Source organism: Nyctibius grandis, chromosome 8, assembly GCF_013368605.1.
Source record: "Nyctibius grandis isolate bNycGra1 chromosome 8, bNycGra1.pri, whole genome shotgun sequence".
NCBI classification, from domain to species: domain Eukaryota; kingdom Metazoa; phylum Chordata; class Aves; order Nyctibiiformes; family Nyctibiidae; genus Nyctibius; species Nyctibius grandis.
In genome coordinates this window covers 42,759,742-42,827,240 of record NC_090665.1, presented here as the reverse complement: position 1 = coordinate 42,827,240, position 67,499 = coordinate 42,759,742, and the positions used below count along the sequence as shown (strand labels likewise).

General features: G+C 41.9%; 1 protein-coding gene across 1 annotated transcript; it reads right to left on the bottom strand.

The window, feature by feature from the left end:
• Nucleotides 1-8,432: 8,432 nt before the first annotated feature.
• Nucleotides 8,433-38,847, bottom strand: RNF11 (ring finger protein 11). The gene is made up of 3 exons (XM_068405810.1): nt 38,270-38,847; nt 10,220-10,389; nt 8,433-9,622 (listed from the first exon to the last, which is right to left on the bottom strand). Exons 1-3 carry the CDS (start codon nt 38,390-38,392, stop codon nt 9,451-9,453), a joined length of 465 nt encoding a protein of 154 aa, XP_068261911.1. The 5' UTR covers nt 38,393-38,847; the 3' UTR covers nt 8,433-9,450.
• Between the last annotated feature and the right edge of the window lie 28,652 nt (nt 38,848-67,499).

Here is a 67,499-nt window from a genome sequence, read left to right as displayed (position 1 = left end):
TCTGCCATAGAACTGCTGCTTTTCTGCAAAACTGGTCGAGTTGAGACGTAACACATACTTGATGCGTATTTACCTCTCTCCAGACTAGCTCCGTGTTTGTATGCCTGTGTTTTTTTGGGGCACACTTCTACCTCCCTTTTGAAAGAGCTTCTCCCCATGACCCATTCTGATATGTGAAGAAGGGAGGTCTTCTGACAGCCCTTTTTCTCCAATGGAGATGTTTGTCAGGAAGATTCATATCTATGTACCTCACAGTGAATATTCTTTCTAAAGTGATTGTTCCCAGCAGAAGACAAAATTGACAGTTTATAGCTCTGCTTTTACCTCCTTGAAGGAAATGATGTTGTTTTATAATTGCAAATTAATATGCAAGGAGACAGAACCACCTGTTCCTCAACACAGAGAACTTGCATTGTCTTAAAAAATAGACACCCTTTATAAAAGTCTTCCCACGTTAAAATCATAGATGAAGAAAACATTTTTTTGAAGTGACTTTCTCAGATAAATTTGGTTCAGATATATTTCTCAGTTCAGATAAAATTCAGTATAAACAGTTATGCTATTTACATATTGCACATCAAAACTTAAGTGTAAAAATTCAGTCATTCTTTGTATAGAATAAAAAAGATTCTTGTTCTATTTCATGCATATAACGCCTCTTCTTCCAGTTGTGTCCTTTTCAAATATTTTGGCAGTCTTAGCATCTTTTAAGCAAGCAGTGCCATAAAAATTAGCATAAATTGTACTTTGCAGAAAGTGAACAATCCTTCCGACTGTAGATTCATCTCTCAAGGCCACTGAAACGCTCTTTGAAATGTCACCCACAACCGAGTTTTGCCTGATCTCAGATACATTGCACAAAGGACATATTGTGCAATATGCAGTCAGCTTCCCTGATTCTTTTCAGTGATGAAAATCCTGAGATTTTCATAGTCCTCTTTGGTTGTGCACAAACAGCAGTCATACTGTGGACCTGGTCTCCAGCTTCAGCTGAGGACTTTGTAGTTAGCCACGATCAAGTAGTCTGTGCTTTCACTCTGACTTTTTAGCTCCCAATCAACAGGAAATAATCACCTTCCTGATGCAGCAGGAAAGATTTATGGACTGTAATATTCTGAACTCACTGAAGGAAGAGAACACCTTGCTTGCTAAAGGATGAATGGAAGGTCTGGTACGTTGTCACTGTATACGTTTTTCAGTGTGTTACATTTTGAATTGCCCACCATAACTCTTTGTTCATCAATGTACTTCATTTTGATTCTCTTCTGTGGCTAGAGATCAAAAACTCAGTGGTGTGGGTCTGGGCTGGAAGGTCTGTGCTGGTATTGTTTTTCCATTGCTTCTCCTGAAGCTGCTGTGTCCTGCCTGAAGCAGCTTTCCAGAATAGTAAATTGCTTCATCAGTCTGGAGTCCCAAGTACAATGAATTAGGGAAAGCACAATTGGTGCAAGTTCTCAAACAGCTTCAGCGTTCAGTACATTCACCTACCAGAAAACAGCAGATACTCTAAAGGAATCACAACTCAAGGATTTTTCAGCATGGCCTAAGATTCAGGAAACACAAATACTACTTCAGATGGATACAGTCAACACCTCATTTGCAGGAGAAGTGCTTCCTTCTGCTTTCAAACATTGCATTGTCTGACCAATGCTCGAGAAACCCACTCTATGTACTAGGCTTCAGCCAACAACTGGCAATATCAGTTCTGCTCAGTCCTCAGCAAAGCCAGAGAAGTTAACCAAAGGCAAACTACTAACTCATATAGCAGAATATAGTGTTCTGCACTTGGTAGGACCTTTATCATAAAACTTACAAACTATTTCTTTTTCTATGTATTTTTTTTTAGTAGCACTGATAAGCAGTTTCCTGCCAGTAGCTGAGGAGGGGTAGAAATTCGTACCGTTTCCTGGATGTCTGCAGCAGTTGCCATGATGCCCTATGTGATACTGCTGTGCCATCTGAAAGTGGTGGTGGTCAGGAAGGGAAGAGCAGTAACATGACCATCACTTTTATCATTAGATCTGATATGTGGAATCCATGTACGTATGGTCTCTCATTAAACTGAAGTGAGGATATGGGCTGAACAGCCAGCAGCTTACATTGAGGTCTAACGAGGTGTAACTACCTCAGCACCTAGCTCCTATAAATAACACTGGGTGAGAGAACCTGTTGGATGAAGAATGGTTGACTGAAGCTGGTCACAGGTTTTCTTGATGATCAGAAGAGATTCTGATGAAGTCGCAAACATGATAGAACTACTACTGTTTGGAAACACCCACTTACGATTGCTCAACTAAACCAGTAGCATAGGAACATGCTTTGATTTATTACTGATACGCAGTTCTATTATGATCTACAATTAACGCGTTCTGTCATGGATGGTTTGCTTAAAGCCTGTCCCATTCTGACAGTGCCTGGCCCCAGGCTGTTTACACTGCAGTGATACAGTGTTCAACACTTCCCTTAGGAAGCTTTGTCTTTTATAAAATGTAGCAGCATAGAACAGGATCATATCAAACATTTCCTCCCGTTTCACACTGTTTTCAGCATTAAATTCTATATTGAGTGCCTTAGTATTTCTAGTTGTTCTACGGCCTGGGTCCAAGACAGCTAAAAGATGGTGGGATGGTAGCTTTGACAGCTTGCGTGCGTCTGGCCCAAGAGAAGCATCAAGTAACGCTCCTCCGTGTGAAACAAGGCTTTTCTAGAGGTCAGTCCCAGAACGCAAAAGGCGCTCCCAAGAGTTTCAATACAACGCTCTTCGCCTCCGGTTCCACCCGTGAGATGCGTATCTTTGCCTTCTCAAGCATAAAAACACAGCAGCAAAGCAGATGTCTACGAAATGGTCAAAACAATGCGTTCCACACAGGTCCCCCTCTGGGAGGAAGAGGAGAAGATAAAGAGGTGAGTCATGTTGTTTACTGCTGTACAGGAAAATGGTTAATGGTTGGAAACGTCACTGATGAGCGAGATCGGAAAACCTGAACAGACTAGAAATGAACTCGCATCTGTTCTCATTATGTTCTGCAAATACCTTTTTGTGATTATAAGCAAAGCGTGTATTGGCAAGTATTTTTATTGAATGATTTGTCATCATAAAATATTTTTAAAAGATGCTATCTAGGTTTGCTTCAAGCGTTTTAAAATAAAAAGATAAATACAAGTACTTTCTTTTAAAAACATGCCCAGTCAATCCCTGTCTCCAAGATTTAGAAGAGCGACAAAGCTAATAAATATCTGCGTTGCACTGTGGTAAAATTCTGCATGGCATTTGCTCCAAATTCAATAATGTTTTTGTAGGACTAGGCTGTGTTCCATTATTTTCTGGGTCTTTTAAATCTCTGGACCTACTTACTTTTATTTCTGGCTAAACATAGACAAAATGTTTATTTAGAATTATGTATTGTGTCCAATTCTACTTGCTTTGTCCCTCCTTGACTATTTTATAGAAAAAATATAAAACAGAGCAGTCATGACCCTCCCTGCACGCTCTCTTTATGGGCTGCTTCAATTCAAAAAAAAAAAGTGTCTCCTGTTAGTCAAGTACTGTAACAACAGTTTCAGGTCTGTGGTTGAGGAGCAATGTAGCAGTGCGGTGAGAAAGAGAAGTAGAAGCTGCAATATTCTGGAGAGTTTTCATCTCTCAGTGTTCCTTTGACCCTTCAGCACGCAGCGTGTGGAGGTGAGAAACTCCTTCCTTAGTGCTGGAGCTATGTGGGATGTTTGTCTGCGGTGCTGGAGCCACAGGGGCCGTGCTTGGGGGTGGTAGCGTCATAGGTGCAGTTCTAAGATGAGCTGGTGTTTTGTTTGTGGATGTGGTGCTTCTCCTGACCTTCTGGTAAAGACGCCTGAAGATTGTCTCTGCTGATACTATCTGAAGATGCAAAATAGGAACTTTATCTCCAGTGGTTAGCAGAGCTCACTAAATCATTCTGGGGAGGTGAAGCGGTGTTAACTCTAGAAGGTACAATATATGGATCGTGTTCGATGTCATCTTCATCTGGGTACAGTACCCAGTACTGCTGTCATCACTACCAAGGTTACACAGCCGCTCTTGGGCAGCTGCAAAGCTTTTTTGGAAGCAATTGGCAGGGCCAGTTACAGTTTTGGTATTTGCTTTGGCCTTCGTTCTTACAGCTCGTGGATACCTGGGTCCTGGGTCAGGTTTCTGTTCCGTGATGCTGGGCTCGTCGCTGATCTAAATAATTCTTGGTGTTCCTAAGGAACAGCAGGAAGCTGACGTGTACTGGCTTTGCTACATCTCTGTTGAAAAGGTATGATCTGTGACACACACACACACACACACACACATATACATATATATATATATATAAAAAGGTATATATAAATACACACAAAAAGTATATGTACGTAAACTCACGCCAGTAACAGGCTCTGTAGCCGAAGCTTTTTTGAAAAGTTGTCAGAACTGTTTGAACTATTAAATTCAACACTTACTTAAAAAAAAAAAGCTAAATATATGAAGCAAAATCTTTGATACCATTTCAGAAGATAGCCGAGGACAATGGAGGGTGGTTAAGGGCCTTTACTAATGTTTTTTTATGGGATCATAAAGGAAACAGAGTGTGCAGTATATAGCCTTCTACAGGGAGAAATCACAGAACAACCGGGTAATCTGGCAAGACCCCTTCAGTGAGGCAACCTCACCAAAAAGCAGTTTTGGGCTGGAGGGTTCAAGGGCATCAGTTTTTGCTCTGGAATAGCAGAGCCCTGCCTCAGTGCGACAGCCCCTGGGACGGTCCGAAAACACAAGTTTTGGAGTAATTCATCTTTTTCCCTTTGAATTTCTGCCTTGTCTGTCTCCATCAATCTGCCTACCCAGTATGAATTCTTGATTAGCCAGGAAGCTGCCACTCATGTGGCAGAAGGGTAGGAAAAAGATGCTAAAAAAGGTGGGTGCGTGTCTGTCTGTCTGTCTGCAGCGAGAACCCTGGCAGAAGTGCCTGTAGTGAGCGAGAGCAGGGCCTGATGTGGCCAGGAAAAACGCTCGGTGTGAGCAGCCAGGGTGGCTGCAGTTCGTGCAGTGACCTGAACATTGACTGTTGTGTAGAGTTGGTATTAAAATGCCTTCTTTAAACTAAAGACAAATATTTTTAGGGGTTGGTGCTGCAAAGAAGAGGTTTATGAAGTTATTGCTACTTGTTTTCCACCTGAGAGGACAGAGAAGGGTTGGGGGCTTTTTTGTTTGTTTGTAGTACGGTTGGTCCCCTCAGGCTGAGTAAGTACGTACCTTTGTGCTGCTACAGACACGTATGGACATTGTCACTTTTTTTTTCTTCATTATTTAGATTCCTCTCTGCAGCTTTTACTTAGTCAAGTGTCTCTGCAGAGTGGATATTGTAATAAATCATTTGCTAGCATGCAGAAATAGTTATTTCTAGTGCTTAAATCAAAAATGCTTTTGCAGAGTGCTTGGACTGTTCCTTTTATCAAAAGGCATTAACTTGCATTTCATACCAAGAATTCCAAAGCCCCTAACTCTTATCTCAGAACAGGTTTAAATTCAAGATAATCTGCAAAGGATGGTTAGCATAAATTATATTCTTCAAAGTTAAATGCTATATAAAAGGAAAAGTTAATCCTTGAAGCTAATTTTTATTCTGGGTATTAAGAAGGGTTGTTCTGAACAGATTTTATTCCTGTTTTTTATAGGTTCTCAACTAGTATGTATATTTTTAATGAAAATGTGGTGTCTGTAACAAACTGTATTTGTAATCAGTGAGCATCCACTTCAAAGTCCATTTTAATCCAGGATTTAACTGATGGAGGCCTTATATGTTTGGTTTCAGCCATCTTGTTATTTATTTAACTGACAGTCTGACTCAGAAGGATTTTCATCTTCACCATGATTGCACAAGGACAGGAAATGTCGAAGTGTTGAAACTGTGGCAACTTCAGTAAATTCAGGTATTTCATAATCCCTCAGCCTAGAAACGTACACTTCTGCCACTGCGGAGAGAGGACTGTCGGCCTTCCAAACACGTAATTGCTTTCAGCCCTGGGAAGCTGCAAGACAGTAGGAACTTTTAAAGCCTTTTGTGGTTAAAGCCCTTCTACAGCACTAGCTCCTCACAAAGAAATGCTCTGGGCTTTTTTTTAATGTACAAATTTTATGATTCTCTCCCAGATTTACATAATGAACTGGCAACAAGTAATAAGGATTATCATCCTTAGACCTAAAATGATCAAAGTGTAGCAGGCAAGAATTTCTAAGCATAAAGGTCTTTATAAAATTGAATATTCATTACTTGTCATTGCACCTCAGATTTGTGGAAATTTGTTTTCTTCTGTTGTAGGAGACAAAAATCCATTTCCTACTATAATCTGCAAATGCAATCTACCCCTTTCCTTGCTGTGCCAGCACAGTGGGTGTTGGCGATGCTGTTGGTCCCTATCTGCTCTGCTTCTGGGGCACTTCTGTGGCAGCTCTTAGTCTTTCCATGGGACAGCAGGTTGCTGTGAGAGGCTGTGGTGTCTGGCAGTGACTAGGGGCGAACGGACTTTCAAATGCAATGTGTCTTGCATTGTTGCCTGAAATTGCAGAGGATTGAGCCTGATGATCCACTCAGCTGTTTCTGGGTCTGTGCCAGGCTTGTTTTGCCAGGTACTGTTCTAAAGGACAGACAGCATTGTTGCACATCATACTGCATAGTCCCTACGAAAGGCTTTAAAGCAACATTTTTTGACGACTGTTGATGCACTTACAAACTTGGTTACTTACACACAGTAGCTGTAAGAACACTTTTTTAATTCAAATTGCTTTGCAGGTATTTTACTATGGGCCTGTCCCCCCTGAAACATACAGCCCTGGCATCATAAGGGCTATGGTTGAACAGGTCCAGATGAGTAAGAGCCAGCCCTTTCCACTCACTGGGCTGCAGCAGACTCGGGTTAGGAAGCAGCTGGGCTGTGAATGGACTGTCTGATGTGTCTGAAGTGTAAGTAATTTATTAGACATCTCTGAGACAGGAAGCAAATATTGTCTTCATCTTACAGCTGGTGGAATTAAGACACAGATCTGGTTTCACAACTGTAGCTAAAAGACATTATTTTGCATTAAATTCAGATCAATTGCTTTTTTGAATTAGAAATCATCCAGAACAGCACTGCACCTAAAAACTTGGAAAATCATTTGATTTATTTGTTATATTTACACAGTTGTCTTTAAGCTAAAATTTGAACTTTTTGGAATGTTTTTCTGTTATCAACTCTAGTTTTAGCCCTTCACACCTTTTTGCTATTTCACGGTTATTTTAATAAAAGTAACTTTTTCCCTTAGCCCGGTAAGTATATCAGTGTTAAAAGTTGAACTATACAAGGTGCCTAGAAAAGCGTTCAGCTCAGTAAAATCGGTCACTTTGTATTTCTTTCAAATCTTTCTTAATCAAGTCTTGTCATAAAGAAAGACTAATACCAACATGATAATGCTCTTTTTTCAAATTGTTCATCTGCCAGTTTTAACGAGGTAAAGAAATGAATACTTAATGTGGACAATATTTTACCAAAAAAAAAAAAAAAAGAGAACCCAGACCCCCAAAACAAAAACCAACCCCCAAAACAGACGGACAAAAAGGAGGACACAGAGGAACACACATGGAATAATGAAAAGGAACAATGATATTGCACAACTTCAGGTCTCTCGTCGCAGATTTTGATCCATGTAATTAGGTATGTACAAATTCAGCAAAAATTGAGCCCGGATAAATGTGTAGCTATGTGAGTGGATGTAGGACTGCAGACCGCTTCCAATTCCTTCTGACTGCTACTGGGAGTTAGTTCTTCCCTAAGAGAGCAGGTTGCTGTCAGCTGCAGGAATAATAAATCAACATGTTGATTCTACACTTTGTCCAGCCCTTCAAAAATTATCCAAACATGCACAATTCTATACTGTAAATACACTCATTCTTCAAAGTACTTGAGTCTTTAAAACACAACTTGTTGTATCAAGTACTGAAACTATCTATGAAAAACAATCGATCAAGAACATTCCTTGATTTGTTGTGGTTAACTTGAGATTGCATCTCATTCTGCAAGCCCGGGACTTCTCAAGGTATCGGTGTTGTGTTGAATGTATGTAGGGTACATTAACAGAGGGTGGAAAAAAAAAAAAAGGAAAAGAAAAAAGCCCCACGCTAAGTGGATAAAAGGTCCTTACAGCTACAGCAGTCTTTGCTAGACGACCATCTCTTAATAAGCACACACTGTTTGCTAGAGAAATTGGCTAATTGTGTCATTCTGGCTCTAGCAGTACTGTTTTCCCCCTCAACTGCTAGTATGACAGTCTGTGTTTATATAAACTTTGCATTTATGTGTAGAACAAAATAGATTTTCCTCATATCTGATTTCATATCTGCTTGGTGGACTGACGTGTCAGCCAGCAGGGCTTAACAGATACATTTAATACAGGAGACTGAGATACAGTATGTTTATTCTTAACTTCCGATAACCTAAGAACTACAAGAACGAGAGATGCAGTATCCATTTGCTATGATCCAAGACAACCATTTTTAGGGAGAAAAATAGAATAAGTGATTAACACTGACACTACATTAGTTCCAAATATTTTTTTTCAGTCATGGCAGCTTCATTATTTATTGTCCATCTGACTCACTTTTAACCTGATCAAGGTAAAGGTGACATACTAAAGTTTAAGGACTGTTATTTCATCAAAACCGAAGCAAGTTATAAAAACCAAGAAACCATAATTTCAGATCTTCATATTCCGCATCACTTGTAGAAAAGGGATAATGCATCTCAGTTTGCTTACAAGCTAGGAGATCACTTTGAAGTCTGCGTATTCCTAACTGCAAACAAAATATAGCACTTTTAACAGGTTATAAATAAACTGGTTTTCAAGCATAGAGCCAGCCCAACAATAACAATACACTATTAAAAAGACCTAAGGCAATGAATTCCATCTCCAATGGAAAAAAAAAAAAAGAAAAAGAACTGTGCAAACAAGCTTAAAACTATTTCTTTGTGCCAGTGTTATAAAAATGTAGATTTCAATAAAGCCTTGACCCAAATGCCAGGACTTGTGAAAAGAATCAGAACAAAACTGGTTACTTTATTTAGGAAAAAATACTCTTATCTTGCTGCTAATAAAATTGGATACACGCAGTTTAAACATTTACAGTTGCTGTAACACTTTACACAATTCCTATATATGGGTATAAGAACAAACATTAAAAGACAACCGTGGGTCAAGGCTTTACATTAAAAATAACAACCTACTTTTCTATAGTCTCTAAAATACTATGTTTTTTCCAATATTTGCAGCCATTCAGGAATATTTATTTATTTATTCGGAAATGTATACTTTGTGCATGATCTTAATTCCTAATTCCTGGCTCTTTGGGCTGAATGACAAAAGGATCAAACCCATTGAAGTGGATGGTCTCCTTGAAGGTTCAGTGGAGAAACCCTGGCTCAGTTAGTCTCGTATGATGAAAGCAGTGCTGCATCCACTGGCTCCATGCAGGATGGACAGGTAAAGGATCTCATCAACCAGTCATCTATACAGTCCAGGTGGTAAATGTGCATGCACGGCAGAAATCGGATAGGGTCCCCATAAACAAAGTCCATCATACAAATGACACATCTGGGGAGGGAAAAAAAAACACAAAAAACAATAAAAATATTTAAGCTGCTGTTACCACACTGGAAATGAAAAGTGGCGAGATGCCTGCTCCTGGATAAGTTTGAGTCAAACAAACTTTTACTACTTGTAGGTACTGTGAGGAGTTCTTAGCTCTGCCAGTGCTGGCTCCACCAAGCACTAGACTCTCTTTGTGTTTCCTCTGTAGTATAGGCCCATGGTTATGACGTTAGGAGGGCAGGAAGCCGTCTGTAGGCACGGCAGGGCAGCTCAGCAGAGTGCGTAACATCAGAAACGGTAAAAGGGAGCCATAAAGGTGAGGAAGTAACATGAAATTACTTCCCCGTGAAGAGAGGATAAAGAGGAAAAAAAACCTGTAAGGGCATGAATTACAGGGGGCGGGAAAGTACTTTCACCTGTAACAGGAAAACAAGTGAGGACAAAGGGAAGCGCCTTCTGCAGGGTTATTTTTTTCAGAAAGCTACATTAAATTACAGTCCCTAAAAATAAGGCAAAAACAGGAGGACGAGCTCAGGTTTCCCAGGCAGTATCATAACCCAGTGCAACAGCCACGCTAGTTCATTAGGGTCTGTAACTTACTCTCTGATCTTCTTCTCGGAGCCATCTCGCCCAGGATCATAGACTCCTTTAGGTAGATGCTGAATAAGGCCTATCCTCTGCGCTATTCTGATCTGTTCCTCTTCTGTCAGCTGTGTTGCTAGCCGAGTCTGGCTAGGTGTCGGGTGATAAACAGGAACAGGGACCTGCTCCTAAAATTAAAGTATTTCAGTTAGAAGAAATGCAGAGGCTTTCCTAGCGTTTCGTAGCACTCTATCAGCAATGTACTCAACTTTTCCTCTCTTAGTCCTACAGATGTTTGTAGGATCTCCAACTCCTACTTCACAATTTTAGAGCTATAATTATATTGAGAATGGGAAAAAGAATTGAGGCCAGTATCTTGAGGCAGAGCCCAGTCCTGGTTTTATGTTTCAAGAACTTAACACCACAAACTATCAGTAACTTTTTTTTTTCCCCAAGGCTTTGCTATGCTGGTTTGGACAGGTTATTAAATCAATAGCAGAAGACGTTCCTGTGTCACAAAGACATGGAGAACACAGTGTTTGGAGAGAGATGTGCCCTCCTTCCTGTCTTAGGAAAAAAGAGGAGCAGTGTAACTAACGCATGCACGGCACGGGCTGGTGCTAATAGGGGCAGGAGGGGAGGCTGCTGCAATCAATACAGCTCCCCTTGGCAAAACCATGCCTGCAAGTGATAATGCAGAAATACAAGGAAAGGCGAAAACGGGAGGAGGAAAAAAAGGTTCGACAAACTCTCGAAGTCTGAAAGTACCAGTGACAACTGACAGTGCATGGCTACAGCAGCAGAACAGCAAACTGATCATCTCAGCAGAAATTATACAGCAAAAGGAAACTACAGTTAATAGAACCTGTTGTGAGTTAAAACCATCCCGTTTGGACAACTCTGAAATGAGAAATCGGTCACACTATCCACCCCATGACTGCTGCGGTTAAGTTTTAGAGAGGAAATTAACACAACTTTCAAGTCTGTAATAGGCCAAACAAGAACAAAAGCTCTTTCCCTCGTTCTAGCCTTTTGCAGACACTTGCCGTGAGGGGCTGTTCACCCGGGGAACCCGCTCCCGCACCGCGGCCGTGCCCCTCACCGTGGGTGCTGTCTTCCCCACGCAGGCCTGGAGAGCCCAGGCCCGATGGACCCCCAGACCCCCTTCCTGGGCCAAATACACAAACGCTTTCCCGGCCGCCAGCACTGTCTGGAAACGCTCCTTTTGGCGTCCTGTCTCGAGTTCCCTCCCAGCAGGGCCACCACCCCGCGCTGCACGTCCGACACAGCCAGTTACGGCAGGAATTTATAGTTGCCAGCTGTGGGCTTCTATGGTTTCACATACTGGACATGAATCTCTTGTCAGATAAGTAACTCTGGGTGAAAACAGGGCTGTGTTTCACCATGACGTCTTCATACTTGTGAATATAAAAACCTGGGCTTGGTGTGGCTGCCAAGCTGTTGTGAAAAATGCATAAACTGTACTACTGTAAATAAAAACGGGTGGCCACGCAACACCCACGGTCCAGTGCACTGCCTTAACACGCTGTCTGGTGGCACTTTAATCTCTCCTCCCCATTACTATTAAAAGCCTGCCCAAACAGAGCGAGCAGTCCCCTGGATACAAACATACCAGTAAAATGGAAGAACACAGCGCGCACATTGCAGAGAGTCAAATTATAGGGTACACTGACCTTTTCAAACCAGTCCTCTCCCCCCAACAGATAAAAAGAAAAGGTGTGTTTATACCTGTATGATTCTGAAAATACTTTAAACTATTTATTCACAAGACTACGAGAGCCCAGATTTCTCTGGCTCTGTTTGCTGGAGTGACGTTTGGTGTCCCCAGAGGGGTCAAAGCAAGAGATGGAGCAGGCTGCACATGCGGGTTTATCACCCCTCTGCCAATCTTCCACCGTTTACAACGGCTGCTTTTATCAACCCATGTTAAGGCACGGTCCTGCTCACTCCAGCGTGGATATTCAAGGGTAACAACATGAGGATTCGAGACTTCAGTCAACTTACATTTGTAGCCAGAGGCCCCCTGACGTATATTTTTATATATATAAAAAGATTGTATTACCCAAGTAATTATTATTTTACTCCAAAGACGAGCATGAATTTATTGCTCTGGTGTCTCACTTTTCCCTTATCTACCATGGAAAATGTTTTTGCAGACAAAATTACGAAATACTGAACTTCTAGCCAAAGTCCGTGTTATTTATCATCTGATATAGATGTCAGGCATCTCAAACTAAGATGAAATTTCATGTTAACTCTATTCCTCTATGCAAAAAAACTAAAAAAGGCCAAAATAAATAATCAAAACCACATATTAGTGTCAGGCAATGAAATAAACATCACTTTCTGGCACTTAATTTGCTTTAATCAATTCTTTTTTTCCCATATGAATTTAGTAATGATAAAACATCTCAGATGGCTGCAGTCCTGGAGACACAAAACTTTGTTCTTGTTCACAAAGTAGGTGGTGTCAGCACAAGTTTCCCTGGCTTTCTGTGCACAGAAATCATTCCTGCCTAATGTTTATTCAGCCCTTAAATAACAGCATTAATTTAGACTCGAGGACTAGAGCAGGGTTTGTGCCTCCATCTCACGCTGCCTCCTCCTCCTCCTTCGGGGTGGGGGGAAATCATAGAGGGCATCTGGAGGTCTGCATTTTTCACTTCTAATAAAAATAAACATTTTCACACATGGCTTGAAGGCCCAGACGCTGAGTTTCTGCATGCAGCATGCAGATTTCCAAGCACATTTTGGGTTCTTGCCTAGAAAAAGGAGGTTTCTCATCAATACAACTCACCTTGGTTACTTATGCTGCTGTAAATCTGCTTTTTTCTTGTTTTACATCATTTTCATCTTGGTTTTCCAAGTGCAATGAATTTGTAATACTCTGAAAACAGGTCAGTGGTAGATCAGAAACCCTTAATCCCTGGATAAAGATTATTTTAAGATCCCTCTACACCACATATCAGCAGTGCGTTATCAGGGCTTTTGTTTGTTTGTTGTTTTTAGTAATTGCACCAACATGCACAAATTATCCTTTCAGGAAGGTCAAAGGTGAGATGAATAACTCAGAACATCTCATACCTCCAGAGGTTCAAGCTCCACTGCTGTCCCTGAGATCCTGTCTACAGCCACCTGCTTTCCACTGCTAACCGCTTTGCTCGGTTCCCATCTCTAAATTTTCTTCCTCCTCTAATCCAACGCTCTCCAGGTGTCTCACCCGGGGATATTTATTTGCATTTTAACACCAGATCAATTCAGTCTGACAAAGGAGACAAACGTCCTCCTAGCTACATTTATCCCCAGTCTTTTTTACATTTTTTAAATACCAGTACGTATAGCACTTACGGTCCTTGCAGTTGCTACCTAATTAAGTAATGCAAATATAACAGTTCAATTTGAATTTCCCCAGCCGTTCCCACAGCTCTTTTTTGAAATCCCTTCGATATGCAAATGTCTTTCTTGAAACGTGTTGTCTGAAAGCAGCTGCACCAGTTCACGTACAGCTGCATCGGAGCTACATACGCTTTACTGCCCGCCAGCCCTCGAACACTCATCGGAGAAGCGGCCTGGCCTTTCTGTAGCCTTGCGACATCGCTGCCTGCGACAACGCTCACCGTCACTGTGCCAACCTTTCGGCCTTGCTGCTTCCCAGTTTTCTCACCTCTAAGGTGAGATGCTTAGCAGGAAGCCTAAATAACTAATCTAGATAAGAACAACTTCAGTTTATAGATGTGAAGTCAGGAGGTGAGGAAAAAAATAATGCTTTTTTTGGTTTTTTTTTTGCAAAATCCCTGCTGAATTTTATGAAATTTTCTCTTCTCACTGCTTTATTACTCATAAGGAACATGCTGGGATGATGGTCCAGGGGCCTTTTCTGTGAATGTCATTCTGATCCAGGTGAAAAGACTCAAATTCCATCCGTCTGTGAATATACATTCTGAAATAATATCCTCCCCCAAGACATATTAATGTAAAACCACTCACCATTATAATGTGCATTATACGACAACTACAGCTTACTTTAATAATCCTTCAAATATTACGAGCAGCCTGCCAACTATAAAAACCTTTTTCTGCCATACAGAAGAGAACAGTTCATTTATAAAGCTGAATACCAGTTGCTATAAAACATCATGTAATGAAATCGTTACCCAACCTTTTATATTCCTGCTTCCAGGTAGCCAGTGAGTATAAATAACTGCGATAGCTGAACACTTAGGCTAAAAAGTTCTTTTGAAAGACAAATCCCCTCCTCTCACCTCTCCCATTTGGAGGGGACACCTGGGACAGACCACCAGATCAGACACACCTGCGCATGCAAGAGGAGCCGTTCTGGCATGGGTTTGTCTAGCAGACCCCGTTCATTTAACAGTAATGCAGTCAGAAAAGAGATTAAACATTAAATTAACACTGTATTAAGCAAAACTGTAACTGATCCTTTACCAAATTTTCAAGCACGCCAAAGACTGATTCCCTTTGTTTATGTGAGAAGTGTGAAGATACAAATAGTTCTCTCCCAACAAATAATAATGCGTATCAAACCAGATTCATTGCACTGCTCTACGAAATACAGGCTCACCTTTAAAACACGGTTCCAAGTCCTTGCATTTCTCAGCATTCCCACATTCCTCTCTAAGGAGACTAATCACACAATTTAAGTTTTGAATGTATATTTGATTCACCTGGACCTTTAAGGCCAATAAACGTATACTCCATTTTTAAGATTTATTAAGGGATTGTTCTTCTACCACTGCTGACTGGAGAGAGCTTACTTTAACTGTTCATGACCATTTTAAACAAAATCACTTTATTTTTACTTTCCTTTGTTTGATATATTCCTTGAGAAGTTTGACTGCACTGAAGGACAAAAAAAAAACCCCACAACACAGAAAATTTCACATCTCAGTTTTTCCATTAAAGTGTTATTACTATCACAATTATCATTTAAATATTCAAACCCAGGAAGAGCCCCCTGCACCCGGGCTGCGTTCAGGGCCATACACGCTTCCCACCAGGGCGCTCTTCAGGGGAGATGAATACGAATTCTGGCATTGTAGGAATGGGACATTGTAGATATGGTCAGTAATTAATGTAACAACAGACTAAGGAGACAGCCTGCAACAGAGGAGAGGAACGTGCAGAATCACAGAATGGTTTGGGTTGGAAGGGACTTTAAAGATTATCTAGTTCCAATGCCCCCACCACAGGCAGGGACACCTTCCTCTAGACCAGGTTGCTCCAAGCCCCATCCAACCTGGCCTTGAACACTGCCAGGGAGGGGACAGCCACAGCTTCTCTGGGCAACCTGGGCCAGTGTCTCACCACCCTCACAGGAAAGAGTTTCTTCCTAACATCTAATCTGCACAGCGCGTCTCCAGCGGCTCACACCAATTAAGAGCCAACACCTGGTTTGAGCTGTCACCATTGCGGAGGGAGGTGTTTTCTGGTGAAAGCCGCGGTGGTTCTGCAGTGATGGTGCAGCCTCATTTAGGCGATTACTAAAACTGTAACATGGTCCTTTGCATTTTCCACAATTATTGCACTGAAATTACTGAGAAATAAATGTATCTGAAGAGCTGGAAAAGATAAGCAACCACGAAAGCAAATCAGTGCTGGCTGCCAACTCTTAAAATATCACCTGTCCCCTGAGCTCAGCTTTGCTGCCAAAAACAGGGCTGGGGCAGAGAGAGAGGGGGTACAAACTCGCTGCATCCTGCCTGCTGCTCTCCTAGACAGTGACAAGGGCTAGCACAGAAAGGGACTTTGTTTCCAAGCTTCTTACCTGTGCTGCCACACGAAACCCAAAAGGCTACCGACTGCCAAGACGAACAGGTGACGGGGCCCTTTTCAGCTTGGCCAATGCAAACACAGCCTCACCTGGCAGATGGAAATTACCTCCTGCTCTGCAGAGTCACCTGCTCTGAAATTTGATTAACCATCAGTGCAAACCTAAGTATAAAAGATTAGCAAGAAGGAGTTGTAGGGGAAAAGCAGTAATTAAAAAGCGGTAATTAATCCCTGGAAGCACAATCTCCTGACACAACCAGACAGCTTTTACATTTCCAGGCTGCACAGCAGGTTTCTCTGACTCAAGGGCCACATCCTTGGGTATGGGGTTCCACTAACTGAGTTCTTCTTCACCAGCTTCACGTTGGCTTTAGCTGTCCTTGTTCCTTTCTCCAGTGATCCCATCAAACATCAGGGTGTGAATTTATTCAGGAAAGCACATAACATACACACCAACACATCCCAGACCATCAAACTGCTCACCAGAGAACTGACTCCATCTCTCCAGACAGCCCCACTTACAGCATCAGGCCACAACTTCTGAGAGATAACAAAGCCCTCTTATTACCGCTCCTAGTATGTTTATTTTAATAAGTTATTTTTATATAGGGAGGGAAAAGACCCGTAAACAATTTACAAAAAATTCATGCTTTTCTGTCAAGTTGCTGCAGTGAGGAAAGCCAGGGAAGAACAGTTGCCCCTAAACATTAAGTTAAGGACACTAGGGCACAAAACGCAGCCTCCTAAGACATGAACACCCCAAGGACTACAAAGCAAAGCAGCTGGGTAAGGAGAAAGTCCAGCAGAAGGGGCCAGCAGTCATTTCTGCAGCTGGTGGAGAAGAACAGCACATGTATGCGGATCACCCTACCCCACCAGCAAACCACAACATCTGCATTATTGGTACATGTCCTCTCCTGCTTACGCCAAGTGGTTATCTTTGCAGAAACCCCTTCTTAAGCCTGGCAGGCGCAGGCAGTTATTACAGTGCTACGGCTATGTTAAACACAGCACTGATGGTTCAAGCAAGACGGTCGCTGGAGAAATGAGGAGCAGATTTAACAAGAAATAAAAGCCTGAAGTTTTGGGAAGAAGAAAATGGTCCTGTAGCGGAAGAGGCTGAAAATAAATAAATCTCTCAAGACTGTCTCCTCTGCTGAAAGGTACAGAGTGAACCTACGGTGTCCCGTTCACTTACTGCTGTGGAACTGCAGACTAGCAGGAAGCAAAAAGTAAAGAGAACCACCCCAAGCAAACTAATCCAGTTAACGTGTTTTTTGGAGGCTGCATTGAAGCATGAGAGATGGGGGAAGCACTCCGGGGCTACGACGGAAAAGCTGACAGAACACTAATCGTCTACACAGAAGTAGGAGAATCGTTCACACTTCCTACAGACACGTATTTACTTTCTGGAAAGGGTAAAGCATCAATTGGTGCAATTTGTTTATGGTATATAAAGTCAAAGGGATAACATTCCCTTTGTTCATGTGAGAAGGGTGAATGTGAGATGTATAAGTCAAAGGGATAACACCTAAAAATACTAGTATGGGTCATGCTGGGTAACACGTGAGGTCCACGGGCAGCCTGGACTCTGTGCCGGGTCCCGCACGCCACGCAGCAAACGGGCTCGCTCACAGCCTGCCCCACTCATCCCATGATCTCAGACATGTGTGGTCCCCGACACCGTCCCCCATGCACCCACCCAAACCACTCACTCAGAGGCTTGGACTCACCTCAGGGTACAGCAGACAAAAAAGCTTAAGCTCACACGTGCTTCTGCCTTCTGAGACATGAGCTGGGCCCAAATCTACCATCCTATAACCCCCAAAGCATTGCATCATTGGGACAAGTTCGTGCAAGTCCGTTACACCAAGGGCTTGATATGGATTACTGGACAGGCAGGCACCCGATGAAGAGCACAGGCATGCAGGTGACTTCAGGGGGGCAACTTAACACACTAAGTAATGGCACACGTTATGCCCTGAACTGGCTGCTGAGCCCCCAGACCCAGCGTAGCCGGGCTAAGCGCAGGCAGCCCCTGCTCACCTCTGGGTGCCGTTTCGGGGAATTTGGGCATTAGGGTGCAGCTGACTCCAGCCGGTCTAAAACAGCGCTGCCTCTGAGCCACGGGTCCTGCCACCGCCCTCGCCCTGGCTCTAGGCGCTGGCTGCGAGGACACTGATCCGACCGACTCTGCACTTCATGCAAAGCAAACAAGCCATCACCATCGACCGTGCGATCGCTACAGCCGCTGGAAGGCTGAGAAGAGGCAGCCAAGAGGAAAATGGAGGAGTGCCCCTGTCAGGGATTCAGGCCAGTTGTGAAATCCTGACTCCAAACACTTGAAAAATAGCAAGAGCACTAAAATGTATCTTTTGGCAAGAATTAGGTCAGCTTGAAGGCAATTCTAAGAACAAAACAGCCCTTCTGAGTACTTCAGGAACAAGGTAGCAAAATTATAGCAGTCAGCCCTAATTAGCCAAGAGGACAGGCTGGGGCCAAAGGGCCAAAGCAGGGAGTAAACGTGAAAATGGACATAAGCTGAAGACCCGAGCAATCCATCGGGGAGGACTGCTGCAGTATAAATACAGGCTGTACTTCCGTGTGTCAACACAAGATGTGTGTATGTATATTTAGATGTGCTAGTTTGAACTAATAAGAACATAATAACATACAGCACAGAAATATTACGCAGAAGTAGGAACGTATTTTAGAAAAAGTATAGAGTGAGTGGGATATCAAAGGATCAGCGAAATCAAGTGATGAATGACCTCATCTCTAGGCTCAGTGTATGGTGTTATCTTGGTGCTATCGTTCAACGGCACAGCAGGCATCCTCCTCCTGGGGCAGAGGGCTATCCAGAACACAATTTAACAGCCTTGCCTAAAGCAAGTTTCAACACCCACCCAAAACCATCCTATCAAACGCAAGGGCTCATAGACCAAGTTCCTGAAACAGAACTTAAATAGACACAACAGCCCCAGCTGGAGTGAGTACATCACCCCCCTATACGGTCTTCTGGGAGGTGTCAATTTAGCTTCAAATAAGAAGTAACACAGATAACAAACAGGCAGATCAACAGCAGCTATCTCAGATCATCTACCCTGATGTACTATCCTATGTGACCACACAAGATACTTCCCCATAGTCACCCAGTTGTAAGAAAGCACCAAAAAACAGGTCTGAAAGAGGACATAGTAGTTCTTTTTAGGGAGATAAAACCAAAATACACAGAAAAGGCAACACAGGAGAGGGTTTCTGCAAACCTTGACAAGGACCTTCCCCTTGACCACGGCGCATGTAAAGGATGGCTGATGAGGCAGACCACCATGGTCAGGCTGCACTAGCCCAGGAAGGTGGGCTAACAAAGGGCTCCCCCCCCTCAAGGTAAGCAAAGCAGAAACCTTATGGAGAATTCTCCATCAGGCCTCACAGCAAGCAGGGACTCAGCAGAGCAGGACTCTCACACAGTGCAAACCTCTGCCAAACCATGGAGAAAGGACATAAACCAGATTGCTCTACTAAGGATAAATGACTTGGGGGAGAAAAGGGGTAACAGCCCATGTCCTATTGCAGAAGAGCTTCAAAAAGCAGATGGAGCTAGTCATGAGCTGGGTCTGCATAACCACAGAGCAAGAAAATCTGAAGCAGAGAGACTGCTGGCGTAGGGCACCTGCTTTGAGACCGTGTCAGCAAAGCAGCCCATGACAGCAGGGTGTGTTTCAACACTCAGGAATCTGTCTTATACCTCACTTGATCATACCTTGGTACTCAATTTGAAATACTTTAATTGCCCTTTTAACAAAACCATCCTCAATTACGAATGCTTGCTCAAGCACGAAGCTGCCACACCTTGGCAGTTTGATGGTACACTCAGATCCACAGGCCTTTTTATTTTCTCAACAGCACCTGAATTTCTATCACCCAGTGGAAGCCCCTAAGATCCAGGTATGTGGCTTGAAGTCTGAGCCCAGGCAGTGCAGCAGGCACTGGGCTGTGCAGAGGCAGCCAGGAGGCTTCCCGAGGCCAATTAAAGGATATAATCAATGCTGTGTTTTGCAACAGCTTAACCACAGCTTCTTTTTAAGCATGTTTCTGCATTAACCTGCTAGAAAGCTCACACATGTGAAGGATACGCAGTACACCTGCCATACATTAGGGCACCTCAAACGCGGTACGAGTCTCCTTGTGCAGCTGCCCCGGGTGTCACCAGCGGTGGCACGCCGGCTTGGCGAGGATGTCCCCACTGTCCACCCAGCCCACAGCTCCTCCCTTCTGCCAGATCCTGGGCAATCGACGGGGGAAATTTCTGTGATTTCTTCCACGTTTTGAAGCTGAAGCTGAAAATGGGGTTTGAATCAGGGGGTACCGACAGCACCCCGAGCTGCTGGGCTGTACACAAGAGATTTCGGCGCAGCCCAGGGTGCCGCATCGCGTGGACACAGTCACCTCTCCTGGGCGCACGCTCGCTGCCATCTCCCACTTTGGTGAGAATGAACACGCACAAAAAATGCGATTCGCCTATTTGTTTAGCGTCATTTGATAATAACATTAATTATTTCAACTCTGAGTTAGTGAGCAGCGGCAGCAAACAGCCAGAGGCACCGATTCAGGCTATCTGCTCATCTCAGCTGGTCTTTCATTAATCTTACAGGAATGTCTCAGGCATTAACAACTATTACTAAACCTGTTGGTTTGTTGTTTCTTTTTAAAGCAGAGCTCTATCTAAAAGCAAGGAATGACTGTATGAATATTAAGGTACGGTAAAGCTTGACAAAGCTCCACTTTTCGACGTGGTATTAGCAGGGAACACAAGGGCAAGGTTTCTGTTTTCCCAGCGAAGTCTTGTCCTCACAAGCAGTGACTCTGCGTTTTCAGCTCACAGGGCATGAATCCAAGTGTGATCTCATGCAACTGTCAAACCTCTTCTAACAGAAAAAAGGCCTGTGCCAAGAACAGGTAGAAAAATCATAAATAGCTCTCCCAGCCGTTGGTTATACAGCAAAATATTTCCAGAATGTGTTTTTCCTACTTATTTTAAGGTTTTCAATGCACAGAGGCAGTTCAATGAGCATCTGGTCTTTTCCTTGTCATCAGAAAACACACGTTCATTTTACCGCTATGTATGAAACCCACAGCCAGCTGCTGGTGCAACCAGGACAAGCCCCACACGTTTGGCTTCATGGATGAATAAGGTACGATGTCTGTCACTAACTGTATAAGCAACCACCTGCCTAATAAATACTTTTAGTCTGTGTTATTTTTTTTTTTAAATACTCTTCTTCAGAGCTTGCCTGTGCTGGTTTTACCCCAAAAATACTTGTGTTCATTTCAGCACAGGTGCTTTTGGAATAGGTGGTTTGAAGGCGGAACTGAAGCAGGTCCAAGGCTCTGCAAGGGTGAGGGGAGGACAAGGGGAGCACAGAGCCCAGCCCAGACTCTGCGGCCACCGCGGCTCCCGTCTCACCTTGTTCAGCCCTGACGCGATGGAGAAAAAAACCTCTGTTTCGTCAGGCTGTTTCCCTGCTTACCCCTGCTCTCATGGAAGGGGGAAAGAGCTTTGTTTACATTGAAATTGGCTTTCTGAAGGAAAACTTAAAGTTTCCACAATGGATTCATCCTGTTGACCGCAAGTATCACGCAGTAAGGTCTACAAATGTCCCAAACCACCCCAGCAGCGCACTTAACAAGAATTTTTAAGGGAGCGATGAGGGGTTTTTCACTTCAATGTCAGCGACGGGTGCTTTGTTTTAGCACATACCCATGCAGCCACCACGGCAACGGAGTCTGGCAGGAGCAGGGCCGCCAACTGCCACCACGTCACCACCACGCTTCCATGGACATGATGCTTGAGCACCCTCTTAAGTACTTGCCTGAATTAAGGCTCAGGCTGCTACAAAATCTCAGAAGAACAGAAAACTCTTTGAGAGGGAGGACATGAACACAGAGAGGTCATTTTTCTGAATATGGACTGACTGGTTGGAAGACAAAGGCCCATTTAACCCCGACACACCCATACGAGAGCAGCTGCGAAGAAGCCTGGAGATCTCCAGCCTTAGCTCATCGATACGCAGCGAGGGATCTTCCACGTTGTGTCAAGCACGCCAGGAACCCTGAACACCTAATACAGTCACAGATGCTGCTGGTTTAGGGCTGGAGTTGAGAAGATCACGTGCAAACACAAAGGTTACCTGTGCAAACTTGAAAGCACTAATTTCCCAAGAACATTACCTGTGACTTTCAAATACTATGATTTAGACACATGGGTACAAGGAAACCACGCTAGGCCCTGCACTGAAGTGCAACTCTGCTACAGGTGAGGTACGTACTACTTCTGCCCACAGAGGCAGAAAAGCAAGCCTAATGTCATTAACAGTATGTTACTGACACTCTTTCGGGCTTTATAAAGATACGAAGAAATACTTCTACTTCCCATATTCCCCGGCATTAATGTTTAGGGTGGAATCACCATGTCCTGCTACAACCCACATAATCACTAAAATAAGTTTTGCCAGTTTATACAAACACAGACAAACCGCAGTCACGATAAAACAGCCTAATGGAGTAACACTGAGCTACAGGCGGAAAGCTTTGAGACAGTAAAGCTGGAGGTCTTCAGTATGTTATTGTGTCAAACAAAAAAAAAAATACACACAGCCACAGCAAAACAGCTACCAAGAAAACCCTGGCAGTTTTTCAGGTTTAGTTCATGACATTTAGTCCAGAATATGCCTTGTTACTTTGGGAGTCATTAGGGTTTAACTACAGAGGTAACTGTAATGGCTAGACAGGCTTGAAGGGAAGATAAAACGAAGGTGGGAAGCTTCCTGCCTGGATTTTAACTTCATAAGCAGAAATATCATCACTCAATTACTACAGAAATATTGTAGGTATCTTTCTAGATTTTTTTTTTTAGCTCACTGTATGGTCACCAAAAGGTCACCCATCTTAAACGCATCTCCAAGAGGCAGCAGATGCACCAGAGTAGCCTGGGAAGTGGATGGCATTTAGTGCTGCTCCCCCAAGCCTGAGGACCTACAGGACTAAACACACTTTGTCTCCTTATGCACCGCTGCGGTTAAGTGAAGTCAGTGAAGGTGCTTCCCTGGGGACACTAAAAGATTTGCTGAGTGATCTCTGAACCAAACAGTTTGAATTCCTGTCTTTATTTGGGATACCTCCTCCTATAGGCACACCTCCACTGCAGTAAGGACACAAACAGAAATTACTGCAGCATACGATTTTTTGTCCTTTGTTGTTTTGGATCAGACAGTAGAAGCAGAAATAAATGGGAGACAGGCACCTCTAGATGCTTCCTTGGGGGCAGAAAAGGGCTGGGCATGGCTTTCTCCGTGAACTTTGGCAAAATTGAGTACGATGTTTTTCAAATGAAATCTGCTGAAAGCCACACAGCAAGTACCCTACGGAGCAATTTCAGACTGGCGGAGCAGGTTAAAGAAAATTTCTTTGCTCTGATGAAGCTCTGTACAGAAACTAGCCTTGAAATAACTTACAGGTCTATTCCTGATGTTTTTGTATCACTTCATGTAATGCTGCATTCCTGGTGAGGTCTTTGGCACGTTATGGAATGGTTTACTCCAATGAGAGAGGATAAAGGCTAGCAGTATATGAAAAGCTGCTTGCCCCTTGGGCTTCTGAGCTGCATGTCCTGCAGATTTAAAGTAAATACTGTCTATGACTTCCATTATCAGTCATCATGACAAAATTCACTGCAAGATGCTGAGCAGTCAGTCAGTGATCCCTCAGACACTTAAAATATGCCCTGCTTTCATCTTTTTTTTTTTTTTTTTTTTTCACTAACTACAGATGAGACAGATTTTGTTTTTCAGGAAAACCAAGTTGCTTGGATATCATATCCACTAACTAACAAAATAAAAATAGAAGCGTTAGCCTAGAAAAACAAAGGCTGAAAGGGATATAGGACTGCTCTCTAAATAAATCAGGAGAGTAAACATCACAAAAACAACTAAAGATCTGTTTGGTACAAGAGTAACAGCTGCAAGTTTGCCATAAATAATCTAGAAATGTGAAATAGCTTCTTGAGCCTCAGTTCTCAGTTGATCAAAAGAGCTTCCCTGTAGGGGTAGTAAGGGCAGAGCTGACCAGCGTCTTGTAAAAATCATACATTATCTGCAGAAAATAACTTCACGGAGCATATGCATAACTATCCATATATCCCCTTGTTCACAGACACCAGAAAACAGTCCCATTCACACACTTGTTAACATGCAGTTTCCAACACTGTACTGAACAGGGCTGTTATCCAAATTAATCTACGATGCAGTATAACAACTAGCAATAATGCTTGTCATATTTAATTCTAAGCTAATTTAAATAGAAGATAGAAGATAACACTCGTTAAATCTGAGCCTCGTTTTGCTGAAGCTATTATAAATGTCTGCAGACACTGTCATGACTGGGTCCAGCTGGAAGCTTAAGACTCTAACAAAACAAAGCTTTAAAAGTGAGAGAAGAAATTTTTTTACAAAATCATTTTCCATTGGCGATTCTGGTTTGATCCCTGCTGGGTTTTTGGTAGCCCACTGGTGGAAAACACCTACGGTGGAACCACAGAGGTTCTCGGCCAAACCCTGTTTCCTGCAGCACAATCTACAGGTAGAAGCAGGAGTGAAGGCAGGGCTGAAGAAAATACCTTTATAAAGCTTATTCTGCTGACAGTATGCTAGCAGAAAGTTTTAGCGCATTCCAAAATCTCAAACTCTACAAACCCACTTGTGTTGCTTGAGTAGCACCGGGCAGCTGCACCACTGGCGAGGATTTGGCCTGTGGCAAGAAAGACGTAATGTTATCAGTGAACAAGTTCATATGGGATTATTGATATATGGGCACTTTATTGCTGGAACACAGTAACCATTCTGCATCTAGGATTTAAAAAAATATGTATCTTCAGTTTGATGTGTTACTTGAGTCTTTTTAAGGGAGAAAGGGCAATAGCTGTTGGTCTAATTTAAATAGTTATATTCTGTCCAGCTGAACTGCGTTACTGTATTCAAACTGAAACCTGGTCACGCATATTTTGTGAAATAAACCAAGGAAACGTTAGTGGCAGCGAGCAGTCTCATTCAGAACGCTATTTCTACTGCTTCGCAGGGCCCCGCAGCCCTGACACTGTGCTGGGCTGTTTGCTCATTGGTGACCGACAAGGAAGGGTGTCCCTCACTGCCCCGGCACCCCATCTCCTGTGGCTTTGGGGCTCTTTTTGTAGGTGTCTCAGCCAAAAATTAAGCCTGACCCAACTTAGTTCATGAGATCCCAAAAAGCTGTAAAGATGGTGTTTACTGCTTATGTTCAGCATTACTGGTTCTGAATTCAGAAAACTAACAGGAAGGTACCAAGCAAGGGGTTCGAGCTGTGTAAGAGCACGGCATTACCACAGAAATGACACCAGGTGGTAACGCCGCATGAACGGACGCGTGAAGAAGCACTAAGATTTGCTTCTCAAGTTTATTTCTTGTAACAGGGTTTTGTCCCTCAATTTGCTTTAAATAAGACTGGCTTCAATAGGAAACCAGTGGCCTCTCCTCAGGGACACTGAACTAGAATAATGAGTCACAACATATAAAACAGGACAGCCAAACTGAGGTGGCCAGCTTAGCTTCTGCTCTCGCATACTTATATAATTTCTTAATTCTAAACGTTTTAGACAACAGGGAGGTTGTTTTATTAAAAGCCACATACACTGGCAGTCCTCACATACATATCCACAAAGGTAATCAAACTCCTAACAGCAGTGACAAAGCTTGCCAAGTTATGCTCAGACTTTGGAAACCATCCACGGAGTCGTAACTGGAAGGCTTGTGTGAGGAAGGAGGCAGAGCAGCACGCCACAATGCAGATGAATGATGGTACTGTAGTCAGTTGTGTCCCAAGGGATATCACAGTCTGCTGCACAACATGAACAGGCTGTGAAAGTCTTCACCCATTCCTGTACTTACCAAATACGCTCACGAACTGTTGGGTAACATTAAAGAAGCATCTTTAAAAAAAGAAAATAGTGAGGAAAAGTATCAAAGCATCTTTAATGGCGGTTGTGGCAGACAGATTTATATTCCTTTATTATGTTTTGTTGGGTTGTGTTTTTTTTTTTAAACCAGAAAGATCACATTTAAGAAAAAAAAAGAACTAGGGCTTTGTCTACATCAGAGATTTGTCCTGAAGCAGCAAAATCCCTCCAACTGAAATCACTGCCCCACTGAAGTTAGAAACGGCACCTTCAGACTGCATTTCATGTACAGACCATTCCCAAATGCGCTCACTGCCCAAACCAGTATCACACATTCATTCTGTGCATGCCTTCATATGCAGTTAAGTCCCAGTATATCCTTAATTGCAACATGGAGAAGCCAAAACTCCTGTAATACTCGGTGGTAATAGCATACGTCTAATATCTGACGCCTCTAGACCTTTCCAGAGACGTCACAAAGTAAAATGCAATATATAGACTGCAAAGGGTGCAGATAAATCCCGTCTCCACCAGGAAGTCAGTTCGGTTCACTAAGCTGACAGGAGGAAAATAAGAGAGAGAAAACCCATTTCAGACACTTGAAGGGTTTGAGCTGACTCATTCAGGGATCAGATGAGCGCCAAGAGGCTGCAAAGCATGGGGCTGCAAGCAGAAAACAGGAGGGAAAAGCAAAGCCTGATCGGGTTAGATCAGACCTCCTTGCACCAGGAACATGGCTGCGTTTTTGTCTGGTTTCAGCTCATGGTCTGCTGAACACAGAGATGACCCCCGAGCCTCTCCTTTGGCCTGGTATTTGGTGTCGTCAGACAGCAGCACTTCCTTTAAGGACATGGAAAGTACCCTTCTCTCCCCAGAAAGGCTGCAGAAGCCCACACAGCTCCAGCTGCTGACGCACTGACTCTATAGATAAACTCCCCTATATTTACAAAAATGCCTTATGCTGACAAAGGGATGGGCAAATTTCCCTCAGCCTACAGCACTCTTCACCGTTTGACTCGCTGCCCTGAGGCGGAAACATTTGTCTGATCCCTCAACACCAACAGCCTGTTTGGCAGCGTGAGTTACGTAGCCGTTACTACCACTCTCCCAGTTTTTGCTTTCCAATAAAAGTAACGCCACGCCAGCGGTGCTGCTTGGAGGAATCTCCATCTGCGTGATCCGGCCAGAGCGAAGAACACACTGACCCCAGGATATCACGTCCAGAGTCCACTGCAGAAACTCCTGCCAGCACGAAGGCGTGATCCTATTCACTCGTTAACCAAGAGGTAACTGGTTGTTACTCAGCCACAGCACATTGAGGGGACACAGAGACATAAAGTTATGTATGTTGCAACTAGGAGTTCAGACATCTGGCCCTCACCACGCTGGGATCCAGATAGTGGCATGTGCTTAAGATGTATTTAATAGACCCAAAAAAAAAAAAAAAGAGGAAGGATAAAACACCCTCCTTTCTTACCTCAGCCTAAAACACTTCAGGAGAAGCTATATATAGGGTGAAGTGAACTTTCCCCCAGGAAGCTCTAGATGTAGGTCATCTTGCTTCTTACGGGTGGTAGGAAAAAACAGGTTACTCATTGAACAAGAATACAGAGGAAAACAAAGATTCCTTGGAGCATGAAAGTGTGTGCATAGTATTTTTTCTTTCCTAAAGGATTTTTAAAAATAAAACTAATTAGCCATTAAACATTGTGTCCCTGAATATGTGACTCCATCCACTGTAAATCAAGAAACCCACTATATTTACAAAAGGAATGGGCATTCTTTGGTAAACTTACTTTCAGTAGTTTAGCCACACAGTAAAATAAAACTTAACTGCTTAGAAATTCCAGAGAGTTTGTCTAAATTCAGACATAATGTAAAATCCCTCCTTGCGCTTCATTTTTTGTTCTTATAGATGACTGGCTGGAAGGATTATATACAACCCAGCAGAGCTCCAGGTGAGTTATCGTAGGAATCCACTCCAATGGGTTAAGTACCACACTACCACTTCCAATCGAGGGCAGGGTGGGAGAGCATCTCACTCAGGTTTGGGCCAAAGGCCATCATCTATCTCAATCCAGCTGCTGGATGGTACCCGGCCATTGCAGCCACTGCAGCATCACGTGGATGCCGTTAGCTGAAGAGATGTGCCTCTGTCAGGGCAGGCAGAGGAGTTTTCTAGGCTCAGGACAGACCTTAGAGTAACACTACCTATGCAGTGCTTCCGATTTGCAGATCCCTAAAAACGTGCAAGTAGATGTGGACCTGTATTCTCAGTTTAGTGACTACAGGTGGGATTTTATTAACTCTTGTGAGCACTGTAAAAACAGCCCATAGAGCCCCAGAGACCCAGGAACTAAAAAGTGAAAAAACATTACAACACAGAAAAGAATTAACAGTTAATTTAAGCATTTTTGCTTGAATTTTAAAAGTGATACTGTTTCCTTCCAGGAAGGGCAATATACTTGCAAGGATGGCACTCTCTGTGGAACAATCCGCAACTGCCTCAAGGTCTCCAAATACATAGATACAACGTTACAGAACTCTGTGAAGCAGACACTAAAGCAATGACTTAGTCATATTTCATATGTTAAATTTAAGATATATGGATGCAACTGCAATTCAAATTGTAATACCTAAACAGAAAACAACTAAGAGAAATCCCAAAACATCAGAAACTGGCAATGGCAATTAAGCAAGTACTATTATAGAACATAAAATAAGGTCTACAGGTGTTAAAATATTGATTTCAGTGTCTTAACTAAATCTGAATTTAGAGCATTAGTTTGCTGATCTGAGCCTTTTATATAGTTTCCACTGAACACAGCAGTTAACCACCTTCTGTTAAGCACCCGTACAGATCAAACCAGTTTGGTATGTCTGTAGTCGAGCAACACTGGCACCTGTTTGCTCAAAACCTGAGGGCAATCACTTCTCTTTCTGAACTTTAAATAAAATTAATTTATTCAGGCAAAATAAATACTGCTCTTAATCTATACTGCAAAATTATACTATGCCTGAATTACAGATTTCGACAACTGTGTTCATAAAATGCTGTGATTAACATCCAGCGCACAGAACAAACTGTATCTGGGTTTAATTACAATGATGAATAAAAGTCAGACACGGGCACCGTCCCAGAGTAGTCATGCGTTATACTGTCCCATAGATACTGAAATAATGGAGTCTGATGCACTTTGATCTCTTAGATAAGTCTCCCGGAGCTCTGAAACAGAAAGGGCAAGAGCACCCAGCCTCATCCAATTCTGCAACATTCGCACACTGAGTCATAGAAGATTTGTATCCCCCACTACCAAGATGCATCTTATGGGAATAAATAGAGTCAGATGAGTATCGGTCCATTTCCTTCTGGCTGGAGCTTGTATACAAATCATCAGCAGAGCCTCGCAGAGGGAGAACAGTGAGGACGATAGGGAAACCTTACAGTCTCTACAGAAATACTGACCAAGTATATATAGCTATGTTATAGATATGTTCTGGGGTTATATTGCAGTCTAACTTTTTTTTTTTAAAACAGTTTTGCCACGACAAAGATTAGAAACCAGCAGTATCTGGTAAATTTAATGGTTTTAATCATGGCTGCAGGACAGCAGATTCCTTGCTTTTGTCCAAGCCAGCACTGAATGATTTTTTGCTTACCACTGGATATTCATGTGACTTCATTAAGTTTTATTAGTCATAAACCAGGAGTTTCCTTGATGCTTCTAGGACCTCTCTTAACAGCCCAAACTCCAATGGCACGTCAGCTAGCTACAGTCCCAGGCTCTGGAAAAGTCAGCATTGTCAGACAGCTACAATTTGTCTTTGAGAACGACGTTGTCCCTGCATGGGCATTTGGCCTTGGAGTTCAGTGAAGCGCATACAAGGACCACTTCTGAACTATGCCTCTAGAAATACAAATTGCTCCAAGTGGGGAAAAAGCAGATGAGAAGACACAGAGGCCTCTCCAGTGTCCAAAATATACGATCAAGGGAAACAGGTTTCAGTACTGCAGGGATAATAGTCTGCACATTCATCGCTGCATGCTGGGGCTAAGGGAGGAACTGAATTTCCTGAGTCACAGTTTCTCTCATTCCTCCCACAGTTTCAGTCCTCCCCCAGGCACCTCAGGTCTACATCATCCCTAGACTAAAGCAGTGGCTAACAACAGAGGCAGGATGAGAACACTCAGCAGTCAGACCAGCGTTGGACAGGACGGTATGCATGCACGCACGTGTGCGAAGCAGAGAGCGTGCGTAAGCATTCTGGTGGATCAGCAGAAATGCCCAGTGCAATAAACCAGCTGGTTGTGATTTGGCTGACACAACTGCGGTTGAAAGGACGGTTCTTTTATCTCCTCCTCCAGTTGCTGCACGCATCTGCTGTTTGTCCGTGTCACTGCGCCGTGGATTGTGGCCCAGCAGCTTTTATGCCACCGGCATTCTGACTTTCTTCTTCACTGACAAGAAACAGAGAGGCCAGCAGATTCCTATGGAGGACTGGTAAATAAAACAACCACTCTCTGTAACTGTTTGGTCTCTTGGAAATTGTTTCATTAGTTCATACGATAGTCACAGTTGATTTGCTTTAGTCCAGTCCACAGATCATTATCTCTTCAAAACATAAAACTAGTTTATTTTCCATGGTTCAGAAACCGAAGCCCAGATGTACGGCCAGCAACAGCTGCTGATCACAGAAATGAACCAGTGGTACATACAGGAAACACAAGAGCTTCCTAAACACAGGGTGGTCCTATATTTTGGGGAGGGCAGTATCGCTTGTTTGGGTTGGCTTGCCTGAAAGAATGCACAGTCTCCCAGCATAATGAAGATTCATCATCCTGATTAGGCGAGATTTCTTATTACCATCTCCACGGCCTCTTCATTCCAACTAATCGAGCATCTGGAACGCGAGCTGACAAATAAATGCTGAACTATCAGATTCCAAAACAGATTTTAGGAGGCTTATCTACTGCCTTAAACAGATCTTCTGATAAAGCTCCCTCTCTACAGCAGCAGGTTTGTCATAAATTCCCACAGAGGTTCATTTTATAACGGAGGAATATTTTATTAAAATCAAATTATCATGGAACACTTTACAAACAGGAATTAAATTACTAAGCATGCCTGTACTAAAGATAAACTTTATTGCTCCTTTACTTCTCATTTTACAGTGAGGAAACAAAAGCACAGACCCATTAAGTGCTTTGCTAAAAGTTACAAACTAAACAGAAGACTGAACTAAGAATGATGAACGCTTATGCTAGGGCTGCTAGAGTGATTTTTTTGGTAGATTTGGGCTTATTGGTTTAGTTTTGGGGGGGGTTTTTTTTGGCTGAAGTCCACAGTGCAGTTTTACCCAGAAAGAAGCTACCCATTGACTCTAGCTCTGCTGGGACAGGTCGCTGCTGTGGCTGCCCCGCAAGAGGCTGGAAGAACGACAAGAAAGACAGCATCTTCTACAAAAACACGGCCTACCTTCAGGAAGCAAGACACATCTTCACGTCTGAGACCTTCACAATGTCAGGGCAAATTTTTCTTGTGGTCTAAATCAAGAATGAAGCTTGCTTTGCCTTTTAGAGTCAAAGAATGGTGATTCTTCAGCTTTTTCCCCTGGAGAGGTTTTATTCTAACTCAGCCATGACACCCCTAAAAATCTGCTCATTTTGTAATGCTTTGCTCTCTTAGGAACTGTTTTGTTAGCTCATAGAAAAGTCCACAGTCCATTACCTCCTCAAAATATAAATACGTTTCTCTTTGTGTGTCTATAGGGAGGCAATAACAAGGACAAGCACAAAGACTGGAAGACACAAGTCTGTCACAAGCAAGTAGTGTTATTTTTAGTTTCTTGACCTTACATTCTGCAACCAGTTTGACTACAACCATTACCAAGGTTTGCACAAGTGTTCATTAAGTCAAGCTTCTTTCCTTTGTTTAAGTGATGAACACGGGCAGACAGGGAGGGACCTTGTATAGCATCTTCATCCAACTTAAGACGTTTCTTGCAGAAAACCATGTAAAACAGCAAGCAATACTCTGTCAAATATGCTTATGAACATACCCTATTCTTTTCAAAATCCCTTTTGGAAAACGTTCTGGCCAAAATGGCTAGGAACAGGTCTTGACCGATTGCCGACTCAACAAGGCTGAGTCTAGAAACTGGCTCTCATTTTTGCAATAGAAAGACGATAACAGAGAACTCAAACATCAGCATACACTTCCCATTTCCTCTAGCCATGTCTAATACATATTTATAACCAACTGGAGTTAAAAATCTATTTTAAGCAGGCAAAGAATTACAATATCCAGCCAATATTCATTAAAATATTCATTAAAACCAGTTTATGACTGGGTTATTTTCAAGATTAAAGTTACCTAACTCTGTGATACCATCTGATATCCTTTATTTTCAGGTTTGCCTTCCTGCCTCTCTTCTCCCCCTGCCCCCCAGCTTTTTTCACTAGTGAAATGGAAGATGGCACCAATCAGCCACCCTGGCAGGCCACACTGCATTAAGACAGGAAACACAGGTGCAGGTTTTTTCTAACTGTTATCTAGAAAGGAAGTTAGACTTAGCACCCTCAGGAAACTTTCCGTCTAGCACTGATTATCAGCAACAAAATTCTCTAGACAATTTGCTAAGTCCTTCAGACGTGGAAGGAGTGAGAAGTGTCATGGCATATTGTTCACTAACCAAATAACCTTGAATGCTATTACAATGACGTTCCTAATACGTATTTTTCGTTACTGTCTGGATAAATGAACTGTATATCCCTACGCAGACGTTAATAAAAAAAAAAAAGGTTTATTATTGCTTTGCATATACAAATAATTTACCAGAACCGCACCATAAGACATGGAGGGCCTGTAGATTTTCTGAATGCAGCCATCTAAATTGCATCACAACTGTTTATCAGGATTGACTTTATCACTTAGTGCTTGGTCTTTCACAGTTAGAGATATTATTCCAAAATATTATTGTATCACTTGTTCATTTCTGATTATATTCTTGAAAAGAAGTAAACACGAAACATCACAGGCTTTACCATTTCTCATCCATGCAGCAAACTCAGCTTCAGCTCCTCCATCACTTTCTCTCCTCACTGAAGCCGATCTCCACACCTAGAGCACTGCTGCCAGGAGGCACCAACCAGCAACATGCCAACAGACAGACACCCTTATTTGAACCCCTTTGAAGTTTCCACTGGAATGAGGAATTGCGGACTGGAGCAGTATTTCAGTTCACATCCACAAATGCAACTGTAATTCATACACGTCATCAGCAAGATGTGGAGGACAAGCAGAGGAAAGGGCAAGACCTGCATATGCAATTGTTAAATATACTCCTTTCTCTTACAAGAAACTAAACTTACTAGTTGGTTTTCTTTTCTCATGGCTAGCTTTCTGTATGTAATATTTTTCCATCACATCTTTCCTCCTCTTATGCTGTTCCAACATATACCAACAGTGCCAGCTTACACAACCACTCAATGTCAAATTATAATGTTATAGTACCGTAGTCTTCCTTCTTGTACAACACACACAATCGCAGATGATAAATCATCTCATTCGCAGCCCAAGAGAATTTTATATGGATGTTTCTATAAATGGGTGCAACTCCTATATCAGAATTAATTTGGTTTGCAACTTTTAATGATATTAATTACCATGCCTTTGAGAAGACAGCATTGGAACACCAATATAATATATTACTTAAGTCACGATGAGAGCATAATAAAAGCTTTGTTTCTTTGTTGAGCAAAATACATCCAACACGTGCATTCGTGGGGCCAAGTTTCACACAGAAATGCAGTAGACTATTTCAAGAAAATTTTCTGACTGTTCAAACTGGGAACTTCTTCAGTGTCTTGGACAAGCAACACTACAGGGCGGCATCTACTGCGCTGCGCTCAGGCTGAGGGGATCCTGGAGAGTCACTTACTAGGGACCAAGGGCACCGTCACCACAGGCTGCTGTGCCTCCTCCCTGAACTTGGGACGGCTGGAACAAAGCGCAACAGGACAGATGGATGGGGACAAGGGTACAATGCATACAGGTGATGCTCAGTTAACACAGGAGGTCTAAGGAGGCTATTGCAGCAACCTCAGCTTAAGAGAAGCCGAGAGACATCCTAAATTACACTTTCAAAACCTGCTGTCCCCAACAGCTTTTAGAAGCTTATGAGAGCACAGCATTGGCTTAAGCTCACATTTGTGATCTCTCACCTCATTTTCTGCCTACAGCCTAATCAAAGGAGTATCCAAGTCAAAAGGTTTTAAATTAATCCCTCAAAAAAAAAAAAAAAAAAAAGAAAGAAAGAAAGAAAAATATCCACTAGATCCACTGAAATATTTTATCTGGGCCTGCAGGACAATACAGGGTGGCACTGACTACCGGAGCACGCTTGGGCTCTCTTCAGGTAAAGGGGTAAAATACTTTATTAGTCTATCTGCCACACAAACATATCAAACGTGCTTTTATGAGTTCAGTATCAACACCAAGAACTTGTGGTTGTTTCTCATGCTTTTAGCTTACTAATTTAGCAGGTGGTATGCGTCTTTTTTAGAAGATTGCAGTGTATTCTGTCCACAGCAGTACTTTTTAGAAACTTCGGGAGAAAAGATACAAAGTATTCTGTACTTTACTCTCTAAAATTCCAAAGCTTAATAAACTTGCAAATTATTTCCTGCAACTACTAAGGAACTAGTTAAGAAAGAAACAGGAGACAAGGATTAAGAAAAAGGGCACATCTGTTCTGCGAACTAAAGTCTTTGACAAGAACTAAGAGAAGTAAGAGAAACTGGAAAAAAAAGTGAACTTTTATGGAAAAACAGCAGAAGGCATATTGCCAGCAGATGGCGAAGAAGTCATCCACAGAAAAGGAAAACAAACTTGAAAGCATACTCAATTTTGAGGACTCGAGAAAAAACAAAACCAAAGCTAACTCTTTCCTAATCACAGACTCACTGGTTAAAAATGGAGCTGCATGTGCTTAGCACTTAGAAAAACAGTTGTAATTTCTGGGTTCTAAAATGGAGGCATCCAAAACTAGCGTCTTTCTACAAAAACGCTGGTCCACTCTTGACATCGCTTCCTTTCCCCCCTACACACAAACACACTCTTTTTTTGGTATGTTTTAATTATTTCCCATGTTAGCCATTAAGCTTTATGCACTGGAAAATGGCTGATGTTTTAATGGACCACGTTCTCATTAACTCAGATACCTGTTTAAAAAGATGCTTCCTCCCTGAAGCCTTTCTGCTGTAGCTTACAGCACATACTGCCACAGAAACTGAGAGCAGAGACAGGTATGTGCAGAGCCTCTGGATGGAAGTTATATTCCCCATTACTCCATGTGTCCATACTGCCAATTCAATTTTTAATCTTGCTTTTAGAAGTGGGAATTTTACACGGCTGGTTTAACAGCACTCACTGACAAAAGAAATTTGACATGCAATACTGAAATGATCACTGGGGGTGCGTTTTGCAGTTAGAAATAAATAGCTAAACAAAAATTATGGCTTAACAAGATTCCCATATGGATGCCCATGGCACAATCCTGTCAGAACACGAAAGAGTATTTTAAATGTCAAAATCATGCAGAAGTTAGTTACAAGAGACATAGAGGTCATTTTCTACAACTGTGTATCTGCACCCAACAAGCTTCCTTCTAGTCCACATACCTTGCGAGATCTATTCAGGAAGTTGACACATCACTGCTGCAAACCCCACAGAAGCAAACATACCAGATTTTATTCTAAAATATGTCCACTTTATGGCTGAAATTTCAGTAGGTGGATTTTAAATTGTCCATCTCCTAGTTTCTTGCACACACTGCTAGTTGCCACAAGCTAGTTTTCAAACTCATTTTATCCTCTCCCTTGCTTTCCTTTCTCAGGTCTATGCATTCTCATATACACTCTAATTCTGGTTAAGACACTGGGAAGGAAGTAATTATCACACACAAGGACAATACTCCTAGATTCCCATTTGTAAAACTGAATCTAAGCTGCCACCTGAAAGTTAAAATGAGAGTGACCTATCGCTAGCACAACAGCAATAACGGAGCATAAAGAATTCTTCACCTTTAGACTCTGTCTGGCGCATCCCCTAAGCCCAAAACAATTCAAAATTGTAAATCCCCTCAACCTCAAAGTGCACGAAATGCTGCACAATATTGCAGGTGAGGCCTTTTTTTAAAACACAAACCATTGTTCAAAATTTGTGGAAAGAGTAGCTTTGAATTTGACTATATGAGACACAAAATGCTACCTTAAGGTGAAGCTTTAGGAATTGCTAGGACCAGCAGGCTTTCAGGACAGCCAACGACCTTCAAGGCAGCCAAGTGCCCATGGGCACATCACCTGATGCTACACAGCGGTATTCAAGCAAGGGAAGTTTTGCTATTAGCACACTTACTTGATAATAGACACCTGTAGGTTCATTTATTTTACTGCCTACTCTGTTCTCAGTCAACCATCCACACTTATAAGAAGTTCTTCATCAAGAAAAAAATAAAAGGAAAAAAAAAAAACAAACTAGCAATGGAGGAAGACTACTTATCTACACCCAAATCCACGCGAGAAGGCCTGCATGAGGTGTATACTCAATTTGTGACTCTTACAAGAGCTAACACGTTGTTTTCAAAAGGAAAAAAAAAACCTCCGTAAGTCTTCCTAGAATCACAGATGTAAATGCAACAAATAGCACAAACAGTCAAACTTTATACGTTGATTTGACAAAAATACGATGCATTCCTAAACCTCATGGACAACTCAGGCTTAATTTAGAACACGACGACCTTTAAAAAACTTAATCTGCCAACAAGCACTTTCTATTTATTGGACTTCAGCAGATATAGTTTAGAAGTCAGGAAAAAAATCCCCCACATCAGGAGATTTATTCTCATATTAAGCTTTTGCACCCAAACAAGATTAATAGCTACACACTGTCAAGCAATACCAGTGCTGCTTCCCTGCTCCAGCAAGGGCTGCTACGTATGGGGCTTCTCTTCAACAGTTACGGGGCTTCCGAACAGGGCTGTAATTCTTGAACTTATTAAAGCATTTGTAGATTACACGTCTGCCCGGTTAAATACTTCCTGCAATTTTGTTAATTGTACGTCAAGATCTGCAACTACTGAGTGACTCCCATGCTAGAGAACCGAGAGCTCTCAAGACCCCCTCCAGAATTTGTGTCTCAACTGTCATTTCTATAGACTTCTCTGGAACATATCCTATTATCTCAGACAGGAAAATACTTTTAAAACTTGAATAAAATGTGCAGTTGCACCACTGGAAATTTTTTTTTTTTCATTTTTTAGTGCTGTACAACCGTTTACTGTAGATGGCTTCTTTAGGGCAACACACATTTCTGTGTCTGGGGACTCAGATCACAAGGGGCAGGCAAGTGCACGGCCAAGTTCAGCTCCCCCTGCCCGAGGAGCAGCCGAGAGCAGGCCTTTCATCATAACTCCACATCAACGTTACCCTCCGCTGGGAGGAAAGCCATAATAGAATGTACCCGGCCCTTTCATTTTTCCCCCGATTCTTCATCAACATGTAAATTAACAGATTCTCTCAGAGACAGAAAAAAAAACCCCACAACAATGGGAAACACTTCCCAGCCCCACAGGACCGAGGGAAACGGGCTCAGCTGCGCCGGGAGAGTGACTTACTGGGGATCAGACGCCGCTAAAAACACGGGGCGGGGGAGCCGGGGCGATGGGGACTGCGCCCGGACAAAGCCCGCGGTCCCCGTCCCGGAGCGTCGCCCGCGCAGCGCAGCGCCAGGCGGTGATGTCACCGCGGGCAGCAACAAAGGACGCGGCACCGGCGGGACGGCCGGCGCCTGCCGCCCTCCTCCGGGACCCCGCGGCCGCCCCCCGCCCGGCAGCGCGACCGAGCCGGGCCCGGCCCGCCCGACGCTCCCCGCCGCCGGAACCTCGCCTCCCGCCTGCCCAGAGGCCCCAGCTGTGAGACTGGAAGAGACAAAGCGGCTTTCCCCCCCGCCCCGGTACGCGTGAGCGGAAAGGGAGAGGTTCGGGCGGCCGCCCAGTGCACGAGCGGCGGCAGCGGGGGGGACTCGGCGGCGGCCCCCGGCCCGACCCCCAGGGCGAGCGGCCTGGCGGCTGCCCCGCGCCGCGGCCCCCGCGCCCCTCTCCTCACCCCCTTCCCCAGGGCCCCGCCGCCGCCTCCCGCTGCCCGCCCCGCTCCCTCCCGGCCCCCTCCAGCCTCCGCTCTCCGCCGCGGCGCTCTCCGCCCCCTCCCCTACCTGATATGGCGGCGGCGGCTCCTGATCCGGCTCAGCCCCGTCCCCGTAGCTGGCTCTGTCCGACTGGGACTCGTGGAGCAGCGAGATGTCATCCGAGGTGGGGGACTTGAGGCAGTTCCCCATCTTCCCCCCGGGGCGCGGGGCTCCCCCCCTCCGCCGCCTCCTCCTCCTCAGGGACGGACCGCCAGCCCCCACCGGCGGCGGCTCCGCGCCCTCAGCCTCCCCTCCGCAGCGCGCAGCCCGCAGCCGCCCCGCCGGGGAGGCTCATGCCAGCCCCGGCCCTAAGCGGCTTAACAGCAGCCTGGCCGCCTCCCGCTTCGCTCCGCAGCCGCCCCGACCCCCAAGCCGGGGGGGCGGCAGGACTGGCCTCCCACCCCCCGTGGGGCAGCGGGCTCCGCTGGGGTCCGGCCGCCCCGCGGCAGCCCGGCGCTGTTCTGCTTCCCGGTCACCAGCTCCCTGCGCACTGGGCTTTGTCGCACAGGCCGCCCTGGCTCCTCCTTTCACTCCTCCCCGCCGGGCCAGGTTTGCAGCCGCAAGGCCCCGCTCACGCCGCCCCCGGCCCGGCCCCGGCCCCGGCCCCGCGGCGGGGGGAGCCCTGCCCGCCCCCGGTGGGACGAGGCGAGGCTGGGGGGGGTCCCGTCCGGCTGCCGCCGCCTGCGGGGCGGTGGGCTCCCTCCGGCCCCCAAAATGGTGGGTGCCGCTTTGCTCCACCCCCGGGAGCGCTTTGTTTTTGTTTGTTTTCCGGGCATGGCGGCGCGGCTGGGGCGGAAAGGCCGCCCCGCACCGGCGGAGGGGCAGGCGGCGGGGCCCGGCCGGCGGCACCGGGGCTGCGGGGAGCCCCCGCACCGCCTCACCCTGGCTGGTGGTGGTTTGTGTGAGGCCAAGGGTCCTTCCCCGGCGTCTGATTCTCCCCGGGCTGTTCCTCGGGGAGGAAGGGGGGTTCCTCTGGTGCTGGTCGCTGGCGTTACTTGGGAGGGCACGGTTGGTAGTTGTAGGGGCAGGGCATTGAACCCCGAATGTGGAGCAGAAAAAGCCACAGGCACTTCTTGTGTCTGTTTTACGTTTCTGAAGGTAGCCGTCCAGGCTTTTCGTGTGATAAGCAGGTACTAAGATAAACCATGTATTTAGCTCCATTTTTTTTCCCATTAAAAATTTATTCACACTTGGATATAAGTATAGATAAACGCAAATTCCAGGAGAGCGGGTGCCCCTCTTTCACTGCGTTAGCGTGCTAGCACAGACCCACACAGAGGGGAACGATACTCACTTTTTTTCCTTTACAGGATGATCCTTTAAATGTTCTTTCCAGATTTGTCATCTGGGATGGTTCTTCAAAATCCCTCTCTGGCTTTCAGATTCAGACCATGGAAAATATTTTAAAATCCGTTTTTATTACAGTATTTTTAAAGTGATGCGAATTTGGTGCAGATGAAAACAGCTAGAAAGTACGGTTTGTAACACAGTACAACATGGACAATGTTTATCACAGGCTTCTCTGCTGATCCATGTCAGTCCTGGTTTGCACTAGAGCTTCCATCTTAGGTCAAAGTATCTACAAACCAGTTGTCCACAGTGACGTATTTGGCCCTACAACCTTTACTCGAGCATGTGAGAGGTCCTGTGGTGGACCTCAGCCTGGGAACAGACTTTTTGATTATTATCCATGTGAGTTCTTTCTTGAAGATTTCATTTTATCACTGTTTAGGAATTCTGTTTTGCTGCTTATCAATGGACAACCTAAACAGCCCCAGTGCAAAATCTGTAGCAACAGGAGAGTTATTACTGGCACTTATGGGGTTCAAACACAGTTTTAGGCTTCTCTAAGAAACGAAGCATAAAAATGGTGCATGAATTGTGAGCATTGCTCATGATGGAGAGGCTTTGCAATGAGCTGCTGTAAATAATAATGACTGCTGTACATGACTTGGTCATTTGGGTGTTTATCCTATGAGTAGGTTGACTTAGTTTAATAGGAGAATTAGGCAAGCAAGCATTGGAGAGGATCCAGCGAACCACTGCCTCACCCAGTCACGATTTAAAGGTTAAGGCAATGTCAGAGCTGTCTGCTATGAGAACCTGGTGGTGAGACTCCAGCTCTGTTACTGGTATTTTCAGTTGTGCAGTGGCAACATCGGGAACAAGATTACTGGCAACTAGAAAGACTTCCTTATTCAGTTGTCATTGCATGGTTTATTCTCGCTGTGGAGCTTCAGCCTGTGTTGTTGGTGGAGGTCGGTGTAGACCACAGGCATGTGCCACAATGTGCCTTGCAGTCCTGATCCTGATCCTCCTGAGCGTGGAGGTTCTGTGGGAGCATGTGGTGCCTCCCCGCTGGCTGGCATGCCAAGTTTTCTTTTCTTTGGAAACCAGCGTGCAAATGTGGGTGTCTGGTCTCATCCTGATATGCAGTCAGGACACAGCTGGGACATAATAAGGGGTCCCACAGTGTAGATGTTGCCTTCATTTACCTTGAGTCAGATCTCCATAAGGAATAACGGCTAAGCCCAGTTAAAACTTTCCCATTAGTAGGTACAGGATGCTCCAAATCTGGGCTACGTTTAAAAGATGGAGACTTATCAAATGCTGGAAGAGATCTACTTTTTGTGGTGGACTCACAGAGACAAAAGAGGAAGCAGCAGTTCACATTTGGCTTTGCAACATGGCAGACTCTGTACCCATGAGAGCTCTGAAAGAGCTGTTACCAGTTGTTACTGGCTGCTTCGAAGTAGGGATGGTTTAAGCCACTTGTTTGTCTAGGCCATTGACTCCTGTTACGTCAGGTACGTGGTTAGCAATGGCTTTGCACCACCAGCTCACAAGTTGTACAGTGGTCCAGGAGATGCAGAATGGAAAACTTCTTGTGTTCATGAACGTACAAATGTCTTTTAATATCCCTGTGTATGCTGTGGTGTGACTATGAGGCTACTCCTTTTGCTGCCACATTTTTTGCAGCTTGGGGACAAGAAAGTAGCTGAAGAGCTTTTCAGGGTAGAAGTTGGTTGTCCTTATTGCTCAATAACTGTTTGATGGGAGTCTTTTTTCTAGAGAACACATGAACTGTTTTCACTGTTTCTTAGTATTAAGTTGCAGAAAATTGAACAAATCTGGCAGGCTTCGCTGTACCTGCTTTCTGTAGATAATATTTGTAAGTACAGAGGCTGCTTAGAAGGATCTGCTTCTGTGGAAATAGACAGCGGGGTGATCCTTGCACATGCAGAATGGTAGAGGTGACTGTGGACCGCATAGAGTATAGACCAAAACAAAACAGGCCCCCATTTATGAGCTGTTCATGCTGTAGGAGATGGTTGTTCCATACAGATTTGGAGGCTCACAAGTAGGTTTTACATGGTCTTTTTTTTCCTGAGACATTTCACTGATGGCTTCAGTTCTGTCTGTTTTTTACTTCTCCCACTTAGTTTGGGGAACAATAATTATCAGACTGGATTTTCTAGAGCCTTAAAATGATCCTATAGATGGAAGAAATAGCCATGTAGTAGTTCAGGGCTGCATAGGTACTACTGGTAGAAAAGATGAATGCAAATACAAAAATTTGTATCAGACTAATATCAGTACAGAACTGGCAACCTAAGCCCATGAAACCTTTTCTTACCAGTAACAGTTGGCTATAATCTGTTGTTGAAATGGAAATGGGGTAGTCTGAAATTTGCCAGTGTACAGGATTAGTGTTCTGGTAAGTCTCGATATGCCAATGGTCTGTTCTGACCATTTTTTGGCAGCTAGCATCTTCTCAGGAAATGTATTTTTAAAAACAAAATGAGAATTCATGAAAAATGTTTTTAAAGGATGCAAACAATTGAATGCTCGTGTTTTATTTTGGATGTTTTTTATATGAGGGGAGACAAGTTACATAATACTGTATTCTAAAGGCTCATGAGATAGCCAGAGATGATGAGATATCTTACTGAAAAATCCCTTTCTTTTTGAGTTAAAAATCTAAAAACCACTGAGGATGTGAAAAGTCTTTCTTGTTAATAGTTTATCTGCAAAATTAACATAATAAATTGCCTAATTTATAGATAAAAGACCCTTTGGTGACTTCGTTTTACATGATCCATGGTCATGTTATTGTTGGACATTTTGGGTATGTTTAGTGTGTCAGGCTCAACAAAAGTTTTCGAAAGACCTTTTCTGTCCTCAGCATGGAAAAGTTTTTTCACTTTCTTTTCTGCCATCAGGCTTGTTTTCCCGGCACTTATCATCTCTTATTATGTCTTATCTTTCTTCTGGATAAGATTGTTTTCTCAATTCATATACAGAAGCCCAGTTAACTTCTGAGTGCAATCTTTCCATGCCATGGTACCCATAGGTTCAGAGATAGCGCTATTTGCTCAGGTAATGTGGGTGAATAAGACGCATTACAATTTTAAAACCTTTTTCTGGAAAAAAAGGCCTTGTATATGTCTGGTGAATGGAAGTAAATTACATTCTTCCATTATATATATGAATCTGATTATGAGAATGACTGAGTTAATTTATCTGGTTATAAAGAACATAGCTTCTTGTAAAATGCACATGATTATTTTTAGTTTTGTTGAGTTTAGCTGAACCGTAGACATTTCTTGGTATATATTACAATTGTGTATTGTTTTCCAAGAGAGGGTGAATGCAGCACTAGAAGGCAATTATAGAACTAATATATTTCCCTGAAATGCACTTTGTGATGCAGCATTTTGCTCATGTTTCTAAAAATTACTTAAACTTCTGCTTAAATTATCCTGGTATCACAAATATCACCACTTATATCAATTTATCCCGAAGATACCATCTTGGTAAGGATACGTTTTCCATTACTGGCATAAATAAGTTACTTCCATAATAACTGTTTTCGCCAGATCCAAAATGTTTTATCACCAAGGAGCATAATACCTACCTACTCCATGCACTGGGGCGCCTACACTGTATGTCACAAAGAAGAAAAAGGACATGTATTTTGGCATTGAAAAGCAAACAGCAAAGCAGACAGTCATCATACAAAAGTAACCTCTTCAAATAAACCCTCTGTCACCCAGCTTCACGGTGAATTTTGTGTAGGAGTCGATTCTCCTTTTTCTCAGTGTACCACACATTACCACAGTCTCAACTTCAAGAGCGATCAGAGACCTCGAAAACATGATCTAAGAGAAGAGACTGAAAGAATTGGGGTTGTTTAGTCTAAAGAAAAGGAAAGTGTTGGAAACAGTGGTAACGATCTTCAAAAATGTAAAAGTTTCTCTGCAGAGGGAAGGAATACATTTTTATTCATGTTCAGTGGATCTAGGGCAAGAGGTGATCAACTTGGAGTAGGAGATTTAAGGTAGACATTAGGAAATTATTTCAAACTGCAAAAGTAGTTTAGCACTGGAAATGATTACCTGGGAATGTTGCTTACTGAAGGCTTTGAAAGGCAGATTAGGTCAAATGTCTCAGGAATGGTTTTAGTTGCAGTAGATTGTATACAGATAACCCCAAAAGGTTCCAGATTGGTTTATATTGTTCCGTTTCTCTTGGGTGAATTACAACAGATGCATTACTGCATCTGTTATTTTAATTCTCACTCTTCCTTATAGCCTTAGAAAATGCCAGTAAGAAAACATGGCAGTACATAAATAATTGGGTAAGTAGAATGGGTGGTGAAGTTCCCAACAGCAGAATGTTAAGGAATCACAGTTACTGCAGGATAACTGTTGTGTCTGAGCAGGAGTGTGACTTGCTGGCACATCCCTCTGACAGGCTTTGGGACACCTGAGTACTGGGCTGGCATTCAACAAGTGGTTGAATACACAGAAATCTATGTTTTAGCTAATCTTTTAAATTTGAATTTAATTTAATTTTAATACATTTTAATTTAATTTTTTATTTTAATTGAAGTGTTGGTCTGTCTTCACTTTTTGCTGTGTGTAAATACTTCCTGAATTTGCAAGGAGCGAGCTCTACCTAGAGTTTGCCAGTGGCCAGTGTGTTAGTCATCAAGTACCATCACTGCGGGTTCAGGGATATTCTGCCCAAGTTGTGAGGGAAAGAGAGATATTTGGAGCAACAGGTCCAGAACCCAAAATTTCCTCAACTAATGAGGAGTATGAAGTTGCACATGATATTGTTTCATCTGAATTTGACTTTTGTCTTGGAGGCTTTGGTTCCTCACAAAGCCTTCAGTTCACTGCAACAGTAAGGTAGTATCCAAAATGCTTGTTCCTATTTGAAACAGAATTGGGGCACTTATCATTTGTCCAAATTGAATATGCTTTCTGCTGCACAACTTAAAACACCTCTTGTTCACCTTCTCCTAGGTCTTCCCGTTTCTCTGATTTTCACCATTTTTCCTGTAGCCTAAAATCTCTGTTTTCTTCCTATAGGTCTTCTGCAGTAACAGAGTGATAAAATGATGCATGGAAAGACTCATGAGAACCTATGGAGTGTGACCCTCTGACATACAACTCTGTCCCAGTCCAAGATCACCTATGTCTTTGTCATTCCTTGACGGAAACTGTTGAAACTGTTTCTGGATACTGAATGACATCTGTAGGTACTGTGTTCTAAGCCCTTGCGATTTCATATTTTATAATATTTTATAATCCCTTGCAATATTTTTCCTAATATCTAAGGTTGCTACAAGTCAAACTCTTTTATTATGTGACCTGTCCGCATTGTTGCAGTGATTTTAGATATCTGAAGACTGTTATCATGCTGCTTTGTTCCAGTCTTTCCTTATGGATCATGAGTTGTAAATCTCCCATTCATTTCACTGTCCTGCAGACTCTTTAGTCCGCTTTTTCAGTAAGCGTGGCATCCGAAGCCGGACAGAGTACTTCAGTTCAAAACTCAGTGTTGAGTAAAGAGAATATTATTTAGTACGTGAAAAAATGCCATTCATCAAATTTAGCACGCTTCCTTTTTCATCATAGAACATCGTTGACTTCAGTTTGTAGCGCATTGTCACTGCCTATCCTTCTCCAGCTAATTCCTGCCTACTCAGATTTTCTTATTTTATGTTCCTCCAGATGATTATTCTGAAGGGTACTATGTTGTATTTCCTGTTGAAACTCTGGTCTGTGACAGCTTAGCTAGCTGAATTGCAGAAGACAAGTTAACTGGCTACTGAACAGAAGGAATGTGAGGAGAAACCACTGAAGATTTTGTACAAGAAGTATAAGGTGATTGTGAATGACTGCCTCTGGCACTGGGGAGGAGTTAGTCTTTGGGAAATTAACTTCACCACTGGGCCAGAAGTGTTTTTTCTTCTTAAGAATCAGTTTTACTTCTTGAGTAGTCCATGTGTGTGCACCTTCATCTTGGAGGGAGAGCAGGCTGGAAATTTGTACCAGTATTTCCTTTTGCATGCACGAACACTTCTGTTGTCTGACAGAATACTGTGCTTCCTGCAAAAATTTCTAGAAAACAACTACACCATGCAGAAAACAGGAATGATCATAAATTAAGTCTTCCTGATTTCTCTAGTGCTACAAGACGAGATACAAGAAGGTAGTTGTACAGTCCCAGTTAGTCTGTCCTGGTCTTGGTTGTGTGGAGATTCCTGTAAGACATGAAAATCTTGGTTGTTTAAGCTTACTTGTCTGACAAAAGAGGAGGGAGACCTTTTTTTTTAGCAGAACAAATCACATACTGTTTAAACAAACACTTCCTGTACACCGAAGCAAGACAGCTAAAGGTACTGTAAGTCTATTCCTATTTTTTTTAAAAAAATGTTTCAAAATTTTTGTGTATAAGAATAAATTACTTTTTATTTATTTTGAAGTGCATGCCTACAGTTAGTTTTTGTAATGGCAAACTTTTCCCTCTTTCAGTTAAGTTTATAGCAGTTACAGACTCAGTGGAGCTACTATCTCTAACTTTTTTTTTGGAGAAGTTATCTTAACAGGAACATCCTAACCGTGGACTTGCAGACTGCTTTAGAAATTCATATATTGGGCTACATATTGACTTATATATAGGAAATGTCTCAAAACAACATACACTTCACTGGGTGTTTTGGACTGCATGCTTTTCCACAAAAGCTCGTGTAGAAGTAGATGACCTTACAGAATCTCTGCAAGATGCGGGATGATTGTAGTGGTGCATATTGCCTCTGAGTCATAAGCTGTACAGCAGCACAATGCAAGGGCTAAGGACAAGGTAAAATCACTGTCTACTGTTTTTTATTTCCTGAGGGATTACTGGTTTTATGCAAGAAATGGGGAGTGGGATTCTTTTTGTGAGGACTGTTCCTGTGCCAGAAATTGAAAGCATGGGCCAAAAGTGTTCTGTCAACTGTGATGCCATTCATAGCTTTTGCATCAGAATCTTGAATTTGGATACAAAGATCTCCGTTGTAGAAGCCCCATCTTGTGGACAATCAATCAATGACTACTTCAGCACAACTGAGATTTGAGACACTTAGAAAATCTGAAGATATTTTGATAGTCTTTGCAATAAATTGGGAAGTCTTCATATTGCTGGACAATATGGAAACGTCATTCATATGTAGAAATCAGCATATGCTTTTTGAAGACTATTTCCACAGGTAAGAAGTAGTGAATTACAGAGAGGTGATAAACAGGGATGGAAACAAGGATGTTGTCCCCAGAACTCTGTTCTAAGTCTGAATCAGCTAAAACACTAACAAGCCTGAATCCTGCCTTGAATTCCCAGAATAGTTTCCTGTAGCATTTGTATAGTATAAATGAGCCTTTGGGTGGCAAAATCATGTAAGAGCAGAAGGGCACTCTTTGAAAAAATTGTTAAAACAGAAAGAATAGCAAAGTATGCATGAAAACTGAATCTGGAAACTTTGGGAATACCCTTAAGGAGATACTTGGTTTCAGCACAAAGTAATAGAAAAGGGCAAGTAACTCCAGACTCAATGAGCCAGCGTACTTGGTAGGAAGACTGTTAGGAAGGTAAAAAGAGCATGAAAACAAGCCTGTTTAATATTTTAACATTTCAGTATGACATTAGTAGAATATATTATATATATTCTATTATACAGAATAATACATACATATAATTAGCATATCTTTTTTGTCACTCTGAAGAAATTGGGTTACTATATGATAGTTCTCTATTTCTTCTAGATGAAGAAATTAGGAAACTATATGATAGTTTTCCATTTAATAATGAAGGCTATAATGAAGTAGCCGGAAAGTGTGGCGACATCTAGGGAAGGGTTGGCAGAAGTGCCCCTGTGCTAAAGCATCTGTAGCTCCATCTTTTACTCCTTAGGCTGGCATTTGACAGTTATACTCCATGCAAAAAGAATAATATCTTGTGCAACATAACCTCTTGAGAAACACACGTAGTGAATATGAGAACATGATCTTTATTTTAAGGTTTTAGAATGATCCCAGTAGGAGTTTTGAGTGGCGATAGTAGAAAAGAGCTGCTCTTCACTGAAACTGCAAGTTGGATCTTTGTGAACTTTAAGCAGGAGATGGGTATGTGCTTAAATCCAATCTACTCTTCAAAAGACATCCTACATTTCTAACTGAAAATGTAACCACTTTTTTTTCTGGTAAGGTAGTGTACACAGGGAAAGTTTGGTTGGAGTGGCTTGCTTGGAAGCGATGACAAGAGTAAAAAGGAAGATGGCATGTGAATAGGGTGCCATACCAGCCCCTTTGTGGGGAGGAGAACAGAGGTTGCTATTCCTACAGGTGGATGTCTGATGAAGCACGATGATTAAAAAAAGAGACAAAAGTTCATGATCTGGACATCACAAAGCCAGGAAAGAATTTCCTAGTTCTTATCAAGAGGATTCTGGATGAAATCTTCACTTCAAAGACATATCAGGTACAATATATTTTAATATTTAAAATTACGTGTAAAAGTGAGTGTACATCTGCCACTTTACAGTTCAATTTAAAATAACCGTTTACTTCATATTGAATCTAAAGACTTAGGTTTTCAGCCTTCAGTAGTCTGAGAATTTCATAAACACAATTTGTTCTTAACATAAATAGATCTAAAAAACTCACTGTTCTTAATAAATTAACGGATCAAACTATAAGTGCACATTACCAGCATGTTATTAAAAAATTCACAGAAATGCCTATGGATGCTTAGCAGTTTCTGACTGACTCCTTTTGTTTCTCATGGCAATCCAAAGCCTCTTTTGAAATAGAATTCTATGTTTCTGGTGAAGGGCATCTTTGAGGAATTGTCTGAGCCAGGGCAAAACCTTTGAGAAAAATACATGTTCTCAGTTTTGACCTCAGTCTGCTCCTTAAGGAAGGAAACATTAAGACTTTAGCAATATACAGGACTAAAATTTTTACCCAAAAGCAAATTCTACTGGAACCAGCATGTGGAATAAAAATAAAAATCTTTCTTAGTGTGAAATGAAGCCATGAAAGGAGCTTTGTGGCTCCTTTCTGTGGAAGGTGTTGCTTCCTCAAACACAGGGAACAGCAGATGCTAGTTCACCCCTCAAGGGAAGAGCATATGAAGTGGGAACAGCTACTTAGAATTCCCTGCACTTAAATAATGAAGCATGAACAATTCAGCAAGAGGAGTGCAGACAGATACTAGTATGGTGTGAAATCTAGAGAAGAAGCTGTAGCCTGGGAAAAGAATATGTAAAGCTTGTTATAAAAGGGTGCTGGAAAGCAAGAATTTATTTCGGAGGTGTCCAGGGAGGTAATAATGGTTGCTCAGAGTCCCTGCTCCACCAAGTGAATTCATTGTAGTACAGAGAAAAGACAACCCCTGGTGTAAAGGACAGACTATTTCCTTATCCTGAGCAGAAGGCTCTAGAAAAAGCCAGTGTTAGTAAAAGCAGAAGTCTCTGAAGGAGTATAAGACAAGGGCAAACACTCAGTGATACTTTTTACATTAGATTGATTTAGAAATTATAGTTGCTTGTATGTGCCCATATGTGAAGGAAGGAAATGACACTGAGACTCTGAAGAGTAACCTGTTGTACATGCCCTTGCTAATATGTATGATAAAATGTTCAGTTGCAGTGTATCATAAACAGAGGGTTAATTGCTAGCAGTTCATGGTGGGTTGACCCTGGCTGGATGCCAGGTGCCCCCCAAAGCCCCTCTATCACTCCCCCTCCTCAGCTGGACAAGGAGGGGGAGAAAGTAAGATGGAAGGCTCATGGGGCAAGATAAGGACAGAGAGACATCATTCACTAGTTACCGTCACGAGCAAAACAGACTCGACTTGGGGAAAAATTAATCTGTTACCAATCAAATCAGAGCAGGATAATGAGAAATGAAAACTAAATCTTGAAACACCTTCCCCCCACCCCTCTCTTCTTCCCAGGCTTAACTTCACTTCCACATTCCCTACCTGCTCCCACCCAGCAGTTCAGGGGGACAGGGAATGGGGGTTATGGTCAGTTCATCACACATCATCTCTGCTGCTCCTTCCTCCTCAGGGGGAGGACTCCTCATGCTCTTCCCCTGCTCCAGTGCAGGGTTCCTCCCATGGGAGACAGTCCTCCATGAACTTCTCCACCGTGAGTCCTTCCCACAGGCTGCAGTTCTTCATGAACAGCTCCAGCATGGGTCCCCCACAGGGTCACAAGCCCTCCCAGGAGCCTGTTCCAGCATGGGCTTCCCACAGGGTCGTAGCCTCCTTTGGGCTTCCACCTGCTGTGGTATAGAGTCTTCCACAGGCTGTAGGTGGATATCTGCTCCACCGTTAACCTCCACAGGCTGCAGGTGGATATCTGCTCCACCGTGGACCTCCATGGGTGCAGGGGCACAGCCTGCCTAGCCATAGTCTTCACCATGGGCTGCAGGGGAATCCCTGCTCTGGTGCCTGGAGCACCTCCTCCTCCTCCTCCTCCTTCTTCACTGACCTTGGTGTCTGCAGAATTGTTTCTCTTACATATTCTCACTCCTCTCTCTCCAGCTGCAATTGCACAGGTTTTTTTCCCCCTTCTTAAATCTCTTATCACAGAGGCACTAGAACCGTTGCTGATGAGCTCAGCCTTGGCCAGCAGTGGGTCTGTCTTGGAGCCAGTGGCATTGACTTTATCAGACATGGGGGAAGCTTCTAGCAGCTCCTGTAGCCCCCCCCCGCTACCAAAACCTCGTCACGCACACCCAATACAAAGTTGCCGAGTAATACAAATCTCTTGTGCTAATAGATTTTATCAAGAAAATAGAGCAGGACTGGAAACTCAAAGTTTAAGTGTAAACTTGCAGTAATCCACTGGCAAGAGAGTTATGTAGGTGTATAAAATTGATTTGAAAAGGAATGAAGAGGTGTGACTTGTGAATTGCTACTTTTTAAAGATAAAAAATGAGTGCACATGTAGGTCTTGTTAAAAAAGAAAGTAAGTCTTCATCTTTATCTCTTTATTATGCACATTTTTGTAAATGTTTTGTTTGATTGCCTCTAGCCTTTCTACCATTTTAAATACTTGCATATTACATTTTTATTGATATAAAAATCTTAAAAGAGATGTAATAATACTGATCTATCGAGTTATTTAGCATTAAAAAAGATAGAAAGATTTTCAAGGGCCATTTGAAAACAAGGCTTGATGCGTTATGTTACTACAAAATTAAATATATGTAGTTGAACTCTGACCACTTATGTTTGTAATATATGAAAATGTTCTCTTAAATCTGTGTCTCCATAATGACATTTGAATTCCAACTTTGGTATCTAATTTAGCATAGTACTTTATGTTTGGTTTTCAGCAGTGTAGGTTTTTGCAGCTGGGTGGCTTATGCTTCGAGCAGATTCTTCTTTTTAATCAAAAGGAGGAAAGCTTTTGCTCTACCTCTTTATAAACTCACCAGAGCCAGTCCTTCATGTTCACATTTCATTGACCAGACAGTGTTTTGTTTTGGCAATTAACTTCTGTGAGGATACAGTGCTGTAGAAACTATTAAAGAACAGCATTGATGTTACTGTAGTATTTTACCAGAATAGTTATTTAAAGTATGCAGTTTGTTACTTACATTTTCATGGCTGTGGTATCAGCCTGTTCCACTGCTCTGCACCTGTACTGTCTCTGCCTTGTGTCCCTTCCTCTTCCAGCCCTGTCCCTTCCTCCAGAGCTGTGATGGTGCCACATTGCCATAACCCCGCTGCCACTTGCATTAGTCACCACCACAGGATCCACTTCCCCAGAGACGGATCCTGCTCCCTGTGCATAAACAGATCAGCAAGGTAAGGAGAAGGAAAGGCCCCTGCTGTCACCAAAGACAACTTGAAACTCTTCCAAGCCCTGTCCAAAAGGCTCAATAATTCTACAGTTCCTTATGGTAAGACACTTTTTCTGGTATAGATGTCATGAACATTTTAAAATGGCATCAGCTGTTAATTACAATCACAACTTTTCATTCTGGGTTTCTGTTTCAAATCTTCCCCATTTCAATCAGAACCAAAAGTTAATGCCCGTTGGCTAATTTCCAGTGCATGCCTCCACAGAACAACTGTTGCCTTTAACTGGTGGAGAGATCAAGGCTTGAACTGACAAAAGACATCTGTATCTTGGAAAACAAATTAATGTTTATGTTTTAATTTATAAGTTCCTGGCTCTTTTATGGTTCCTGTTTTTCAAGTAATGTCTCTTTAGATCCCTGCTGATGGAGAGTCAAAATGGAAAAGGCCCATGAGAGAATTATCGCAGTACAACATCTGGTCTGCATTGGAAAAAGTTGATAAAGATATTCAACATCTCTGAGACCAAGAGGCAGCTATGAGGCACTTTGAAAGTCAGTCTATGAAAAATCATGCAGGTTGTGGCCACCTGGGACAATCTAGTGTTGTTTTGGGAAAAGCTACTCTGCTTCCTGGCATCTGAATTCTAATCTCACTTCAGCATGGGTATGTGAGCGCTGGGAATGGTATGAAAGGTGTTTGCTTTTCATAATGTTAATCCCAGCGTTGTCCTAATTATATTGTGGTTTTTTGCTAGTCTTCCAATTTTCTTTTGAGCATGTTAGCTGAAGATCAAAGGCTTTTGGCATAGCTTTATAGGAAAAAGGATGGAAAGGACTTTGTGTATTTTTTGAATAATATTTTGCATCCTGCTTTAAACTATTCCAGAAGGTAAAAGGACATTAGCGAGACTGTGTATTGGCTCGTGTACTGTTATGTCACTAATGGCAAGGAGTTTTGCTTTGCCAATTGTTCCTCTTTTCTGCAGTCACAGACTATGAGAAATGCAAAGAAATCATGGAGCAGCCCGGGCAGTGAGGGTACCATTGCATTCAGAGGGAGCAAACTCCTTCCACCACATGAAGCTTTGGTCCTTTAAGTCATCGTAGCTCACACAGAACAGAACAATTTGACATGTATAACAAGAAACACTGCAAATTGTTTGCCAAACAAAGACATACACTGCAGATGGAAGAACTGATGAAAATTGTTTATAGTTGAGGAAATAAATGTAGATTTTTTAAAAACAAGGTTGCTCTCTTCCTTGCCAAGACAAACAAATGTGGTAGAACATCTCATTGCTTTAGGCTGCCTGAGGACCGACTGGAAAGTCTATGGACCTTTCTCCACCAAAAATTGGTGCGTTGTCAATACGTAAGTGTATTGTCCGCAGTTGCACTGTGGCAGCTGCAGAGGAAGTGGAAGGTTCTCAGGAATACACGAGGGAGAACTGGATTTTTGGCTCCTGTAACAGTATGGAGTGCTTTTGGAAACTGTGGAAGTTTATGAGCTGGATGTTACTGCTGCAAAAGGTTATCTGTGAGTTAAACATAATGGTAATTAATCTGCTATCTTTAGATCTCAACACTAACAACATGATGAAATTGAGAATTCCTATTCTTCAGAATTGCAGTTTTCCAAGAAGCCTTCGTTCCTACAAAGATACCCAGATTTGCACTGTGAGAGGTTTTCAGTGTTAACCTTTAGAAATGCACTGTGCACGGATGTTTTTACATGGCAGTATATAGTCATCCCAAACAACTATTTTTAATGGGCCAGTTATTTAGAAAAAGCATGTAACAAGAGCATAAATACAATCCCTGATACTGACGTAAACCATCTATTAGCAGAATAATACAGTTTCTACTACCCTGATATATAGTAGGCCCTGGAAATATAAAACTAATCATGTCCTTAAAGTTCTATTATATCTGTAAACATATATATCGGAAAAGACTGCCAGCAGCATTCTGGGCTGCATTAGGAAAAGCATTGCCAGCAAGTCACGGGAGGTGATTATTGCCCTTTACTCAGCGCTGGTGAGACCACAGTGGGAGTACTGTGCCCAGTTCTGGGCTCCCCACGACAAGAAGGACATGGACATGCTGGAGCGACTGCAGGGAAGGGACATGAAGATGATTTAAGAGAATGGAGATCTGTCATATTGTTGCCCAAAGAGGATGTGGAGTTGGCATCCTTGAAGATAGAACACAAGAAGACAAGGTCCCGGGCAGCGTGCTCTGGGTAATTCTGCTTTGAGCTGGGGGTTGGACTGGATGATCTCCAGAGATGCTTCCAGTCGCAGTGATGCTGTGAATATTTGAAACAGTTTGTTTATGTCTTGTCAGCATTTTAGCTGGAACTTGACTGTATAGGAATTCTAAAGAAAGCAAAGGCTGTGACCCTAGAAATACATCCAGATGGCTGAGGGCCAGAAAATGCATCATGGGAGCTGCTAAGTATTTTTAATATCTCATCAGAGTGATATTTGACTTAAAAATACAAATATAGAAGTGACTTGAGTCTTACTATCAGTGACACTGAATACCCATAATGATCTCCCACTTCAGCTGGACTGCAGATGGTAACAGCCTCTCTCTATCTGAACACCTATTTCAGTGTAATCTTGCTCTGGAAAATCTTACCATATACTTTACTCTAGAAATGAATATTTGGTGCTTTATGGTGCAGAATTCACTTGTCGGTTTGTTAAATGCTTTCTTTCCTTACTAGTACTGATATTAACAAATCACAATGTATTTTGACGTATTAATTCAGTAACAGACACATACTGTGTCTCAAGGAGTTGAGAATATCATAATCTGAGCAAGGTAAAATCAAAATCTATAATTAAAATTCTTTTAGCACCTTCAGAATAAGAACAAAGCTAAAATTTAAAAATGGCTTGCATTTCATAATAGACACAAGATTTATATGGAAAGGTAGAAATAATGTATTTTTTTAGATGAGCTGAATAGTGATAGGAAGATTTACCTGTGGTTTTCCATTATGAAAATGCTGAGGAACCAGCTTGCAGTGTTGACAGTTCCTGGATCCTCCTTCTTTAGAAAACTCTTTCTCTTTCATATTGCCTCTAAGAAAGAGGGAAAGCACTCTGGAAAACAAGAAATTGAGGAACACTATACAAGGATTATAAAGCATTTGATTTTTTTTTTTGCAGTTCAGCAAATTAAACAATCAGTAACAAGATAAGAAGTTTATTATCAATATATGGAGTCATGTTGCATCTTAGAGACTAAGACATAAATGTATAAATAACACCCGTGCTAATTATCAGAAGACATCATATTTTGCTATGGATGAACCCATCCTGAAGCCACAAAATTAAGTCTTCAGACATAAATAACATATGAAGGTCAAATAAACTTAGCCATAAGTTCCCATCTTCTGCCACCGCTTTCCCCTGACTTTTACAGTGTATCTCCTCTGATTGTAATCGTCTTTGCGTGGGATGGGTTTTTTGATGGGGAGAGCATTATTTTAAATTGACACCTTTAGCAGCAGTTCCTACTTCTACTGTTTTCCTTTTATAAATTTATAGCCTATTATATCTGTCCAAGCCTGGCATAGCTCCAAGTCACCCATTTCTCAGTAATACAGGAAATTAAATCAAACGTCTAATAAGCATAGAGGCTTATGCAACCTTCGTTCACTGAAAAAAAGGTATTACATAACTTAATCCTATTACCTTGTCTTTTGGTAGCAAGAGAGTTGTGCACTTTGTTTTGCTGTAGACCAAATAGGCTCTCCATTTAGACGAGAGGAGGCTGGGTTTATTCATCCCTTTCTGCAAACTTTCTGAATGTCATCTCAATATTCTTCTCGTGTTGAAGGACCCCCTGAAACTTTCATGTCTAGCGTTGGTGCCCATCTCCACTTCTCCCTGTGGCAGGAACCCCCTCTGTTCCCCGATGCAAGGGCTGTGTACGCCGTAGTCTCACCCTGGGGGTGCTGGCTGCTTTCTCACTCATTCTCTCCCTCCCAGGATTTTCTCCATAGTGACCAGATTTCTGTCTCTTCCATCCCATTTTCTGGTAATACCCACTGCGGTTCTCTGTTGGTGGGTATAGCATTTAAATATGCAGAAATCTGACTTTAAACCATACAGATTAGCACCATAGTTTCAGGAGCTTGTCTCCTACGTGTATCAGTTAATAAGTGGATTTATACTGAATAATTTTAAACTATTACAGCCCTCTGAAACTGTTTCTGTCTAGCTTCTGTAATACGTAAGGGGACGTAAGGTCAGTGATGCTGTGGAAATTGGTTTTGCAGTGGATATGCTAATTCAGCAAGAAATCAGTTCTTGCAGAAAACCAAAGAAAATTGTTTTAATATAGTGCCATGCTACTTCGTTGACTTTCAGGAAAGAGATAATTAAAACATTCAAGGGAGTTACAATTCTGGAGAAAATACCATTATGGAAATACAAGGTTATTTTTACCACACAGCTTGTTAGCTTCCTTTCTAAAAGCAAATCAGCTCAAAGTGAATGGACACAAAATAACATTTTCACCTGCTCAAGAAGATGAGAAATAAGATCTTTTTATAAACTGAGTTCAGTATAAGAATAGACTTGGCACAGGCTCTCCTGTGTCACTCACCCCAGGTTTACTGTAACCAGTGCTGCAATTTTCTGGATGAAAACTTCCATCCAAATACATCCAAGGCCATTAATAAGGCTGCACTAGTGCAACTGATTGCAGTGGGGAACAGAATTGCATTGATAGTGCCAAAGGAGGATCTCTGCACTCAGTATGAGTAAGGAGCAGCAAATGCCTTCTTTTTTCAGAAACACAAATAAGTTGAATAGAAAATCATTTTAATAGTCAATCTTTAAGAATAATCACTAAGAATTTCGAAGCCCTATGTTTTTTCCAAACAGTGCACTTATAGTAGGGGATTACTGAGCACAAAAAGTAAAATAACTGTAATATTTACTGTATGAAGATACTGAAGGAAAACAATTTTACCAGCATAAACTGCTTCATCTTTTTGAGATGAAGAATAAACAAGATTTTGTTTATTGAAGAATAAACTAAATGAGTTTCTAAGAAACAATTCTAAAAAGATCCATATTGTAAAAAATGTAGTCATTGTTATTTTTAAAAGATATTTTAATTTTATGAGATATTAAAGGAAAAAAAATTACATTTTACTCTATGTTTTTTCATAAAACAGGTACAATACTGCTATTCCCGAAGGAAAGATACCAGTTTCAACAACAACAGTGGCTGCTCTAGAATGAAGGATAATTGGTTCAAAATATCTGCATAAACAAGAAAGTTAAAAAGCTTAATGTGAAAATAACGTTATTGTAGGTAACAGCATCCACTGTGTTCAGACTATTCTGTTTCAGATGGCCCAGGAACACAAACAGGTATGACATCATGTCATTTTACAACATTAATGGAAATGTTTCCTTTAAAAAGTACATTGTTATTTCCTGCTCAAACTTTCTTAATTCCAAAGTTCTTTTGGCCCAACCATCCCTGTGTATGTTCAGCTATGTTAGCTAAAGATGGTTTTCTGGTGTTTTCTAATATGGACTTCATACCAAATAATATATTTAATTGCATTACATGACATTTTAATAAACTAACTTCCTAGTTAAATTAACTTCCTAAAAATCTATATTGATGTATATTCTGGTTTTCCCTGATAATCTGTTTCAGGGTGACATTATTCTGGAATGGACTACCTCGGATGTTGCTTTAGCTATTTTAACTCCATTCCTGTAATCCACTCCAGTGGATAAAAAATGGTTATTTAACAAAGAGTAAATTTGACTCTGAATTTTGTTGTCATTTAGGTTTCTTTCTTGGTGCGATACCTGTAAATTGGATTATTTTCAGCTAACAGAGACTTCAAAGGCCGCGTCAATGCCTTAGCTGTGCTCCTCATCCCTCTTCTTCCGAGACTGTGCAGCAGTGGGTGGCAGCAGTGATTATTTACCTCCTTTACTAAAGATAAATAGCTGTAAGAATAGAGAAGGATGTAGGTTGTGGAACACATGTGAGTAACGTGTCACCAAAACCCAGTAAGCCCCAGCTCCTGGGTAAGATCTGCAAACTCCATTGGAGAGGAGTTGCTTCCCTGGCTGATGGTGCTCAGTATATTGTTTTAGCTAGTCTGAGATTTTCTGTGTTTGGTTTCTTGCCAGAGTGGTTTGGTTTTCTCAAGTGCCAGACCACTTACCACTTCTTCTAAGAGTTACCTTAGATGTCAAGCAAGCATCCCCATAAAAGTTTGTTAACTACATGTATTTATTCATTTCGTGAATTTAGTGGATTTTTCAATTTCGTGAACTCTGATGTTTTCTGTAACACTCCAGTTCAGTTCGAAATGGCACGAGGGCAACGGGTAGTTGTGGAGCAGCCTCTGAGGCTGCCAGCCAAAAACTTGATTTACTGGTTATTCCTATCACTATAATGATTAATTGGGAACAGTTTGTAAATGCACAGAAATCCAGAAGAGGTGAGCAGAAAGAAACTTCTGCAAACTTCATTTAAAAAGAGATACTCTCTAACAAAGAAAGAAAAATCAACTGAGACAGCTACTTAAAAGAGGTTTTCTCAGCTGAAGGCTGCAGAGGTTCTGTGCCTTGCTTTAGCACTTGTATATTTGGGAAAGAGTTCAAGTAGAAGGAAATGCTCCAGTGGGTGAACTATCTGCAACGGCTTTCATATACTACTAAGGAGAGTTTGGGGAGGGACTGTGGTATGGTCAGTATGAGTCAAAGGGCCTGCAGCGTTTGGGCTGTATTTGAAGAAGAGACATGACAGAAGTGTCTGCACCCCAATACTGTGCCAGAGTCACAGAAGCTGTTCAGGCCCAGCAGGGTTTATGCACGTGAGATCCCCAGGCAGGGTTCAGCGCAGTCCATTGACAATCCAAGAGGGGAGGAAACTTGGTCCAAGCTGTCATCTTCCCCTCCACCACCTTCACTTTATGCTAGTGTAAATAACAAGTTGTATGCAATTACTTTTTGAAGATACAGGAATAGAAAATGCAATTGAATGTTTAATATTATGCTTCCAAAGCTTAGTCAGATAGGCATACACAGGATGGATATATGCTGCACACAACCTGGAGATCTCCTGTTTAATATTCTGGCTCCTCTGTGCTTTGCTGATTTGCCTGTATAGCAGATAGGGTACTTGTAACAGTAACACCTTGTATCTCAAGTGTGAAAGGTTTGTTCTGGGAATCTAATGGCCAACAGAGTGGAATTCAACCTGATTTTTTGTTGGTTTTGTTTTTCACCAAGCATTTAAAAGGTCCACCAGTTCATCTCTGTCAGAGATGATTTTTCTTGCGGTTTAGCTTGGACACTAATCTCACCGTTGAGTTTACATTTATTGAGTAGGACCTAAGGTTTTCTCCATGTGTTCGGTATTATAATTCTGACTTTGCAAGTCTTGTTGTTTGGGTTACTTGCACAAGTAGTGTCTGTTTGCACAGCAGCAACAGAACTAGGGTTCAGACATTACTAGTTAATCAATCAAGAAGGGACAAAAATAGTTTTGAAGGCTACCACTCTTCTTGGCTGATGCTCAGAAGAGTTGGTGAAAACCGCAAAGACAACGGAGTAGTACACTGTTGACTATTTATTATACATTTTATTTCATAACTGGATTTTTAGGAATCAGTTTTTTAGTTTAGTTAATTTACTCTGCTTTAGCAAATCATGTGTGAATATAGTTCTTGTTTTTCAAAAATGCCTGCTCTGTTTTAGTTACTTTTGTTGCTGCTAGGCAACTTTTCATTCCGTGTAGTAATGTCCACAAGGTGGTGCCACAGCTAAAAAGTTAGCAATAAATAAGACATACAATTTGATATTTCTGCCTGCTTTTTATAACTGACTAAAATATCTGCATCATTAAAGAATTTAATAGTTCTTTTATAAGCATAATATCATCTGGATTTCTGATGACATCACAGGTTTGCAAGCTTTTTTTCAAATCGCTCACGTGTACAAGCAGAGCTGGGTCTGTCTGCTGTCTGAGTGGGAGCGACACCCACACACCTGTGACTGACCAAAATCGTGTACAAAAATGAAGAGCCAGCTCAGGGTTAAGTAGACAGGCTAATGAAGAATGAAGAACTGGATCCGCAGAGTAACACCAGGAGAGCTGTGTCTGTCCTAGAAGGGTTACCTGTACAGACACCGTGCCCCACCAATGTGTCCTCTCATGGAGAGCACAAGGACACGTATGTCTAGATCACTTCAGCAGTACTGAAAGAGTCAGCCTGGATCTGGACAAGCAGAATAGTTCATCCTCAGCTTCAGCTAAGTCAGCTTCCATGCAGTGTGGCTATGGCCTAATTTTCAGAGTTTTTTCTACAGCCAGGGATGCCAAGCTCCCCATTACCCTGTCGCATGATAACACACGGTGGACTATTAATTCCAAAGGGGTATGAAGTGCTTACAGAGGGACCTGGTATGAGAGCAGCTGGATTAGTATATACAGGTAAAATTTAGTAGTAGTCTTTTTTCTTCAATGAGTGTTAAAAAGGCGGCCATCACAATCTGTGTTTAGTACAGGTGATGGAGTTTCTGAGCATCTTTCTGCACAAGATCAGGCTAGAGAAAGTAAAAGGCAATAACAGGGAACGTAAAATGAGTACAGGAATTAACACTCAGTACAGAAAAGACAATAAAACCTACAGGAAGAAGTTCTTTGTATAGACCTGAATGGCTACACTGTTTTATAGCAGACTTGCATGTCCTAGAAGAGCTGAAGTGCAGAGGCTTGGTCCTTCCTCTGGGCATGTGTGTGTTCAGTTCTTCAGCCACCCTTGGCCACATGGCCGTGGTTGCTTCTTGCACCCCTGCCCTGCTCCCCTCAGTGACCTCTGCGATGCAGGTATGTGTGCTAACACAATAAATATTCTCTATGAGCTTCTGCAATGGATAGATCAAGTTTGAGTCATTTATTCATCACATCATTTTGTACCAAAAGCAGCAAGAAAAAGGGATAATTTAAAATGCCTTTCAAGCAAGCACTGCATTGATTGTTGCTTCCTACTAGAATCTCTTTTTGATATGGTAGACCTGTATCAGAAAGAGAAAAATAACAGATTTTGCATAATATATTGTCTCTAAATTGCTGTATTATTATTTTAAAACATACTAAAATTCTAGTGGCTTGTAAGAGACTCAGTGGAAATTATATATACCCATGAAAGATGGTCTGTCCCCCAGCTATAAAGCAGAATGAGAGTTAGAGGCTTATTGAGTCCAATTCTAAAAGTTGTCAAATAACACAACTGCCACCTCTTTTTTTTTTCTAAAGGATCATATTTTTAGATGTGTTTTACAGTATTTTAAAATTTTGTATTGATTTTAACATCTGTTTGGAAAAGTCAGAATCAGAGAGCTAACTAAAAGTACAAAGTCACTAAACAGGCCAAATAGATTTAATTTCTGAGTCAGTCAGGCCAGTTAGTTAGTTCAGACTAACTGAATCACGGCAGCAACATTCTGCCAGAGTATTCCTGTAAGATTGTCCTGAGTGTATGGCTGTAATATGTGTTGCAATTAAAATGACATATTTCTGGCTTAGTTTGGACTTTGCTTTTTCTCTGACTTCATAAAATTACTTTCTAAAAAGTATATTTTTCAGATATTTTACATAAAGAAGAAATTATGCTCTATTCTAAAGGGAATGGCAGAGCATCTGAGATCATACGTTTAAGCCTCCACTGTATGTAAAACCCAGGTATGCATTATTTTAGTAATTTAACAACTGAATTGAAATGCTGAACATTCGCCCTGGCAATGTTTGCAATGACTTTATGTTCTTGTTGGAAATCCCATAAGTATTTTTAAAACATAAAAGCTGTTTTTCCTCTAAGTCTGCTTTTCTGATTTCCCATTTAGGCAATCATGAACAAAACATGCTTTAGCTCTATGTCTATACCTAAATCTATATTTAGATCCTATTAAATATTCGAAGGAGATGACTTCAGTATTGTAAGGGAGGAGTCAGTCTGAGCACGGCTCAGAAATCATCCTGCAGATGCAGAGTGTTAACCGGAAACAATTCAGCATGGCAGTGGTATCCTGCAGGATGTGTGCGACTCACTCAGCTATGCGTTGATTTACACAGGACTACGTTATAGATTATACATTCTGGTAATTGTGGTATTGTTATTGCTAGGCTATATCTAAGGACAGGAAATACATATAAGCACATTTGAAGTGATAACATCCACTCCTGTTTAAAAAGCAATATTTTATTCCTGTCGAAAAACTCACACATAATACGGCATTTGCAAGAGAAAATAGGCAATTTCCCAATTAGTACTTAGCAAGACTTCTAGGAAAAAAGCTGATTCATTATAGGAGGCCCATAACCAGCATTTACAAATAAATGCACATAAACTTCTATTCTTAATGACTTTAAAATTTTTTTTTCAGTATGGACACTAATCCAAGGTCAGGAAGGAGACAGCACATTTCTATCTGAAAGCACAAGAAAGATAAAAATAAATTTTCAGTGTGTCACCAAAACCACAGTACTAGGTTTCTGTTCAGAAGAATGAGTAATACCATTCTAGCTATGTCGAATGCTGTGAATGGGTAATAATTGCATCTAACTGATAGGGCAGATTATGCATTCTGCAAGAAAATTAACCCATCTAAAATCTTGCCCTATTTCTTCAACTCAATAAGAAAGCTTACCCACCATACCATTTACCTGAAGTCCCTCTGTGCCTCCTTGTCTAATATTAGGATTCAGGAACGAGCCTGTTCTCCATCTAACCGTGCCTTGCCAATCAGGAACAGATTGGCTCCAACCTTGACTTGAAAAGAGGCATCCGTTCCTGCTGCTGCTCCCAGGATGTGGGATTTGGGTTCATCCTCAGCTCTGCAGCTGGAGATAGTGTACGTTGAGGCCCCTCTCAGAGCCTCTCTCATCTTTTCTCTTTAACAGTGTAGGCTTCAGACCTATCTATGCACTTAAGAAAATTACTGATCAAGTCAGGGGCCTCCCAGGTTCCCTCCTGGAAGGGAGTATGGATCTGTCCAGACGAGGGAGGGAACACCCATCAGATACTGTATGCCAACCTCCACAGACAACACTAACTGACAAAACATAATTAACATATTGTGCGTGCTATGCCTATTTCCTACTTTGTTTCACCAGGGAAAATAGATTAAAATTGGTATAAAGTTTCCCTCTTGTTCCTCCCAACAATAGAAAATTACCAGAGAAGAGAAGTCAAAGATTTAACTTGATGGAATAATTAGAGGAGAGCATGTGATGTTCTCTCAAAAGGCCTTCCAGCTAAACAGAGGGGTTTTTTTAATATTATGGAACATTCTGCCTGTATTAATACATGAGAAAAGTAACAGTAGAACTGTGAAACAAATTAATACATCAAAAAAATACAAACTCTTGAGCCATAGCTAAATCTGTATCCATACTGCAGCATGATGTCAATTGTATTGCGGGGTAAAATTTGGAATTAGAGTTGATGCTATTTGATACTTTTCCTGTTCATAACCCTGGAGCTTGTAATACTGTTGCAGATCAATAACATCATGCCATACTGTGTAAATTGATTTTCTGAAATGATAGTTATGAGTGAGGTTCTAAACAGACACTGCAATATATAATAAAGGATTGACCTGCTAACGGATCTAATGGTGATGTGATAAACACGTATACAAAATAGCCCAAAGCCTAATGATTTGCTTCACAATTTCATGAAAAGCTTTTTATTGTTTTCTGTCTATATTATTTAACATTAAGAATACATTTGTCTTTATGAATTTATAAATGCTACTGGTTTGAAATTTTTGTGCTGACAGTCAAACTAACAGGGAGCAGAACTTTAGTTTTGTCAGATCTCATGTTAGCAAAATTTTGAAATAAGAAGGTGGCTGATGCCTCTAAGTTAATATTAATATGCTTTTGCTTTTGGGGGGGCTCATTATAGTATTCTTTTGGAAGTGTCACCTGTTTAGGTAAGCTTTGATTTACAAGATAATATGAAGATATGTTTAATTTTAAATATTATCTTCAGTATTTTCCTGAATAGGACTCTCTGTCTCTAGTTTAAACTTGTAATATCCTGTTTAAGAAAGGAGCAGCTTCAATAGTGCTTAGAGTACTTAATGTTATGCAAGTTTTCAACATTTATTGCTGGGATCAGGGCTTTAAAAGCAAAGGTCCCGTAAAGATCCCTTCTTGGAACACACTAGGGTATGAGCCCCTATGTTTATTTTTTCTTCATAAGTCTACTTATCAAACAGACCAATAATAACTTTACCTTTAATATAATTAAATATATTTATATTTGTATAAGTCACAGGAAAGGAACAGATATACGTATTCTATTGAACAGCACACCTAACGTGGCTGCAGCGTGTGACTCTCTGCAGTACGTTCAGACGTTGGCTTTCATTAGGCAGTAAGAGATGGTGCCTGCAAAAATACCTCACGACTTCAAAAAGAGATTCTAATGTCTGTCTGTTTCACATGGGAAATATATTTCATCACTCTTTTACATGACATCAAAATCATTGTGTCCTTCCCTAATCAAGACTATGGAGGATCAATTACCATGGAAATTAAAATACCAGACTCTGCATGCCGTACGATTTGTAATTAGCTGGGATATCCAGAGGAAATGCTGTAAGCTGCTTTAGTCTCTTCATTTTGCCTTGTCTTATATCTGGCTGATTTTGTTTGAGTTTATAAGAGCAGCTTGTCAGTGAATTTTTAGTGGAAACGTGTATGTTTCAATTGAAGTGCTCTAACGAGTCCTCCTCATTAAAATCCCGTGAGTTACAGAATCACAGAATCACAGAATCAACCAGGTTGGAAGAGACCTCAGGGATCATCGAGTCCAACTGCTGCCCCTACACCACCCTGTCGACTAGACCATGGCACTAAGTGCCATGTCCAGTCTTTTGCAAGGAGCCGTGCGGAGCCCTGGAGCCCTCGTGACCGCTGGGTAGCTCAGAAGCTTCCTCATCCTTCTTGAGCATTATGACATAACTCTAAATGACCTGAGCTATCTTTAGGGCTTAAATATTTGGTTTAAATATCTAAAAGACAAGAGTTTCTTAAGCATTGGAAGACACAGAGTTTAAAGATCAGATTGAGCCATGCCTCTTGCGTTTGCTTCTTTAACAAAGCCGTCGGGACGCTGCCCAGCTGGCCTGCCAGACGCTCTCTGCCATGCTTTGGGTAAGTAATCACTTGGGACTGGGACCTACTGTACAAGTTACGTCTGAACCCATTTGCAGTTATTTTAGGTGACACAATAAAGTGGTCAGCATAAACTGAGAAAACTTTGTCTGGCACTTTGTCAGCGTGCCAGAAGAAATTCCTTGGGATTCAGAGTCTAAGGTTTAATTTCAGTTAATTGTCAGGATGCTGAATATTATTTATTCCACACTAGGGCTCATTTTAATCCAAACCACTGTCAGCTAGCATCAATGCAGGCAAAGTAGTATTTCTTCCTACGTCGAAGTCCATCTAGATATAATCCAGTTTGCTCTCCTGTCTCTGAATTTGGTCTGCAAGGATAAGAGGAACCGAGACTGCAGCTGGGCTGGGAATCCCTTGCACTTGATCGTGTGTCAGCGGCCTGATCTAAATAGGCAAGTCTATTTTTCCACAAAATAAAATTATTATAGACTACAATATGTTGAATTGAAAACTTCTCAAAGTTGTTAAATTCTATCTGGTTTCGAAAAGGAGCTGTACCAAGCAGATACTTGGCGAGGCCATGAAGCCCAGTGGGCAGAGTGCTGGACAGGGATTGAGAAATCCGGGTTCTTTTCCAAACTCTCCTGACTTTTAAATGACCTTGAGCTATCACTTCTCTGTGCTTCAGTTTCACTGTCTGTATGAGGAGGAGTGTAATCCTCCATAATGATTTTAGATTTACTGAAGGATCTGTATCAACACTGGGCATTTCTTGCGTTAGCCTGAGGTAGATGCAGCGGTGGTTAAAGATGGCCAGGATTTGGTCGATACCTCCTGTATTCCAGAAAATCTGGGAAACTTTGGTTGTTGGACTCCTCACTTTCAGTTGTCTCTCAAAACACATTTCCATGTTAAAGGTCTTTGTTATCTTTCAGACCATTACAAAATATCTCCAGAACATTTCATGTTTTTTAGTTGCTGCATTAATACTCACAGTTCTTACCAACATTACTGGGAATTGCAAAGTGCCTCTCAAGATCATACAAATGATAGCTTAACACAGATAATGTATTTTTGACCAAAAACAAGTGTTTTGCGATATTATACTTAACATAGCTGGGTGAAATTTGTGTCAGTTACTTTATGTTATATTTCAATTGGACTTTTTAGTTTGAAACATTCTGGTTGAAACTAAAAAAAATATGGTTTTTTTAAAATTATATCTTGATTTTACACATTTTGTATTGACATACAACTACAAGCTCTCTGCACAAAAAGAACAGTCTACTTTCAAAACTGTTGAATGCTTTGACCTCGAGGGCATAGAAACTGTTGACTCATTGTTTTTACTGCATATAATATTAGTCCTTTGTCACATCCAGGGAATGACATCATCTTCTTCATTGTTAGCAGCAGGTTTGAATAATAGAAAAAGTGCAGCATTAGTTGTCTGCTGTATTTGCTCTTAATAAATGAATGGATATCTGGTACCCAGATTCCGATTAGGATTTTTGAGTAACATTTAGAACAAGTTTGTGCCCGGTCCCTGCAAGGAGCTTTGCTCCTGCCCACAGGCAAGCTGGCAGGAGCACAGAGCCTGCGGAGTGAATGTCACTGATGGTGCTGGCTTCTCAAAAGCGATAAGGGGAGACGGCAAAGGAAGAGATTAGGCACAGAATGAAACAGAGCTTTTCTTCAAGGTCAGTTTAATAAAAGGAATCCCTAAACTTCTGGGAATCGTATTTCTCTGGAATCTGAAATTGTGGAAGGTAATTCTCTGAAAATAAGTCGTCTATAGGACATGCTAACAAAATGGGAATTGATTATCTTCAAAATGCACCAGGATAAGTATTTTATCCATCCCAAATGTGTATTCATGTCTGTTAGTCTTCTGCTCCCTATAACTAAAAAGTCTATGTCCTATTCTCAAAGAGTAATTCCCTGTTAGAAGTGTTTGCTTACACCTGCCTGCTTCATGGAAGAAGGGTACATCATTATAGGTAGTAATGAGGCTAGTGGAACTCATCTTTGTGGTGATACACCACCTTCTTCTATAGGGTTCTGGAGAATTCTTTCATGGCAAGGAGAATTTTAAGTGTTGCTTCCTGAACAATAAATATTTCCAGTGAAACAGAGTTTACTCAGGGAGAGATTCCTTGAGAGTCTGATAAAATGCCAAATCCTAATCTGTCTCAATTATCCACTGCCTTTAAGTTTTCCCAGAAAAAAATGATGTATTTAACTACAAAATTATACCTTTGCGGTCCCAGAAAGATTTTATGCCAAATGTAAGTTCCTGTGTTGACAGACTGAATCAAACTGGACTTTGAAAAGCTGAAATCCGTACAGCTGTGAGAGAAGGACTGAGGCAGCAGGCTGGGAAAGTTGGAGGCAATGGGTTAAGGATCCAGGATTGCTTAATCACGGAGGCCCACATACCACGAGTGGACTCAGACAAGGGGTACACACATGGAAATACTTCCTAGAATGCCAGAGCTAAACAAGAAAAACAAAAAGCAGTAAAAGATTCAATTCAGACCCACTGACTTGGAAGCAACAGTGTATTGGCCTTTTTGCAGCAGACTTATCTGTACTTGTGCAGGTAGAGATAGCTGCCCTGCAAGTGGATGGCTCAGGTCTGAGCAGGTGCATCTCTCCCAAACTTATATTCCAAATTTCAGACTTATCTGTTATGAGAAATAAAAAAAATTTATACTTTTTTCTTTGTGTTATATGCTTTTGCCATATAACTGCCATTTTGCAGTCTTCTGTTCCAGTCCACAGTTCCTCTTCAGTCAACATTTCCAAAAGATCTCAAGCAGCATGAATCTTGGTGACACTAAATAACTTAATTTTCCCTTACCCTGTTTAGAAGAGGCTTTACTTGGACAAACACGAGAGTGACAGCCATTTCC

Coding starts and splice junctions, on each gene's coding strand:
- RNF11 (XM_068405810.1), bottom strand. CDS start 38,392: ATGGGGAACTGCCTCAAGTCCCCCACCTCGGATGACATCTCGCTGCTC. Junction 10,390..38,269: donor AGCCGCCGCCGCCATATCAG/GTAGGGGAGGGG, acceptor CTTTAATTTTAG/GAGCAGGTCCCTGTTCCTGT. Junction 9,623..10,219: donor TCCGAGAAGAAGATCAGAGA/GTAAGTTACAGA, acceptor TTCCCTCCCCAG/ATGTGTCATTTGTATGATGG.